Genomic DNA, 72,089 nt, shown 5'->3' on the forward strand with positions numbered 1-72,089 from the left:
GACGGTGTGCAATTTCCTATCTACTATGTTAGCATGACTCTAGGCGAGGCCGAAACAAGGTACCCTCACCTGGAGAAATTAGCGCTCGCATTGCTAAGCGCCTCCAGGAAGTTAAAGTCATATTTTCAATGCCATCCCATATGTGTCGTAACTACTTACCCATTGAGGAAGATAATGCACAAACCCGAGCTCTCAGGACGATTGAAAAAATAGGTCATGAAAATTAGCGTGTATGATATTGAATATCGGCCCCGAACCACCATCAAATCTCAAATTTTGGCAGACTCCGTGGCCGATTTCATGCCAGCCTTAATAACCGAAGTCGGAAAGGAATTGTTGTTAATCTGTTTACGGACTCGAATGCAAAGGGGTCCGGACTCGGCATTATGTTGAAGCCGCCTACGGGTAACGTAGTTAGACAATCTATTAGAACTGTGAAATTGAGTAACAATGAAGCCGAGTATAAGGCCATGATTGCAGGTCTAGAATTGGCTAAAAGCCTGGGGGCGAAGTGATCGAAGCTAAATGTGACTCCCTCCTGGTGGTAAATCAAGTCAATGGGGCATTCGAAGTGAAAGAGGAACGAATGCGAAGACACTTGGATAAACTACAGGTAACGCTGCATCGATTCAAGGAATAGACACTACAACACGTTCCTCGGTAATAAAATAGCGAAGCCGATGCCCTGGCTAACTTGGGGTCGTCGGTTGATGATGATGAATTCAGCTCGGGAATGGTCGTGCAACTCATGAAATCGGTAGCGGAAGAAGGCCATGCCAAGATAAACTCAACGAGTTTAACTTGGGACAGGAGAGACAAGTATATAGACTACTTGAAGACTGGAAAGTTGCCCTCGGATCCTAAAGAATTGAGAGCTTTGCGCGCGAAGGCAGCCAGGTTTAGCCTGTCCGAAGGTACTCTGTTCAGAATAACGTTCGACGGCCCACTCTTCATATGCTTGGGGCCAGGGGACACAGAATATGTTTTAAGGGAAGTTCACGAAAGCACATGCGGAAACCATTCGGGGCAGAATCTTTGGTTCGTAAGATAATCAGAACCGGCTATTACTGGATCGACATGGAGAAAGATGCGAAGGACTTTGTACGGATATGTGATGGCTGTCAGAGGCATGCACCAATTATCCATCAACCTGGGAAGCTACTAAATTCGGTCATGTCGTCTTGGACGTTCATGAAATGGGGAATGGATATCGTCGGTCCCCTACAATCGGCACCCGGTAAGGCTCAATTTATACTATTTATGACTGACTATTTCTCTAAATGGATCGAAGCTCAAGCGTTCAAGAAGCAGTTCGGTATACCCACCGAGATAGTATGTGATAACGGGAAGCAGTTCATTGGCAGCAATGTAACAAAATATTTCGAGTACCATAAGATCAAAAAGATCTTGTCAATACCCTATCATCCTAGTGGGAACAGACAGGCGGAGTCAACAAACAAAATCATTCTTCAAAACCTTAAGTAAAGGTTGATCGATGCCAAAGGAAAATGGAAGAAAATTCTACCCGAAGTCTTATGCACATACCGTACGACCTCAAAATGCAGTACCAGGGCCACTCCATTTTCGTTGGTCTACGGTGCCGAAGCATTAATACCGGTTTAGGTGGGTGAACCGAGCCTCAGCTTCCGATATGCAACTGAAGAATCGAATGGTGAGGCTATGAGCACGAGCCTGGATTTACTAGATGAAAGGCGCGAGGCCGCCCTAGTCCAGTTGGCCGCCCAGAAGCAACGGATAGAAAAATATCATAATCGGAGAGCCAACCTCCGACACTTCAATATCGGGGACCTGGTGTTAAGAAGAATAACACTGAACACCCGGAACCCGAATGAAGGGAAGCTGGGACCAAATTGGGAAGGATCATATCGAGTCACCAGTATTACCGGTAAAGGTTTGCATAAACTTGAAGCAGGAAATGGCGCACAACTACCGAACAACTGGAATATGATCCACTTAAAACGATACTACTGCTAAGGTACGACTTCATTCTCTTTTCTTTTAATATTACGAATTGGACTAACACTTACAGGCAACAATCGAAGGGGAATGTAGTTGTTAGGTATTAAAGCACGCGTTGCACTCTTTTTCCCTTGAACTGGTTTTGTCCCAAATGGGTTTTCCGGCAAGGTTTTTAATGAGGCAACAATAAACCTTGCTAACTTAGAGTCGAAGACCGGTTTTAAATCGGAGTCAATGCTTTAAGAGTATCCAATCCCACTCGAAGATCGACCTCGAATATTGGGGGCCATCACCATCGGGTCATAATTTTTAGCAAGGAAGGAAACTCTATGCTCGAACAGTCTAGGATCAGTGGTTAGGATTTATTGTAAGGGCCAAACGGTCAAATAAACCGTGCCCGTGTAGGTCACCTCGGCCATAATCCGAGCTTTTACACGTTTACAATCTTGTACGTTACATACAGAAATGAAAGAAAGTTTCTACCTTGCTAACAAACAATTTTTGCTTCTTAAAAGTATCGAGCATAAGGGCTATTACTACCCGGGAACTATCGAGCCCAAGGGCCACCCTTATCCGATCCCAAAGGGATACCCTCACTCGGGGACTGCCGTTCGAGATACACTCAGGCGACTCGGGTAATCGAACCCAGAGGCACAAAACCTATTAGGCAGTACCCAAACCTAAAATGCTACGGCCACCCTAAAAATGGTTCGGAGACGTCCGAAGCCCGTAATCAAAACATAAGGCCTTCAACAAAATTCTAAACATGTTCAAATGTTATCCTCGGCAAAGATACAGTCTAACAACATTTAAAGAAATATCTTAGGTAAATTATCATTCACTCCGAACTTACACAAGTTAGAGCAAAAATTGCATCGAGGACAGGTCTTGTTCGGACCTCCGAAAATTGACTTATTACTATGTTTGATTATGTGTTAAGGTATTAGAAATATTTGCAATCTTAAAAAGATGCTAAGATAATAGACTTGCACATTGCCAAAAGGGAAATATTTTATATTCCGGAATATCTTTACAAAGGCCCACCAAAAACAGCCTCAACAAAATATATGTACATGATACAAAAAACAACACAAAATAATCCTAAGGCGTCTATGCCTCATCTTCACCAGAACCCGACTCGTCACTAGAGCCGTCGGAGCCTTCGGGTTCTTCGGAGCCTTCTTATCTTCGGGTTCAGCTAGCTTCTTGGCCTCGACCTCAAGTATTTTCGCCTCCTCGATCTCGACCAACAGGTCGAAGCCTCGTGCATGGATCTTTTCGAGGGTCTCCCTCCGGGATAGCCGCGTCATGTACTTAGCAGTAGTCTTCAGGCGAGCCTCGTCTGCTTCAAAATTGGCCCTACATTGGGCCACCATTTCTTCAGCATCGGCAGAGGTTGTGCGTAGCTGAGACTTTATAGTTTCACATTCGTTACTGAGGGCATCCCGCTCTGCCAGAGCCGAGCTCAATTATGATCTGAGTTCATCATTCAACTGAGACCGTTTGTCAGCTTTTTCTTTCGCTACCCGTAGTTGAACCTCTACCGATGTCAGCTAGGTCTTTGTGTAGTTTCCTTCTCTGAATCCAGCCGATCCATTTTTCTCTTCCAACCATCGGCCATGGCTTGGACCTCATTCATTTCAGCTCGAAGTTGGTCGATCCGGTCAATCTTCTGTTGAACCTGCAAGGTTTGGTCGTTAGTCGCCATGGCTAAGTCTTCATATCTAACTTCAAAAACCTTTACCTTTTCGACCAGATCGGCATCTCCCCACCTCAAGATCGAAGCCTCCTTCTGAGCCTCATCCAGCTTGGCCTGTAGGTCCTTGATGGCACCTTCGTGTTGCTTGCTGAGAAGCTTGTACATATCTCTTTTCAATGCAAGATCCTTGACCTCAAGCTCTAGCTGGTTAACCTTAGTCTGGTACCGAAAAAAGCTTTCTTGATGAAGTACCGAGGCCTGCAAAAGGGTAAAACAAACATGAGAAATATCAAAAACTAAGTCGAAGTTTTAAAGAGCATAATGATGCCTTACCCGATTCAGCGCATGTTCCACTTCATTGAACAGGCACGACACGTCCACCTCATTCAATTTTACCTGGTCTTCTTCGGTCACCAGGAATCGAAGATAGCTCGCTACTCCCACCGAAGCAGAAAAAACCCGGGCATCCCCTGGACAGTGATGATTATCTACCTCTTACAGCCGGGATCCACACTCGAGGCGGGGAACTGGTTGATTATCTTTGGGCTCAAGTTCAGCCCGCCAACTTCTGAAGACAGATCCTTTCTCGGCATTTCCAGGTCACCCAGCTCGGAAAAGTCTTCCAAAATGGACGATTCCACACGTCGAAAAAGGAACGAAGGGGATCATCCACGCCATGAGCCCCTTTATTAGACCTCTCCTTCCCTGCTCGGTCCTACTCGAGCATGGACTCGGTATAGGAAGGCGACCCTGAAATCTCTATTACACCGGGTGCCTCCTTCGAAACGTAGCCGGAATCCCAGGAAGTCTCAGCCCCGGTCTCCTCATCAACCTCCTAGGCCTGAGAGAGATCGACCTTATGGATCTCCTCCTCAACAGCTTCCTGCACCTAGGGAGAAGTCAGCCCATGGGCCATAAACAAATTGTCTTCCTCGGGCTCATCCCTGAGCCAAAGAAGCGAGTCTGAGTCAGGTGCTCGGGAGCTAGAAATTTCCTTAGGCTTACGGGCCAACCTTCTCTTTGGCTTCTTCTTCTCTAAGCTCGGGGAGCCCGAAACATTCCTTTTCTTCTTTTCCCCTGCTGCAGCCCCAAGCTACCCCAAAGAGGAGAGGTCAATGGACAAGGACAAATCCTCATCCCCTCCTGAAGGCCTGAGTTCAATGGTCTTAGGAAAAACTGCAAAACAAAAAGTGAATAAAAGAGAGTAAGTACGATGTGAATGGGAGAGCCCGGTGTTACCTATTCGGGGAAAGGTTTTACCGTGAGAACGGGCCTCCCATCGGCCCCTCGAGAGTTTGCTCCACGTGCGCTCGGAATAAGGCATCTGTGAACAAATGTCCTCAATCCACTCCTTGAGCCGAGGGATAGCGTTTGGGACTCGAGCGACGGCTGCACCACCACAAGTACCTGTGAGAAAAAATGAGATGAACGTAAAATTGGCGTTCAAAGGGAAATTGTACTTACGAGATGCATTCCACTTCTCGGGGAATGGCATGAACTGGGGGGAATCAAGTCTTCGGTATTCACCCGAACGAAGCGTCTCTACCATCCCTGGTCCCAGTCCTCATCGATACTCGAGAATGGAGCTTTGTTGGCCCGGTGTGTGAGCTTTATTGGTCCCCCTCGAAGGATTCGGGGATTGTATAGGCGGAGTAGGTGATCGATAGTGAACCGACGGGGTTCGGTCTTATTCATGAAGTAACGAAGGAGGATCACGATCCTCCACAATGATGGGTGGATCTGACCGAGGCATACTTCGTACCTCTTGTAGAAGTCCAAGATAACCGGGTCCACCGGGCCCAATATGAAGGGATAAGTGTAAATACTTAGATACCACTCCACGTGGGTAGTGATGGCGTCCTCATGCCTGGGGACTACTACGTCCTTACCCTCCCAGTTACAGTCCCCCCAGACCTCGGGAAGAACATCTTCGGTAATGGAGCATATATACCTTGATACTCCTTCACCCCGGCCCTGCACCGATGAGGGATTTTCGACCTTAAAGTCATCTGCGATTGAGCAGCCCCCGAGGATGAACATTTTCAAGGGAGGCTCGGGAGCCGGTTCATCGGTAGCCACGCCGGGAACAGACGTCTCGAGGACGACTATATCAGGAGTGACTGCCTCGATTTCAGCAGTCGGTTGGGAAGAAGAAGAAGCGACTTGTTGAGGAACATATTTGGATGTTTTTGCCATTGTTATCTGAAAAGGCTTGAAAGCTCTAAGAAAAGGTTTTGAAAAATGAAGAGTCAAGTGTGCTAATTTGGGTAAAGACTAGGTAAAAACCTAGAAATTACTGAGAAATTTTGAAGAACAGAGGTAAAGATATGGAAGTATGAAGAAGGTGAGTAACAACTTTAAGAATCAAGGTACAAGCTTGGTCAAACGGTAAAAAATGAACGAAGAATAGACGTTTTTATAGAGGTTTCTTGACGCTTCGCATTCAGAGGTGATCTGCTGATAGCTGACACATGTTCGAAGTTAGAACGACGCGACTGACAGCACATTTCGGCTTCTTTGTCATTTCTGTTGCGGCGTATTAAAAAAGGAGGTGAAAAGCATCTGTCGTTTCTTATCGTTTCGGTAAACCTCCTCTCTAAAAAATGAGGGGACTATCTGTATACGGGTAAAATCGGGCTCGTTGAACATCTCGGTTTTCCGGTAAGACAAACGAAACTGGAACGTGATCATAAGGAATTGAAGTCTGGGAGAAAAACCTCTCGCATCGGGGATCGAGCAAAACATCCGGCCTCGAAAGCATCGGGGCCACATCTCCCGGGTCCGGTTTGAATCCCTCAACTTCAGAGAACATTACCAAACGGCCAAACATGACTAATAAAGAGCCGTGACATCCGTGCCCAACCGGATATCACGGTGTAAATCTCGATCCGTGTCAGCAATGAATCAGTGATTAGCATAAAGAAAGATTTTTATCCTTTATTAGAATTGTACTTAGGGTAAAACTCTCCTACTATATAAAGGGAAAACTAATTGTTCATTAGGGACATTGTAACACGCATATCAAAGCAATTTATTCTAATTTTCTTTGTTGTTCAAAGTTCTTATTTCTTGTTCTTAAGTTCTTCATAAGTATAAGCTTGGAATCGAGGACAGGTTCTTCCTCGAGCCATCAATCGAGCTCGGAATCACTCTTATCATTGGTTTGGTCATCTATTACGTTTTTTATTTGTTTAATCTAACGCTATTAATCATTCGTATTGAATTAATCCACATATCCTTAAAATCACATATAAATTCAATTGTTATCCGTTTTGTTAGGGTAAACAGCTTTGTTGTTAGTAGTTTTAGATTCACAACGTATAGCATTAAATATCCTGTTTTGCAATAAATGTGATCTTTTCTCGGTTGTCGGGTGTATCAATATACTTGAAAATAGGTCTTTAGGGCAAGCTTTATTTAAATCAGTAAAATTTATGCATACTCGTCATTTCCAATTCTGTTTATGAACCACAATTACGATAACCAGTCAGGATAGCGTACCTCTTAGATGGATTCGTAGTCGATGAGTTTTTAAACTCTTCATTTACGATTTGACTTCGAGCGGGGGCCGGCCATCTTTCTCCGTTTTTGTTGGACCGGAAGTTAGGCTCACTTGACGTTCATTTAAGCAAGAATTTTTTGCAGGGAAAGATTATCAAATTTAGTTGGACTAAATTTTTATTAGTTAACAGTTCACCCCCTCTTGTGTTTTCATGTATAACATCCACTAATCACTACATAAGTCTCCCATCCACGAACAACAAAACTTTCTTTAATCCCCTTCCTTAACAGTGAAGAAAACTGAAATAAAAGCATTTATACTTGATTCTATGATCTTTCTCAACAGAGCACTCTTTCATCATATTGCATTTATCAGTCAAATTCCCGTTACATCCCATTGGATCGACTCGAGACAATCTACAACACAAATAGATAAACTGATCCATCTGGTATATCATTTTTTTTTATAAAGATGATAGGATAGATTCCAAACCTGATTTAGTTAGTTATTTTCACCGCTTCATCCTATGCCATTTCTAGTATTATTAGTTATATATAGCTTTAAAAGAAATATTCTAAAATAACTGGAAGATCTTGATCTTTAGCTTGTAAAGCTCATGAATCAAGCAATTTAGGCAAGTAGTTAAAGATACGGCGAAATATTTTAGTAAGGGGCTTAACATTGTGTTCTGCCCATAGACAAGCAGGGACAAAAATTTAAGATTATAACATTAGGCCTATTTGTGTACTTCACCCAATGTAACAACGATCAAATTTATGTAATTATGGCTCCAATTAGAAAATAATAGACAAAATGACACATATTTTAATTTTCAAGAAAAAATTTATAGAAATATGATACCTTTTGGGTGATTTTAACTTTTGACCCCTGCTTGCCCATAGGCAGAATTTCAAGGTCAAAAGTTAAGAGTGTTGTCCGCAAGCGACACTTATTAAATTTGATGTTTTGCCCACGGTACAAGTGGGGACAAAAATTCAAGATATTCACTTTGAGAGTTATTCGTATACTTCACCCATTTTTCATTTTATAACATATGTATATTTTTATGAACTTTTTTTTTAAAATTCGCAATGTTACAGGATTTAAAATTATTAGAATTACAGCTTAGACGCCTTAATTAAGAAAACAACGCATTCAACTTTCCAAATATCCACTAAATCAAGAAAATAAGAACAGGAAAAAGGAGAAGAAATGAAGAAACATTATGAGATCATTACTATGGATGGTGACAATCTTCCGTCCACGTTTTTGCGTTACCCCAAGCTTTGCCAAAAATGCATTGGTATCCAGTTTAGATGAGCATTTTACAAGTGGTCAAGGTTGTACTATGTATGCAACCTAAAATTAATGAGTACAACCATGTATGAATGGAGTACAACTGTTAAAGCGTCATTGCACATAAAGGGAAAATAATTAATGTAAGGATCATCTTATCACTTTGCCAACATGAAAATCTGGAAATACATTGAATCTTGACTTGAAAATTCTGAAATAAAGACATACAACTAACTCAGACTATTACTCTTTGTATACGGTCGAAACCGGGCTCGTCTATTGTATGACCAGTCAAGACTGAAATGTGACAGGTCGAAGCTCGACCCCGGGTTATATCGAGTCAAAGGCGCAAAGTTAAATCATTGAGCTCGTGACTCCGGGGCCGAACAAGATCGAGAAAACTTTGTCGAGTCAAATAACGGAAGGCCAAAATATCCGCGATCAGTTGGAGATCACGGCGGAAATCTCGGCACGTATCAAGAAGAGGCCGATTAATTAGCAAATTATGAGATTTTTTTACCTTTTAGAGAATTGTATCAAGAGTAGGGCTCCCCTACTATATAAAGTGATGTCTGATCATTTGTAATTGACATTGAAAAACGCATCCCAAAGCAATACATTGTTATTTCTAGTTCTCGTTATCTTGTCATTTTATTCCAACATCAATTGAGGTATTCCTTGACTCGTGGGCGATCAACCTTCAAGGCTAAGGCTGTCCAATTTTGAGTGGTTTGCATTTATTTTCTTGTCATTAACTTCAAAATTAATCTGTTCTTTCAATTTGTATCAAGTTATATCATGTATCCTTAAAACCGCGTATAAATTCAATTGTTATCCGATTTTAGGATAAACACTCTTATAAGATTAAAAAATATTAATAGAAATAATGATGAATGTCTTTAAATTAACCTAAATAATCAAAATTTTAAAGGATCTTATAGCTTAAATGAAAAACTCATATTTAATTTCATCTTCACTTTTGGAACAAAAATGATAGTGTAAGAAGAAATGCAAGCACCCATGGGTGTGACCTATTGGTTAATGAAGTGGATGAGAACTATAAGCTCTAAAATTCGATGGAGACAAAAATACTAGGTGATTTCTTCTCATCTATCAAAACTATATCTTGTTGGATAGAGTCACCTCGTACTTAGATCTTTGCTTGTTTCGTGGTATGGACCAAAGTAAAGGTTCCGTTACTATCGACACCTACTCAATTAACCAAAAGTATAATTGATCGAGACCGAAGTACCATGATTATTAAAAAAGCTAATTGGCGTGCTCTATTTGTCCTACTTTACACCATTTTCATTTTCAGATGCCTAAATTATTATCACTATTTTTCATAGTGACATAAGTTTACACGACTTTCACAAATATAAGGAATTTTAAAAATTAGCTAAACACATTTAAGTATGGAAGTCTAGTGTTGAAATGTTCAAATTTCAATAGATACAAGAAAAAAATATATAAGTGATATAGTAAGATGTTTAAATTGTTGTGGACAAAATTACTAAAACCATTATTGATTAGAGATAGCATACTAATAGCATATTTGACCAAGCTTTTTTTTGGGCCAAAAGTATTTCTTTTTTCAAAAGTACTTTTGGCCAAAAATTGAGGTGTTTGGCCAAGCTTTTAAAAGGAAAAAAAGTGTTTTTGAGGAGAAGTAGAAGCAGTTTTTGAGAAGCAGAAAAATACACTTAGAAGCAGTTTTCAAAATTTTGGCCAAACACTAATTACTGTTCAAAAGTATTTTTCAAATTAATTAGTCAAACACAAACCGATTCTCATCAAAAGTACTTTTTTAAAAAACACTTCTCAAAATAAGCAGATTTTAGAAGTTATAACTAAGGTGAATAGGGTGAATGTGCGTTGGTATAAGCAGAGTCATGATAAAGAATAAAGTAAAATTAGATAATACTATTTTGCATTAAAATGATTCTAGTTCTGCATGTCATAATAGTTCCTTGTGTTTAAAGGTCGCTTGTTCGATTCTCTCACGAGCATTACTTCTTTTTCTAATTTAGTAACAATTAAGTGGCTCGCAATGACTAGCTGGGCTAGTCTAGCCCCAAAATGACAAATTACCTGTTTATTAAGAGTGTGTTTGGTACGAAGAAAAAAAAAATTTAATTATTTTTTCTATCAAAAGAAAAAGAAAATATTTTTTCAAAATTCTTTTTTGACCTCTCTTGCCATATTTCTCAAACAACCCCCACTCCAACCCCCACCCTCAACCACCGCACCTACCCCCTAACCTCTGATCCCGTCCACCCAACCCCACCCATCCAAACACAACACCCCCAACCGCTCTCCACACCCACAACCTCAACCCAAACTCCCCACTCCCACCCCCTACCAAAACCACCCCCACACCCCCAACCCAACTCTCCACACCCAACCATCCCCAATTCCCTTATTCTATAGTGTTTGACTAAATTATATATTTTTAAAAAAAATATTTTTTACTCATTAATAAATACTATAAAATATTTTTGGAAAAAACGTTTTTCATTCACCAATCAACCATAAGAAAATAAATGATAAAATCACTCATTTTCCATAACACACTCTAATTAGCGCGAACTTTCGGTAAAATCTCAACAAAGAAAAGTAAAACACAAAACATATCCCATCATGGCCAGTTGCTAATAATTGTGGAACTTAATTATTAAGGATAAAAAAATCTCAAAAATGGAAAAACCACTTTTAAATTTCTTAACTTTAATATAGTAATATTTTTAAGAAAATTTGAACGATTTGCTTAGTTGTTCTTTCACTTATTTTAACTTTAATTCAAACTAAGCGCTCCACCCTAGTCACTTTATTACGCTAGTCACATACAATTAGGGCGGTTCAAAATTGAACCGTAATCATTAACCGCACCAAAAAAAGACTTATTGGCTTATTGGCGTCGGGTTATCAGGGTCACATTGTTTACCCCGTAAAATGGTATAGTTAAATTTATACGTAATTTATAGACAAGTAAATCGATTTGATCCCAAAATGATAAATAAATTAAACAAGAATATAAGACTTAGCGTTGAAATCGAGATAAGACAGCAACAATCTTGATTCCGGGAACATAGCTTCCGAAGGCAGTAGTAATAGTGTTAATAAGCAAGAAGATAAAATATTATTGAGCTCTTGAGCAAAGTATAGTATCAGCTTGTCAGAAAATTCCTCCCCTTACAATGGTTGTTGAGTTCTCTATTTATAATGGTGCCTAGGGAACACGGTCCTATGATCAAGCTCTTCTTAAATAATAATTATGAGAGCCATTAAAGAATGTGTAACGGTATGTAGTAAATGTCATATTCTGTGTAACGGACTATGTACTTAATGCTATAATATGTTCTCCATTAAATGCTACCGAGTGGCAAGCATTTATTTCGCCTTGATGAACACCACTCTCTTCGGGAACAAACAAGATCATTGCCTTCGGACCTGGTCGACTTCTATCTTCGGCTCCATGCGTCGCTTTATCATGCGACCATTTAATATGAATATATTCTACCCTCTACAGATAATTCCCATTCGGTGACATAACCTTGTGTCACCAGGAAGTTGGTAAAGATACCTTACTTGGCGAAAATTTCTTTGACCCCCTCTGAAAAGTTTCTGAAGGTTGATTAGACGCACGCCTCTCCGCATTTAATGCCCCGAACACGCGTCATCCCATGATTCCACAACACTTGTCGGTTATCGAGGTAATTATAACCACAATTTTAGCCGCCTATTCCTTTAATTATACACATCAACCTTCTCCTTTTACACTTCATAATTTTTTAAACTCTCTCAAACTCTGTTTACTTAACTCATACTCGTTTTCCACTTCCTCTAACCTTCTTCTTCAGAGAAAAAACCCTTATTCTCTTCTGATAACAATGGCCTCTTCTTCTAGAAATTTCAGTGCTTCAAAAATCAAAGAAAATGCTGATGATGCTGCTCCTCCCACGATGAGCACCAACATTCCCAGAAAGCTTATTATAACTAAGGACTTCGAAGAGAAGTACCATTCTGCTAATTCCAGAACATGGGTTGTTGGCGTGTATCCTTCTTCCATCCGTCCTTCTAGCATCCCTACCGTGAAGGAGGATTATGGTTGTCAGGGTTTGAACATCATTGCTCCTGACCTGGCGAAGTGAGTAACCTTCTACAAGAGGGATTTTACGTATGTTTATACGCATACCTTTACTTTGGGCCCGTTCTCATTGAGCGGGGGGCTTGACTCCATTGTCTTGGAGTTTTGTTTTCGTTAGACCTTCAGCGTCGAGCGGCTTCTCTCATTATTGAAAAAACATATTCTTTGTATAACATGAGGAGAAAAACCTTGGAAGAGGCCAAAGCGGGCGTCATTGACTTTGATGCCGAAATTGCTAAGGCCTGTGAGCTGGAGTCAACTGACCGAAGGGGTATTCCGGTCCAGCCTGATGTTACCGACTCTTCTGATTCCGGTTCCGAGTTCTCGGGAACTGAAGAAGAACTAGAAGGTGATGATACTGAAGGCCAAGATTGTGAAGGTCAATATATTGAGCCGGCGACGGATCCACCTACTTCTCCCGGGGGTACAGATGCTTCTCTTCCTCCGGATTCCGAGGGTGCAGTAGTTTATCTTTTTCCTTTCTTTTCTTTCTATTTGTGCTACTTAGCACATTTGCTATGAATAGAAGAACCTTTTCGTTTAAGTATTGTGTAATTTTCTCTCTTTGCGTACTTTTCGTTTAAGTATTTGCGCTAGTTGTTTCTCTTTGCGTCGAATTTTGCAAGGCTTCGGGTGTATTTTACCTCGAGAGAATTTGGATTTCGGGCATAAGTTCTTCTGAATCAACCCTTTACCGTGAGGGTTTCATCAGAGAGGGTCCTCTTATGTTTACGGTGCTCTTGAAAAGGACATCTCATGTTCATTTTGGCACTAGCATTTGAAGTACTTGTTTAACTTTCAAATTATAAAATTAATTCATTGTTCAGATAAGAAACAAGATAAAAATAAAAAACTTTACTTTATTCCTTCTATTTTTAAAAGTATATAGGCATTTGTTGTGCTAAAAAGAAATTGATATTACTTGTTGCTAACTTGTACAACTTGTTTCTATGGGGCTAGCTGCGCAATCCTCGGTCCCGATGATACAACTTTGTTTCCGAGTTCCCGATCGATGTGGCAGTTATTGTTGTCGTATTCTCATATCATTCCCCCCGAGTGTTACAATACTAAGAATGCAAATTTGAACACTGGAAGTTTTGCACCTTTAAAGATTTCATTAGTGAATGGTTAGATAATCTCCAGTTCGATAGCAAACTTCACTTCCCCTTAGGAACTTTTGCTATCGAGCCAAAGATTATCTAACAATCCCCTAGTGGTTTGCACTTGTGAACGGTCAGGTAATCTTTGCCCGATAGCAAACTTTACTTCCTTATAGGAATTTTGCTACCGAGCAAAAGACTATCTAATCACTCTGTAGCGGCTCGTTGCTTGCATTCCTTGTCATTTAAAGGTCTTATTTTTGATGACGGAGCTTTCTTCGTAGTATGCTTTCCGTTACTACCTCGTTCAAAACATTGCCAGAAAAACCTAATTGGGACAAAAACTGGGAGAAGGGAAAAAGAGCGCAGCACATACTTTCAGTATAGGCGAGGCTCATCAACAATAGTATCTTTTGAAGTAAGCCACATTCAAGTTGCTCGGAAACTTTACTCTGTCTTAATTTTCCAATTCATATGACCCTTTCCCGATGACAGCTGAAACCCGGTAGAGGCCTTCCCATGTTGGACCTAGCTTTCCTATGTTGAGCTCCCGGGTATTCTGAGTTACTTTCCTTAAAACCAAGTCTCCTACTTTGAAATAACGGAGGTTGTCTCTTCGATTATAATATCTTTCCATTCTCTACTTTTGGGCTGCCATACTTATATGCGCCAATTCCTTGCGTTCATTGAGCAGCTCCAATTTGACCAACATTGCTTCTTTGTTCATTTCTTCGTCCGCCCGAAAATATCTCAAGGTAGGTTCCCCTACTTCCACCGGGATCAAGGCTTTTGCTCCGTACACAAGAGAGAAAGGAGTTTCCCCCGTTCTTGATTTGATCGTCATTCAGTATGCCCATAGAACTCCTGGTAGCCCTTTGGGCCATTTGCCTTTGGCTGCTTCCAATCTCTTTTTGAGATTTTGGATAATCACCTTGTTTGTTGATTTTGCTTGACCGTTTGCGCTAGTGTGATAGGGTGATGATGTGATCCTTTTGATTTTCAAGTCTTCAAGGAATTTTGTGACCTTTGCGCCTATAAATAATGACCCATTGTCGCAGGCTATCTCTTTTGGTATCCTGATATGCAAATTATATTCTCCCACAATAAATCTACCACATTGCATTCCCTGATCTTCTTATACGGGCCTACTTCAACCCATTTAGAAAAATAGTCAGTTAAAATTAAAAGAAACCTTATCTTACCGGGGGCTGGTGACAACAGACCGACTATATCCATCTCCCACTTCATAAACGGCCATGGCGACAAAACTGAGTGTAGTAGCTCTACTATTTTTTAACATAAGCCTTGGCGTCTTGCTCCATCCGAGGCCAGTAGTATCCTGCCCTAATTATTTTTAGAACTAAGGAATCCGCGCCTGAGTGATTTCCGCAGATTCCTTCATGGATTTCCCACATGACATAGTTAGCTTCGGAAGCTCAGAAATATCGGGCCAACGGGCATTGGAAAGATCTTCTATATAATTGACTTCCCTTGAAGTTGTATCGAGCTGCTTTAGTGCACAGCGCCGGAGATGCCTTGGAATCTTTAGGCAATTTTCTGTGTTTGAGATAGTCAATGATCTCATTTCTCTGGTCCCAGACCAAATTGGTCGTGTTTACCTCAGAATAACTAGCTACGTCCAGTACCGAGTGCATAAGTTGTATGACCGTACCGGAATCCGATCCTTTCATTTCTGTGGACAAACCCAAATTGGCTAGTGCGTCTGCTTCCGCATTCTCTTCCCTCGGGATGTGCATAATTGACCATTCCCTGAATCGAGCGAGCAAAGCCTGGACTCTCACTACATACTGTTGCATGTGTACCTCTTTGTCTTCGAAGATCCCGTAAACCTGATTTACTACCAATTGGAAGTCATATTTGATTTCTATGACCTCTAAGTCTAGTCCTCGGGCCAGCTCGAGTCCTACAGTCAAAGCTTTATACTCTGCTTCATTGTTAATCAGAGGAACGGTTCTTATGGCCTGCCTTAGGGTTTCTCCCGAGGGCGTGGTTAGCACTATGCCGAGCCCGGATCCCTTCACATTGGAAGTTCCATTTGTGAATAAGGTCCAAACTCCTGATGTCGATTTTCACACCATCACTGCTTCTTTGGTAGCCAAAGGCAACAGTCCCGGACTGAAATCGGCCACAAAGGCAGCCAAAACTTGTGACTTAATTGCAGTCATAGGTTTATATTCTATGTCAAATTCACTCATTTCGATGACCCACTTGGCCAGCCTACCTGAAAGTACAGGTTTGTGAAGAATATTTTGCAGGCAAAAAGTGGTCACCACGACTATCAGATGACATTGGAAATAAGGCTTAGGCTTTCGAGCGGCGACTACGAGAGTTAAGGCCAATTTTTCCAGATGTGGGTAGCGAGTTTCTGCTCCCGTTAAAATTTTACTAACATAATAAATAGGATATTGCGTACATTCATCCTCATGGACTAAAATGGCACTTACCGCTACCTCCAAGACCGCTAAGTAGATCAGCAGTTCTTCGCCTTCCTCAGGTTTTGACAGTAATGGAGGACTTGACAAATACCTTTTCACATCCTTCAAAGCATGTTGACATTCCGGATTCCATTAGTAGTTGTTCTTCTTTTTTAGTAGCGAAAATAAATGATGGCATTTTTACGAAGACCGGGAAATGAATCTTCTCAAAGCAACCAGTCTCCATGTCAACCTTTGAACATCTTTTACGCTTGATAGCTAGTCCGGGATGTCTTCGAGGGTTTTAATTTTATCGGGGTTAACCGCGATCCCTCTTTGCGATACCAGGAACCAGGAACTTACCGGAGCTGACCCCGAACGCACACTTCTTGGGGTTAAGCTTCATGTTAGGTTTTCTTAAGATGTCAAAGGTTTCTTGATTTGGTTGTACCCGGAGTAAGCATCTAGGAAACTCATTAACTCGTGCCCGACCGTCGCATTAATCATTTGATCGATATTTGGCAGTGGGAATGAGTCTTTTGGGCACGCGTTATTTAAATCCTTATAGTCTACGCACATGCGAAATTTATTATTCTTCTTTGGAACTATTACTATGTTATCTAACCAGTCAGGATATTTTACCTCTCGGATTGAACCGATATCAAGCAAACGAGTTGCCTCTTATTTGACGAATTTGTTTCTCACCTCGACAATAGGATAATATTTTTGTCTTATCGGAGGGATGTTGGGATCCAGGCTTAGTTTATGCACGACCACTTCTGGTGGGATACCTGTCATATATGCATGCGACCGCGCAAAACAATCAACATTAAATTTAAGGATTTTGATAAATCCAGACCTGAGCTCGGGGTTTAGTCCTGTCCCCAAGTGGAACTTCCTCTCCAAGAACTTTTCGAACAATGCTACTTGTTCAAGTTCTTCCACCGTGAATTTTGTTGCATCCATTTCTTATGGTACCTGGAAGTATCTTGGTACCTGATAGGATTCCGATGACTCCTCCCCCTGGTTGACTTCACTCGGCTCGGGAGCAGGCGTCGGTGTCAAGACCCTAACCGATGGGCCGCGATGGGCACCCGGTACCTTACTTAACCGAGTACTAACGTAACATATCTTTTGTATCATACTATCATACGTAAATGAGACGAAGAGGCTGTCGTGATATAAGTAGAATAAACATGAGAGAATACTTGACATAGAATGACTCAACCTGATATAGAAACTTACATATGTGACATACGGGCCTATAAGGCCAACATGATCATTTGTAAACTCAAAACATATGTCGTCAAGGCCATACAAGTATCCATATACATGACATCTGTCTACAAGCCTCTAAGAGTACATAAGTATCATAAAGGTCAGGACTGGTCCCCGCCATACCAATCAATACATGTCCTAATTATACTGACCCAATAAGCAACTCCGGAGTAAATGGAGCACACCAACACCTTCCACTGAGCTGATAGCCTACTTAGAGGACTCTCAACCTGTCTATCGGGACCTGTGGGCATGAAACGCAGTGTCCTCAGGCAAAAGGGACGCCAGTACAAATAATGTACCAAGTATGTAAGGAATGAAAGTCAGTAAACAATAGACATGAGAGAAACATGGAGTAAAAGAACCAACATGTAAGTCTGAATAACTTTATGAATCATTAATATTTATAATGCCATGCAGATGCGTATAAATATCATACCATGTATAGATATATGTGTACATAACATCATCAAGCCTCTGAGGGCATCCCATCATATCATCTCGGCCACTGTGGGCAAAATCATCAATGTATACTAGTTGATCAAGTGGTGGTGCATATATAACGTCGTAACCTTTTCCCATATCCCATATACATATAATATACGTGTATATAATGCCATTTGGTCATGGGTCAATGTACATGTATAAATGAATGAAATGCAAAATAAATACATTAATAAGATTCTCGAAATGTTATAAGATCAATATGCCTTCGGATAAATTTTATCAACTACGTATTTTTTCTGAGACCCATGAATAGATGATAGAATAATGGGACACATGGGGAATCAAGAACATAGGCATCTCTAGCATTTCTATGAATAGAGTTATTTATGAAAGTTGCGTATTTTGCTCGTTTCATTTGTATCATTTGGATCATGCCAAAAGGAAAGAAGGGATAGCCTTAGCATACCTTTGTCACCAATTTTCTACTTGTAGCCATTTTGTTGGGAAGGAATATGAGTTATCTCCTTAAAAATAGAGGAGGTACGATGTTGTAATTACTGCACTAGCCAATCATCATCTAGTTTACCAAATATAAATTGAAATATTGAAAGAGAAAGCTGCAATAGAGTCAGTGTTACAAGTGAAATCAGTTTTGACCCTAACTCCACCTCCATTTCCATGTCTCAACTTCCCACAAGTACATGGAGAAAACGAGAAAAAGAGCTTCATTTAAAACATCGTTCATGCTTCAAAATAATCCCAATTCAAAGCTTAATCAAAGAATTGTTTTGTGGAGTTCTACCATGAAGAAAAAGTTTTAAAAAATAATAATATACCAACTCCTTGTAATGGTAACTCTTTAAGACAATGTACAAGTATATTATCTGTTAAGTTCTCTATTTTCACTAACTAGAATTTCTTATGTTCACAAAATCAACAAAACAGAACCACGTAAGAAACAATCAAGTATAGGTGGCACAAGCTCAATACATAGTAAACAACTAAATCAGTGAGATGCATGACTACTTACACGTGGATTGATGCCTACACAATAATTATCTACTAAATTAATCTATTAATCTTCCACTAAAATTCAATGTTTAACCAATTATTCACATAACTAAGAATTATCTCAAATTTACTTAAAATACTACTCACTTTTAACACACTTTATATATCCTACTATCATGGTCATGTGGTACCTTGTATGGCACTAGTCCATAAATACAGGGTATTATAGATTGGACTGTATTTTATCTCAAAATATCAAACTTCGACGAAATTCGTTTCTTTTGATTCGTTTACCCTCTCACCTTCACGAATTTACTTATCACTTGTTTGAAATAGCGTAATACTTATAATCCCAAAATAATCTCATTCCCGAACTTACATCGATTAACTTACGATGAAACTTTATTGTACGAAAATGCGGGATGTAACATCTCATTTTTGAGCTTTTATCAATTTACTTATGGCGTACTTCTACGTACGAAAATGTAGGGTGTAGCATCATTCCCCCCCCTTTAAGAACATTCGTCCTCGAATGTTGACTGATGCACTTATCATTTTCATAACCTATGTCTTCCGAATACTTTAGTACTCTCCTTGCCATCTAGGAAACGGTTATGTGAATAAATACAAAGGCCAAGGCATTCCCCCCTTTAGGCCCCTTTCTCACACCACGCCTTGTGGTCGGAATCCTTCCAATCTCGTAACTGTTGCTACCTTCTATCATGTAGCATATACGACTCTGACCTTGTGAGTGCGCCTATGCGATTCTTCTCTCCTTTTTCCTCCAGTTTTTAGCCAATCTCTAGGCCTTACTTTGTAATTTTTTTTTTGAACATTCTATTATTCTTATCTAGCTAGCTATACTATTCTAGAGTGCATTAGTTGGGTGTCTCACAAGGAGATTTATTAGCACAATTTGCAATATCATTTGAAAATGTCAATTAACGCAAACAATCCATCCACCATTTTGGGTTACTCCAACCCCAGTCGGATCCTGATATCCCGTCCTTCTCTTAAACTATATCTGTTAGCTCCCATAGAGCATAACTGAGATGGGTGTGGCCAATTGTACATACATATGTTACTGTTGAAGGTAACCCAAAATGCTTATATTTCTCTGCCTGAATTATAAATATTGATGATCTTCATTAACCGGGCGCCTCGTACCCTTTTTCACCTTGCTTCTTTTACTTGTTGAAACTTGTATCTACCTTCTGAATCTCTCATTGCTTTTCACCATATGGGTAGATACTCTTGCCTTAAGGCTCCTTATCAAGAAGCTTACACGTCTTAGTACACACATGTTCTGCTGAAAACCTCACATTTATCCATTATAAGAATGACGAAATCGAGTTCCTCTGACTCAATTCTTCCACAGCTACATTCAACTTCTTACCAACTGTCTTTCTGGATGTAGGCATCGTCGTATTATGAATAATATAGAGTTTAGGAAATTGAGTTCTTACAACTGAGCTCTACCACACGATCTAGAGTAAGAAGAAAGAGTGACAGTCCTAAATGCCATGTAGCCTCCTGCTTATAAGTATGGTACACAACACACCCATAAACAACACTCTACTAGACACGACTTGTAGACTCCCTAGGATAGAACTGCTCTGATATCACTTTTGTCAAGACCCAAACCGATGGGCCGCGACGGGTACCCGGTACCTTACTCAACTGAGTACCAACATAACATATCTTTCGTATCATACTATCATAGATAAATGAGCTGGAGAGGTTGTCGTGATATAAGTAGAATAAACATGAGAGAATAATCGACATAGAATGACCCAACCTGATATAGAAATTTACATACGTGACATACGGGCCTATAAGGCCAACATGATCATTTGTAAACTCAAAACATAGGCCGTCAGGTCCATACAAGTATTTGTATACATGACATCTGTCTACAAGCCTCTAAGAGTACATAAGTATCATAAAGGTCACGACTGGGCTCCGCCATACCAATCAATACATGTCCTAATTATACTGACCCAATAAATAACTCCGAAGCAAATGGAGCGCACCAACACCTTCCGCTGAGCTGATAGCCTACTTTGAGGACTCTCAACTTGTCTATCGGGACTTGCGGGCATGCAACGCAGCATCTCCAGGCAAAAGGGACGTCATTACAAATAATGTACCGAGTATGTAAGGAATGAAAGTCAGTAAACAATATACATGAGAGAAACATGGAGTAAAAAACTCAACATGTAAGTCTGAATAACTTTATGAATCATTAATATTTATAATGCCATTCATATGCGTATAAATATCATACCATGCATAGGTATATGTGTACATAACATCATCAAGCCTCTGAGGGCATCCCATCATATCATCTCAGCTACTGTGGGCAAAATCATCAGCGTATACTAGTTGATCAGGTGGTGGTGCGTATATAACGCCGTAATCTTTTCCAATATCCCATATACATATAATATACGCATATATAGTTCCATCTTATCATGGGTCAATGTACATGTATAAATGAATGAAATGCATAAGAAATACGTTAATAAGATTTCTCGGAATGTTATAAGATCAATATGCCTTCGGATAAATTTTATCAACTACGTATTTTTTCTGAGACCCATGAATAGATAATAGAATAATAGGACACATGGGGAATCAAGAACATAGGCATCTCTAGCATTTCTATGAATAGAGTTATTTATGAAAGTTGCGTATTTTGCTCGTTTCGTTTGTATCATTTAGATCATGCCAAAAGGAAAGAAGGGATAGCCTTAACATACCTTTGATGCCATCTTTCTACTTGTATCCATTTTGTTGGGAAGGAATATGAGTTATCTCCTTAAAAATAGAGGAGGGACGATGTTGTAATTACTGCACAAGCCAATCATCATCTAGTTTATCAAATATAAATTGAAATATTGAAAGAGAAAGTTGCAATAGAGTTAGTGTTACAAGTGAAATCAGTTTTGACCCTAACTCCACCTCCATTTCCATGTCTCAACTTCCCACAAGTACATGGAGAAAACGAGAAAAAGAGCTTCATTTAAAACATCGTTCGTGCTTCAAAATAATCCCAATTCAAAGAATTGTTTTGTGGAGTTCAACCATGAAGAAAAAGTTTTAAAAAATAATAATATACTAACTCCTTGTAATGGTAACTCTTTAAGACAATGTACAAGTATATTATCTGTTAAGTTCTCTATTTTCACTAACTAGAATTTCTTATGTTCATAAAATCAACAAAACAGAACCACGTAAGAAACAATCAAGTATAGGTCGCACAAGCTCAATACATAGTAAACAACTAAATCAGTGAGTTGCATGACTACTTACACGTGGATTGATGCCCACACAATAATTATCTACTAATTAATCTATTAATCTTTCACTAAAATCCAATGTTTAACCAATTATCCACATAACTGAGAATTATCTCAAATTTACTTAAAATACTACTCACTTTTAACACACTTTATATATCCTACTATCATGGTCATATGGTACCTTGTATGGCACTAGTCCATAAATACTGGGTATTATAGCTTGAACTATATTTTATCTCATAATGTCAAACTTCAACGAAACTCGTTTCCTTCAATTCGCTTACCCTTTCACCTTTACGAATTTACTTATCACTTGTTTGAAATAGCGTAATACTTATAATCCCAAAATAATCTCATTCCCGAACTTACGTCGATTAACTCATGACGAAACTTTATTGTACGAAAATACGAGAATGTAACATCTCATTACCGAGCTTTCATCAATTTACTCATGGCGTACTTCCACGTACAAAAATATGGGGTGTAACAGCCGGTTCCTGTAATTGCTATGCTGCATGCTCCTTCCCTTTGCTACTGGAAACTGAGATTGCATTCATCTCCCTTATCGCCGGTTGGTCTCCTCTTATTTGTTTAATTCCCTCAGGAGTTGGGAACTTCAGCAATTGATGATATGTTAATGGTACGACCTTCATCTCGTGCAACCATGGTCTCTCCAGGATAATATGTAACATATATCGCCGTCCACTACCTCAAAAATGGTCGTCTTTATTACCCCATCATCATTTGTGGGCAGCAAGATCTCTCATCGGGTTGTCACGCTTGCCAGATTGAACCCGACGAAGCGTTTTGTGGACAGAATGATACTTCCTATCAGCTTGGCTTGTTCCAGCACTCTCCACTGGATAATATTGGCCGAACTTCCTAGGTCTACCAAAAAAATTTTAATTTTAAAATCTAAGATATTTAGAGAGATTAATAACGCATCGTTGTGTGGCAGTAGCAGTCAATCTGTGTCTTCCTCCGTGAAAGTAATGCCATCCTCAGCGACTTCCCGTAATCTCTTACTATGGGTTACCGATACCTTCGTCTATTTTGCCACCGAAAATGTCACGCTATTAATCTTGTTTCCCCCGAAAATCATGTTGATCATCAAACACGGAGGATCTTCTCCTGCTTTCGAAGGTTCTGTGTTATTGCGATTGCGTTCATAATTGCTTTTAGCCCAATCACTTAAACATTCTCTGAGATGGTCATTTTTTAGCAACGTCGCCATCGCCTCGAGCAAATGCCGGCAGTCCCTAGTCCGGTGACCGTTGGTCCCATGGTATTCACACCACAAATTAGGATCCCTCTGACTGGGATCGGATCTCATCGGCTTCGGGAACTGTACTTCCCTAATGTTCCTCATATCCAACACTAGCTCCACTACACTGACATTAAAGTTGTATTCGAAAAGCCTGGGGTATGAGAAGTCTCGGGAACCCGATATCTCATTGTCCTGCAGTGTTTTGTTATTCCGATCGCGATTAACTCTCTTTTCGGTTGCTAATCTATCCGCCGATCAAAAACCTCTATCACGCTCTTTGGCCCTTTCATATGGCAAAAATCGATCACTTAACTCCCGAAGCAACTAGGATTCTCCTTGTGCAATTCTAAATATGTCGGTTTTTCGAGCTTGTACCTTTTTGGCCCCGGCATGGGCCTTGATGAAAAAATCTGCGAGCATCTCGAATGAATCTATTGAGTACTCGGGCAACGACGAATACCATGTCAGGGCCCCCTTCGTGAGGGTCTCCATTAATTTCTTCAACAAGACTGACTCAATCTCGTGCGGAGCTAAATCGTTTCCCTTTACCACCATTGTATAGGTGGTGATGTGCTCCCAAGGATTTGAAGTCCCATCATATTTTGGCACGTCTAGCATTTTGAGCCGCTTCGGGATCAATTCTGATGTCACGCTTGGTTTGAACGCAACTGGGTATATTTCTTTGAATCTGGTCCTTTTAACACTGGTGGTGTATCCGGAATCTGATCCATTCGGGCGTTTATTTCCCTCATAAACCGCATGAGTTCATTTTTTATAGGGATCATTCTCGTTGTTGTTACCGGATCTGCTATCATTCCCCCCGGCCCCGTCGAAGCCAACTTCACCCCTCGGGGTGTTGTTGTCGACCCTCTACGTTTTTTGATTTGCGGGAGCACCGGGAGGAACTTGACCTCGTCTATTAGCATTGTTGGAAGCACCAGACATCGCCTGCTTTAACTCTGTCATGACCTGATCCTGTAGTGAAAGGTGGCCCATGATGGCTTTTTGTTGCTCTCTCTCAGGATCCTTACTGTTTCAATGACGTGCTCGTCTTCAGCATCAATAGGAGTTGACTCTCGAACATGTCGCGGATATTGCCCGCCGTGGATCGGCATGGCCTCATCCCCCTCGTTGCGGATATCGTTGACTAAATCTTTGTGCTGAGGATGGTTTCCTTGGGCCTCAACGTTGTGTGCGATGTTGATATCGTTATCTGCCATTTTCTATGATTTTTGATAAGAACACAAATAGAAAGAAAGTCAAATTTATCTAAATACTAGACATAAGGAAGCAGAGGATAAATGCGGGGAACAAAAGATTCTAGGAGGGATTATTTGTCTTCCTAGTATTCGACACAAGAAGGGGGTGTAGAAAAATCCTTTTTTCTTGTGTCGAAACGAAAGAGTAATGATTCTTGATCCTGTTTGTTAAAAATTCCTAGTCTTGGTTTCGATTTTTCCAGACATATCATAAATCCTTTACATATAATATACTAAGTAGTGGACAAACAAAACAAAAAAGAGAGGAAATTTTATTAATTAAATAAGACTTCTTCAATTAACTTATCTTATACAAAATTTGATGATGAAATATGAAAACAATAAAAAAGAAATAGAGTAATGTAATAGAGAGAGTAAGGTTCTACATTAGATTAGTATAGAAAGGATTTGCACGATATCTAATATATTATAGCAGCCAAGAAATTGAGTGATTCCTTCTTTCTTCCAACTTTGAAAGTACCGATAAATACTATCATAGAAAAAGAAGAGGTGGTCCGAATAGTGAATTTTTCAAAAACATGATCAGAAAAATGAGAAAAATGGAGTTTTTGAAAAGAAAAAGAAATCCATTTTATCATTTAGACGAAAAAAATATTATGATTCTTAAGAACTCAACGGGCCCTTCCCCTTCGAATCAAACAAACAAAGAAGGGAATCCCGTTGAGTTCTTACGCTTTCATGTTGACGACTCAATTCAATAAACAAATGAGTTAGTAATAGATGTAAGGATCAACTCAATTACACAACTCTCTAGGCCCCACGGTAGGCGCCAAACTATTTAACCGTAAAATAGTACAGTTGAATTTATACGTAATTTATAGACAAGTGAATCGATTTGATCCCAAAATAATAAATAAATTAAACAAGAATATAAGACTTAGCATTGAAATCGAGATAAGACAGTAGCAATCTTAATTCCAGGAGCAGAGCTTCCGGAGGCAGTAGTAATAGTGTTAATAACCAAGAAGATAAAATATTATTGAGCTCTTGAGCAAAGTATATTATCAGCTTGTCAGAAAATTCCTCCCCTTAAAATGGTTGTTGAGTTCTCTATTTATAGTGGTGCCTAGGGAACAAGGTCCTAGAATCAAGCCCTTCTTAAATGACAATTATGAGGGCCATTGAAGAATGTGTAATGGTAGGCAGTGAATGCCATATTCTTTGTAACAGACTGTGTACTTAATGCTATAATATATTCTCCATTAAATGCTACCGGGTGGCAAGCATTTATTTCGCCTTCATGAACACCACTCTATTCGGGAACAAACAAGATCATTGCTTTCTAACCCTGTTAACTTCTGTTTTCGGCTCCACGTGTCGCTTTATCATGCAAGTATTTAATATGAACATATTTTACCATATACAAACAGCTAATTAACGAATTAAAATTTTATAATTAACGGCTTAACAGTTTGGGGGCGGATTACTCAATTTCCTTATCAGATAAACCGTTAACCCGTTAAGAATTTTTATTTTTATACTTTTACCCCTTTATATATAAAGTAATTTTTGAAACCCTAAGGCCTAAAATCTAAATCCCTAATTTATCACATCTCAATAGAAATTGTGTTGTATTTTTTGCCTAGAAGATGGAGTGGATTCTGCATTCACTTCAAATTCAACTCAAACCCTTCTGGAACTGTGCATTAGGCAAGATCATCTAGGAGGTTAAACTTATTAATCAAGAAGGCAGGAAGATAATTCTAGATGAGGGCCATGAGCTTCCCAAATCAATCAAGTAGAATCATGTTAACGAGTTGATTATATGAGTTTGGCTTTGCAAGCTAAATCTGACATCCCCTCAGAGCTGGTTTAAGTGGAAAGAGAGATAGCAGAAACATATCAAGTATTTCCTCCCTTATTTGTTTTTTGATAGCTGGACTTGCTAGCTAAAAGGGAGAATACACAATAATGATATATGATATCTGTAGATAACTTGAGTTTAAATGTTGGTACCGATTCAAACTAATTTTCTGACATATTAGACTTTAATTACTAGCACTTACCAGGTTAGTTGAAATAATGCTTAGTTTCTTACGGTTGAGCTCGTTGCAATTTCCAACAAGAAATCAAAGGGTGGGGTAAAAAGAAATTGTCGTCTGTTTTTATAATCTAGCACATGATTTCTGTGGGAAAATGATATATTTTATAGTTCTCTGCTTCTCTTTGATTGTCTATTTGGTTTAGCCGATAAACAGCTCGATAACCGTTTGCTAATCCGATGCCAACCTCCCCGATGTCTTATTGGATGGCTAGCGGATTACTACATTTACAAACCGATAACTGATAAGCCGAACCGTTAAGTATAAATAATTGCCTGCTCCGCACGATAAGCACCCCTACATACAACTTTTCTACCGTAATTCTCTAACGAGTTAATAAAGATTAACCTTTTATAATAATTTTGACTATCGTTAATGTATTTAAAAAAACAAAAAATTATCTACTATACAATTGTAGTAATAGATTTGAATGTTCTATATTAAGATGTTCTTATTGTTGCGATTTGTTATTTATTTACTTTTTTTAATTTCCACAAAATGTTGCATACGCCACTGCTAGTTGGAACACACTATTTTTAAAAACTACAACAACAACAACATACCCAGTATTATCCCACGCCATGGGGTCTGGGGAGGGTAGTGTGTACGCAGATTTTACCCCTACCTTTGTGAAGGTAGAGAGATTGTTTCCAATAGACCATCGGCTAAGGAAAACATAAGCACCACATTAATTAAGAGATAGACAAGGAGGGACAATACCCAAAAACCATGTAAAAACATCATAAAAACAACATGATAATAAGATGATCAAAATGAAAGAAAACGACGGGTAGTCAAAGAAACCTACTACCAATAGAATACGAGAGTATGTACTAATACTGCCGGTATGAACAATCTAGACAACCTACCCTAATCTTCGACCTCCACACCTTCCTATCAAGGGTCATGTCCTCGGTCAGCTGAAGTTGCGCCATGTTTTGCCTAATCACCTCTCCCTACTTCTTTTTCGGCCTACCTCTACCTATCCGTAGGCCCTCCAATGTCAACCTCTCACACCTCCTCACTGGGGAATCTATGCTTCTCCTCCTCACATGTCTAAACCACCTAAGCCTCGCTTCCCACATTTTGTCCTCAACAGGGGCCACACCCACCTTGTCGCGAATAACCTCATTCCTAATCCTATATAACCTGGTGTGCCTGCACATCCATCTCAATATCCTCATCTCTGTTACCTTCATCTTTTGGACATGGGCGATCTTCACAGACCAACACTCAGCCCCATACAACATAGTCGGCCTGATCACCATTCTGTAGAACTTACCTTTAAGTTTGGATGGCACCTTCTTGTCATATAAAACACTAGAAGCGAGTCTCCATTTCATCCATTCTGCCCCAATATGAAGTGTGATATCTTCATCAATCTCCCCATCCCCCTGAATGATAGACCCAAGGTGGTTAAAACTCCCTCTCCTAGGAATGACTTGCGAGTCCAGCTTCACCTCCCCTTCCCCTCCCTGAGTCTCACCACTAAACTTACACTCTAAGTATTCTGTCTTGGTCCTGCTCAGCTTGAAACCTTTAGACTCCAGGGTCTTCCTCCACACCTCTAACCTGGTATTCACACTGCCTCGCGTCTCGTCAATCAATACAATATCATCTGCAAATAACATACACCACGGCACCTCCCCTTGGATGTGGCGCGTCAGAACGTCCATCGCCAGGGCAAACAAAAAAGGGTTGAGTGCCGACCCCTGGTGCAACCCAATCATGACCGAAAAATGGTCTGAGTCCCCTCCCACCATCCTCACTGGGGTCTTTTCTCCATCATACATGTCCCAAATCATCCTAATGTAGGCAACAAGTACACCTCTAGCCTCCAAACATCTCCACAAAACCTTCCTCGAGATATTATCGTACGCCTTTTCTAAGTCGATGAACACCATATGTTAGTCCCTCTTCCTATCCCTATACTGCTCCATCAAACTCCTAACAATGTGAATGGCCTCTGTAGTCAAGCACCTCGGCATAAACCCGAAGTGGTTCTCGGAAATAGACACACTCCTCCTCACCCTTAGCTTCACCACCCTTTCCAAGACTTTCATAGTATGGCTAAGCAGCTTGATACCCCGATAGTTATTGCAATTTCGGATATCACCCTTTTCTTGTATAAAGGAACCATTGTGCTCCACATCCACTTCTCGGGCATCTTATTCGTTCTAAAGATGGCATTAAATAACCTAGTGAGCCACTCTAAGCCCACCTTGCCCACACTTTTCCAAAACTCCACCGGGATTTCATCCAGCCCGATCGCTTTGCCCCTGCTTATCTTACGCATTTCCCCCTCAACCTCCTCAACTCTACTCTGCCTACAATACCCAAAGTCGCAACGGCTCCCGAAAAATTCCAAATCACCCAATACAATGTTCCTGTGCCCATCCTCGTTCAAGAGACTATAGAAGTAGGTCTGCCATCTCTGATGGATAAGCCCCCCATCCAACAAAACTCTACCTTCTTCGTCCTTGATGCACTTCACTTGATCCAAGTCACGAGCGTTCCTTTCTATCATCTTGGCTAACCTGAACAACCTCTTATCCCCACCTCGGCCCTCGAGTTCTTCATACAAACGATCAAAAGTTGTAGTCTTGGCCGCCGTAACTGCTAATTTCGCCTCCTTCTTAGCTAACTTATATTGCTCCTTATTCACCATTCTCTCCTCCTCGTCTACACTTTCTACTAGCTTTAGATATGTCGCTTTCTTGGTCTTCACTTTTCCTTGCACCTCTCTATTACACCACCAGTCTCCTCTGTGTCCACCAGAGTAACCTTTCGAGATCCCTAATACCTCTCTAGTGACTTCCCTAATGCACCGCGCAGTCGAGGTACACATAGCACTTGCATCCCCGCTACTCCTCCAAGCCCCCTAGTCATCAACTTAACTACCAACTCATGCGCTTTAGCTTCTGTCAAGGCTCCCCACTTGATCCTTGGTTGGCTATACACCGCCCTCTTCCTTCTCTTCCTCGTGATCTCAAGGTCCATGACCAGGAGCCTATGAAGGGTCGTGAGGTTCTCACTCGGGATGACTTTGCAATCCATTCAAAGACCTCTATCGGACTTCTTGCAAAGACGATAATAAATTTGAGTCATGGCCACCGAGCTCCGGAAGGTTACCAAGTATTCCACCTTCTTCGGGAAACTCGAGTTTGCTATCACCAAATCAAACGCTTTAGCAAAGTCTAACAGAGAAGTTCCTCCTCTGTTCCTATCTCCAAAACCGAAACCACCATGCACATCATCATACCCCCAAGACGTCGCTCCAATATGGCCGTTGAAATCTCCTCTTATGAAAAGATCCTCAGTATGCGGGATACCACACACTATCTCATCCAAATCCTCCCATAAACGCCTTTTGAATTCCTCGTCCAAGACTGCTTAAGGTGCGTACGCACTGATTATGTTTGAAATAAATCCTCCAACAACTATCTTAATAGTCATCAGCCTGTCGTTCACCCTCCTAACCTCCACCACTAGATCACAGAGGTCCTCATCAACTAAGATACCTACCCAGTTCTTGCCCCTCGCCCTCCCAGAATACCATAGTTTGAACTTACCCACATCCCGCGCCTTGTCTCCTACCCATCTAGTCTCTTGTATACAAACTATATTAATTTTCCTTTTTTCGAGAATTCTCGCTAACTCTATAGACTTTCCAGTCAAAGTTCCTATGTTCCAAGACCTCATTCTCAATCTGGAAGCTCCCTTAGCCCTCTTACCTCCTTACCCCCTCCCCTGCCAGGACACCCCCGAGGACAAGACCTTACCCTACCATCGTTCACCAAAACCATTATAATCTAAGAGACATTACGCAAACACTACCCCGAAAACAAGCGACAAAAATAAAATGAATAATCTAAATATAATCTCCAACTAATATTGACAAAAAACAACTAGATGTCACAGATAAAATGGGCAAAGCTACTATGGGATATACTAAATAAAGATTCAAAAGACAACTATAAACAGGTAGAGAGCAATATAAAACACGTAGGCAAAGCTATCACTAGTGCAACTAATTTGACACTGCTAGGGCCAACACTTAAGTAAAGATTCAAGAACAAAAATGGAAGAGACAATTAATCTATAATATCAAAGTATCAAAATAACAGGACAAGATGATACAATTTAGCTAGAATATCAAAATCAAAATACCAGGACAAGAGAGGAGCGATAGGATGACAGCCCCTGAAGTTGACGAAATTTGACCGGCGAGGATGGGTCGCGATGAACTGGCTGGAAGGGACAATCCAAGACACCTGGAGCGGTCGTTCTTGAGCTTCGATCACTGAGAGGAGACGCACACGCCGTAAAACCACCTGGCAAGAATCTCATGTGTCGGCGCGTGACGGGATCTACGCCTGGTCTTGACGGACTCAGCCGGTGTTTCCCCACACAAACGCAGGAGGCGAGGGGGGAGAGAAATAGAAAGGGGAGAAGCACCGAGATTCAAGGTTTCCGGGGCTGAACTCCGGCCAGTTGCGGTGGAGAAAGAAAAGAGAGAAAGACGGGAAGGAGGGGAAAAGAGAGAGAGAGAAAGAGGAAGAAAAGAGGAAGACGGGAGGAGAGATTAAGGATGGGTACCTTACCTTGGGTTGCCGGCGGTGGTGCGGGGCGGCTGTGTTAATGGCAGAGAGAGGGGGTGGGTAATGAAATTTAATTTTTAATTATTCAATTATTACATTTTACTTTATAAATATTTTATGTGTATATATATATAGGCACAAATTAAATTTTAAAGTAATAATGGGAGGTAGAATAGGACGAAGGGCGTATTCGGTAAGCTAAGATAACACAAAAATCCCAAAAACCATGGAATACCCAAAGATCTTTTGTTTTTCCACCCCTACACACACCCACACAACCACACCAGCCGATATCATCCAAAAGCGGTGAATACACGCCTTGCACATGCTTCCTTCTCAATAAACCCTCTCTGTGTGGATCGCTCTGTTTTCCTAATTTCTTTCCCTTTAAAAATTTCACACAATTTCGCCAACCACTCATTTTATTTCCTTGCCCATAGCTCAAGCAAAAACCCTAAAACGTAATCGAACCGTAATTCTCCTTTCAAAATTGGTGTTTTTTCTAAAAAGCAGCATTTGCATTCGAATTCGAGTTCAAATTCAAAATCCGACCATGGGGTAAAGAAGAAAAAGAAGATATATAGGCGCGATGGAGTGGGACAGTAACTCGGATTTGAGCGGAGAAGATGATGATGTGATTGAGGAAGAGGTCGAGGACGATTTAGATGAGGATGGGGAGAAGCTAGGGTTTATGTTGAGTGGTGGCGGTGCGGCCTTGCCTTTCCCTATTGACTCGCTTCTGCAACCGGCGCCCTGTGGTTTTGTTGTGACCGATGCTTTAGAGCCCGACCATCCGATTATATATGTCAATTCTGTCTTTGAGATGGTCACTGGTTACCGTGCTGAAGAAGTCCTTGGCCGCAACTGGTAATTTTTTTGTTTTTCTACTTTGTGTACTTTTAAGTATAATTATCTATAGCTTCATAGTTTGTTGTATATTTGTTTTTTTCTCTTTGATTTTCAGAATTTTGTTTGTTAAAACTTCATTTTAATCAAGCTTATAGGGAATTATAGCTACTAAAACCTACTGATACCAGATTAAGTTAGGATATACATTTTTTTTATTGACGGTGGTGACCATGCCTACCTCCCCACCAGCACAGCCCACCAAGGCCTAGGCAAATGGTTATTTGACTGCTTGGGATCTGAACTTGAGACTTCATGGTTCTTATCCCACTTCATTGACCCTTGGGAGCTAGTTACAATATGCATATTGTAGCGTGCATCAGTGACTTTTATGGTTTGGTGCCCATTGTAGTTAGTTTTTGTTAATGCATAATATAAATTTAGCGTCTTAGACTAAATGTTTAGCTGCAAATTTTCAACTTAATCTATTATATGTGCAGTTAAATTTCAAGCGATTGAATTAAAGCATGACAAATGTATCAAGTTATGGGAATGATAATTTAGGTTGTGTTTGTTTCGGCAAGGATTGATAAACCAGTTGAGTCAGATGTAGTTAATTTCTACTGCTTGATTCTAAAGCGGAGAAAGATTAGGTCATTAGGAGAACGCTATGCAAATTATTATGCTTTTTTTTTCTTCAGTAGATAAGTAAAGTCTACTTGTATGCTTAAAAGAGAGAACTATAGGTTCCATGGCGTTTACCAGCTATTACTGTGCGGACTGACTTAACTTTTAGTTAACCTTTTTTTTTTGGTTTATACCTTTGTTACAACGAATCGACCGGTTTGGGGGGGGGGGGAGGTTGTGATGTAGGTAGGAACCCAGATTTGTTATTATGTCGTCCTTTTTTTATATTGGAATTTGGAAAGTAAAATCTAGTACAAAGGTGTACTAGGTGTTTTTTGATGAACTAAGTATTTTCATAGAAAGGTGTACTAGGTGTTCTATCTTGAAGCAATAGCCGCTTACATCTTTTGACTTATAGTCCGTTTGGCCAAACTGCAAAAATAAGCTTATTTTGAGAAGTGCTTTTTCTCAAAAGTACTTTTGCTGAGAAGCAGTTTGTATTTGGCTAATTAATTTGAAAAGCATTTCTGAGCAGCAATTAGTGTTTGACCAAGCTTTTAAAAACTGCTTCGAAGTGTATTTATTTCAAAAGTACTTTTCAAAAAAAGTGCTTTTGGAGAGAAGTTACTTTTTTTCTGCTTCTCCTAAAAAGCACTTTTTTTTCTTCCAAAGCTTGGTCAAACACTTCAACTTTGAAAAAAAAAATACTTAAAAAAAAAGTGCTTCTAGAATTGGAGAAGCTTGGCCAAACAGGCATTAGAGAAATGATGGGACTAGTGAAGACCTGGTATTGTCACATTTGGGAATTCAAGGGAAAATGCAACAGAAGAAAATGGAACACCAATGCTGATCAATGGCAAAGGGAAATTGAAAAATACCTTTACCTTTGTGGGAGTGTTTCAATGCCTGATTCCATTGTGGAGTGTTTCAATGTCTGATTCCATTCTTTGTATTTCCATATCCTGAAGAATCATAGGCTTGTGATGGTCCTTAAAAAGGTCTCTACAAGGCAAGTGAACCTTGAGGCACAATTCATAGTTGGATCATATCCTTAGACATTTATTTCAGGTGCTGGGCAGCTCTAAAAGTTCAGGACTTTAACAATTGTAAGTCAGAGTAATCAAAAGCGAAAAGCATAAAGAAGTGCCAATGGTGCTGAAGCTTTAAGCGCAAAGTGCAACTAAAACTTGGGCTTTAGCGAAGAAAAACATCAATGAAGAAAAATAAAAAAATAGAAATTTAAGGCAAGAAAATGCAGCTATAGACACAAATAATAATTATTTGGATAAAAGAATGAAGAAACTATAATTAAGTTGTTCCTCTAAGTCGTTAAGCACTTATGTTGTCATTTAACAGAAGTAACATCAAATTGAAATTTATACTTTAATATGGGAGACTGTCTTTTGAAATAATGATTAAATTTAGGCCCAACGGCAACTTCCAAATCTCCAACATTGAGCTTATGGTAGAAGTACATTTTGGCCTAAATCTTGATAAATTTTAGTTGTTCTAATGGCAATTACACACTTGAAGATGTGCTTATTCATCAAAAGCATAACTCCTCTAGATGGTCTGTATATATCTTGTGGCAATTAGCAAAAATATTGATCACCACATAAAATGCAAAAAATGGAGCTATCCTCTCATTTTTGGATTTTATTACATGTTTGCAGCCTAAGTATTTGTCTTCATGTTGTGACTGCAGAAAAGGGAAACCTATAATATTCTTGATTTACAACATTCTAAAATCAGTTCATATACGAATCCTAGAAGGAAATGTCATTTTGGGGGATTAAATGACTTAGAAGTTGGTTTATCCTTGAAAACATTAACCAAGCAAATTTCCCACCACCATGCCTCGGCCCCACCCCCAAAGAAACAGAGAAAAATAATGATTCCCCTTGTTAATGCTATTTTTTCCGTATCTAGGATAGGGCAATCATTTTTTTCTAAATTGTAGTTCTGGCTGCTAAAGTTGCTGGTTTGTAACTTATCTTTGGTTAAAGTTCATCCTAGGCAGAGTGGAGATTGGATGAAGTGCTTGTGTATTTTCTAGGTGCTGCTTAGACCTCAAAATTTCTTTAATATTGCGGATAAAGTTTTTGAGTCCTGTCTAGATCTAGTGGATGGTTGAGAACCCAAATGGAAAAATTGAGGGGCAATGCATAACTTCTGATGTTTTTTTGAGCACAAGGGAAGTTCTTCTATGTTTTCAACTCATAGCAAAATTTAGTGCCAACCGTGTTTGTTTTGATTTTGCATTAACCCTTTTCTTTTGGAAACAAAAAAAAGGGCAGCCTGGTGCACAAGGCATCCTGCATTCACGCAGGGTCGCAACCCAAGGGTGTGATGTAGACATCCTACCCTAATGCAATTTAACAAGTACTATGACATGTTTAAGACCACAAGTTTCAAAAGAATTTGAGCCACACAAATGTTACAGTTTGTTTATTATCTCAACCTCCAACGGTCTTTATTTCTTTGTTAAACTATATGCCAAGTCAAATAGATTCACATAAACGGAGGGAATATCTCAATAGGGTGTATGATTGGATCGTGGGAATTAGTGTTGGAGTGTAACCTGGCGATGGATTGAACTAAATTCAGTGGCAGTAATCTGCGCAGGTTTAGTGGCAACATTACATTTGATTTGGAAGTTCTTAAAGTTCATCTCCTTCACCAAGGTTGCACTTATTAAATTGTCACAATCAGTTCCATCAGCTACCAAAGCGCACACTCTTCACCAAATCCTACACCTAGTGTAGAAATATTGTGTCTTTGTGTCAATTCTTCTTCTTCACCCTAAGACTCTTCTAATCATCAACCCTTCATTTACGTCCTTATCTTTCTCAATTCCTTTTTCAACCAAGCAGCCATATGCAACATTAACATCGCCTTAGATTACCTACACTTGGTTCCTTAATTTTTTTTTGATAAGGTAAATAATGAGAAAACCCCGTATACAAGTCGTATACCAAAAAGTAAAGAACCTACACCAAAATATGGCTTTCTACAAAAGAAAATCACCTTTGATTATTTACTCTTGGTCCTTAATTTCTCTTGGTTCCTTAATACCTCCTTTACAAAAGAATCATCTTTTTCCAATGGAGTTACATCAACACATAAGTCAATCTCATCCTCAAGTAAATACAACTTCACAAGTGGAATCACATGTAAATATTCCCAATGAGTCAATACCACATTTATCATGATTAGAATCCACACCTTTAAATGAACTACTCACACATAAGGAAGCTTCATTCTCCAATTAATTACAGGGCACACTTTGAAAAGCATTGTCACAAGAAAAAATATTTAGTGTAGCCAAGTTACCTTGATCTTTCCCTATGAGCTTTATATTTACCTTCGTCACATTAGAAGCTTGGGATGGGGTACTTTTGTTGTAGCATAAGTTTCTTTGTAGTTGCCAAGGATGCCTCTAGAATCATTTGAAGAACCTTTCACATCAATCTTCAATGACTTGTCTTCAACTCGTGATTTGGGAGACTTACCACGGCTAAGCATTTGTTTCAAGAAATTTTCCCTTTGATTCTTTTATCACATGTTTCTTGGGCCATTCCATCTTCTCATTTGTGCTCTTACTATATTCAAGCTATTCCTTAAATGTACGTTCTTTACCCTCCTCAATGTTTACTCATTGATGTTACTTCTTCCTTGCTCCTCAAGTGTAACTCATGAGAATAACATTCTTAATTAGAGTCATCTCATGATCTATTTGAATCCTCACTATTATATCCCCACCTTTCAACTCCATGGCCATCCACACAAATAGGTATCGTCCTTTATAATCATTGTGGAGTATACTTTCTTGCTTATTGCTTTACTCCTCCCAACTCCATAAAAACACGTACCTCCTAACTTCCTTGAATCTGTAAAAGACGTGCGTTAAAACAAATAAAATTGGTTAGCATCAAGAAGGACTTCACAAGTTAGTCACTTACATGTATTACCCAAGTATTTGCACTCAAGATCATATTATTTACTCTCTTAAACTCACCGCTCTTGCTTGATACCAATTGACGATGGAAAATAATCTCACGGTGTTTCAAGCAAATTGATGGAGAACCTAACAACCCTCAAGAATGCCTTTGAAAATGAAGAACATAAAGATAAATGATAGGTAGGATAAGACCAATTAGATTAGAAATGACACTATCAAGTAATTGGAGACTTGATTCCTTGTAATCACAATCTAATGACCTAATCCAAATTTGGGGAAGAAAGAATGGAGGAACCAAGCTAATGAAGCAATTAGCTAACCACATGCAAAGTAACTTGAAACCCACTAATTAGCATTCAGATACAAGGTTTAATCCGAAGGAGGAAGAAAAGTAAACTCATACATTGAAAACTTGCTAGAAGAATCTGAGTTGAGGTTCAATTGAAGATATAAAGGTGAATTCCACAAAAGGGTTCTCTCATAAGAGAATTCGTCATCAAAACATCATAAATTAAACCCTAACCTGAAAGACTTACTCTTTCTATGGCAAGGTAATGGGCCAAGCCCAAATATAAAGTAGATCCTAAATAATTTCGTAGACTGTGTGACCCAAGAAGGGTGGCCATGTGACACAAGTGATTTGGTCATTATAATAATAATTTCAGAAGTTCAAGAGCTAGTGAACTTATTCAATGTCTTGGTCAAATGTGTCAAACCCTTTCCAACCTTCAGTCAAACTTGGTCAACTCGTCGTTGAGTCCTCTGGTGTTCTTAAATGGTGTAAACCATGACCATGTTGTTGTCAGGGAGAGAGAGCAAGGTTGATGGACACTTTTGAAAGATATAACAGGTTAGTTGATATCTTTGCCTTGAGCTTGGTTCAAATGGCGTTGGGGCCTTCTGTTAATGTTGAGCTAAGTTGAGCCTGAGACAAGTTGGGCTAGGGTAGCTAACTATTCACTAAGACTAAGCCCTTGTTGAAACTGCAGCTGTGTCAGTAGTGATCTTGATCAATCGTTCAAAGGATAGTTTTTACATCCTCACATTCCTAAAATTTTCTTATGCGATTTCTCTTGGGGTGCCGGAGTGAACTGAAATAAGTTCAAATTTCTCCTGTTTGATTGTTTCCAAAAGCAAATAAATGGTTCTTAACAGTTGATGAACTTTTTCCTTCTGAATTATAACCTCCTAACTGGTTTGACATATATTGGAAATATTCCTATGGGTGTCAAATGAAACAAGGACTGGTCTTCACCTGATATTAAAAGATAATATGGGTCTAGTTGACTTAGCCATCGATTTGTTACATGAGAATAGTGATCCATAAAACCAATCAAAAAGGTACTGATCTATAAAGCTTATCTAGAAAAGAACACTAACCCATAACTTGCGTGTTTTGCTAAAGTTTTAGTTGTTGCAGAAAATAGATGTATAAGACTGGTGGTGTTTACGTTACTAATCTTTAGGTTTCAGTGTTACATTATGACATGTTTTCTATTTTCCCATTTTCTTGGTCACTTCGATTTTCCTCTTTTAAGGGTGGGTAGACACGGTAGTATTTAGGATGAGAGGAATGAGGACATATTCACACTAATCTTACAAAAATAGGATTAAGTACGTTAATGTTGGGAACTATGAAATGGTATGTGGATGAGTGCTGAGGCAGGGTCAGTGAGGATCTAGAAAGTGTGAAGAAGTTTTTTGTTTGGAACTGCCTTTATATTTAAAATCTTCTTCTATTCCCAGTTTGCCACAGATTATCCTGTTGAAAACCAACTCTGTTGCATCTTGCTTCATCTATTTTCTTAAGAACCTGAATCAGGTAAAGCTTAATTATCTTTATGGTTATCATTCCCCAAACTGATTTTCTGCTACGAAGACGTGGGCTTTCTTGTGTGCAACAACAACTTCACTTTCTTGTGTATTTGGATGATAATTGTCTTTTCTTTTTCTGCAATAATACAATTAACTGCAGCCCTCCAAATGCCAGCAGCACATAAAATAAAAGAAAAAGAAAATAAAGGAAGTTGTCATAAAGAAAACAGGGAAAAGGAACATCTTTTAGTAAATGAAAGAAGAGAAAAGTGTTGGGGAAGAGGTATGTGTTGGAAATCAAAAGGGTTGTAGGATTCTGAGTCACTTGCTTAGTGCTATCAGTGTACATTATAAGCAGCTGTTAACGTCATGATTCAGATGTCCACGTGGAATGCCGAATGCAGCTATACAGTGAATCGTCTTAAATTCTGACTGATTATTTCTACTTTTCTCAGTAAATGTGGTGTCTCTTCATAGTTGTGAAAGGACTGAGGGTACGTTTGGTTACAAGTATTAGGCAAATAATCCATGTATATAAATCTGTATTGGATTTATACTACGTTTGGTTACCACTTCAATTTTGGTATAGCTAATACCTATATATTTTTTGTTGATGAACTATCTGTGATTTAACTGTACGATAATTTAGTGAGAAATGCAAGAAGTACAAGAATATGCAGTTGGGATTTTATCTATTCACCATAAAGATACAAATAGAACAATTTAGAACACGGAGACCACCTGTTGTTGCATAACTAAATACAGCTACTTTCTGGATCGCTTCCATTTCATCCTAATGGAGAGGAGGGGGCATGGCAACGGGTAGTGGAGAAAGAAGTGAAATAGGGTTTCCATTGTCTACTATTCTGTCGCAATTTTAAAAACTTGAATCTGGATTTTCAATCTAATTTGGGGCAGTAGATGAATTCTCAAAGGTGAGAAGCTTAGAAGAAACATAGGGGTAGAAATGGAAGGCAAAAGAATTTGGCGAAGAAGAAAGCCATGATTCTCGAACCTTAACTCTTCTTTTCGTTTTTTCCCAAAATGGGCTGGCGGAGAATTCTCTGGTCGTGACCAAGGACATTGTTAATATAAATATAGCGGGGTGTTGATTATTCTTTAATCCAATTAAATGAAATAGAAAAGCCCTACACAAGTTCAAGGGTATAATTGTAAACAAAAGTTTATACATTTTTAGACCAAATACAAGTCCAAGTTATACATTGTATTTCTGAGTTTTAATACAACGAACCAAACGCTCGATGAAAAATAATCTCTGCATTACAATACCAACATAACTAATCCATATATTTCAATCCCTTTATAACTTCTTACTAAAGCAAATGACCCGAGTGTTTATTTTGTGCCTGCTTTATCTTTTATAACCCCTGTTCACATAACACTCATTCTTACGCTATTTTTTTCTTCTGGGCAGTCGCTTCTTGCAATGTAGAGGCCCGTACGCCAAACGAAGGCATCCTCTTGTGGACTCAACTGTAGTAGCAGAAATTAGAAGATGCATTGACCAAGGGATTGAATTTCAAGGTGAATTGTTAAACTTTAGAAAAGATGGATCTCCTTTGATGAATAGACTGCGTATGACCCCTATATATGGGGATGATGAAGCGATAACTCACATTATTGGTATTCAGTTCTTCAAGGAAGTAAATATTGACTTGGGTCCACTTCCAGGATCCTTGGTAAAGGAGCCTACAAAACTACTGGATAAGTACCGTTCTAGCCTTTCTTCTAGTGGACCAGTCTCAGAAGGAAACCGCACTATCAGTCGTGGGTTTTGTGGTATATTGCAGTTGAGTGATGAAGTCCTAGCCCTCAAGATTCTTTCACGGTTAACCCCGAGAGATATTGCGTCTGTTGGTTCTGTTTCTAGAAGACTTTATGAGCTCACAAAAAATGAAGATCTTTGGCGAATGGTCTGTCAAAATGCATGGGGTAGTGAAACAACTCGTGTGTTAGAGACGGTGCCGGGAGCTAAAAGATTGGGTTGGGGTAGATTGGCTAGAGAATTAACTACTCTAGAAGCGGCAGCATGGAGGAAGCTAACTGTTGGAGGTGCTGTTGAACCTTCACGTTGCAACTTCAGTGCATGTGCAGTAGGGAACCGTGTTGTACTCTTTGGTGGAGAGGGGGTCAACATGCAACCAATGAATGATACTTTTGTATTGGACTTGAATTCCAGCAATCCAGAGTGGAAATATGTCAAAGTCAGCTCTCCTCCTCCTGGACGTTGGGGGCACACACTCTCTTGTGTGAATGGATCTCATCTTGTTGTGTTTGGAGGCTGTGGAAGGCAGGGCCTCCTGAATGATGTCTTTGTGCTGGATTTGGATGCCAAACAACCAACTTGGCGTGAAATCTCTAGTTTGGCGCCTCCGCTTCCAAGATCTTGGCACAGCTCCTGTACCTTGGATGGTACCAAGTTGATAGTCTCTGGTGGTTGTGCAGATTCTGGTGTGCTTCTAAGTGATACTTTCCTGCTTGATCTGTCTATAGAGAAGCCTGTGTGGCGTGAGATACCGGTGACGTGGACTCCACCTTCTCGTTTGGGCCACACGCTGTCTGTTTATGGAGGCAGGAAAATACTTATGTTTGGGGGTCTTGCCAAGAGCGGTCCTCTGCGTTTTCGATCAAGTGATGTATTTACCATGGATCTCAGCGAGGAAGAACCATGCTGGAGATGTGTTACAGGAAGTGGAATGCCTGGTGCCGGAAATCCTGGAGGCGTTGCTCCTCCACCAAGGCTTGATCACGTGGCAGTAAGTCTCCCTGGTGGCAGAATTCTGGTCTTTGGTGGGTCCGTTGCTGGTCTTCACTCAGCATCTCAGCTCTACATTTTGGATCCAACAGAAGAGAAGCCTACATGGAGGATATTGAATGTACCTGGTCGGCCTCCAAGATTTGCTTGGGGACATAGCACATGTATTGTTGGAGGAACTAGAGCAATAGTCCTCGGAGGTCAAACTGGTGAAGAATGGATGCTCAGTGAGCTTCATGAACTATCCTTAGCGAGCTCTGCCATATGAATAAAAAGGAAAGGTAATAATCAAGAGAAGGTGTTGTGCTGAATTCACAATGAAAATTTTGCCTAAAGAATAAAGGGAGTCCCGAGCAAACTATTGCAGTGCAGTTTACACATTGCACCAAATGCACAAATGATTAGCAAGTACCCTTGAATTAGTGGCTGTCTTGTTTATTCTTGTGTGGCTCATAGGCCATGTTGATCAGATGGTTCTGTTGAGCTGATGGTCTTAATTGAGCTTAATTTTGCAGGTTTGCGTGCAATGATTTCGCTTGATGCACTTGAATTATTCACCCTTTGAAAGCTAGCTGTAGCTTGATAGATCAGTAGGTTATTCTGTATTCTTAGGTTAGTTTGTATTGTGTATTGGATGTGTGTGTTGTTCAACTTCTGTAATTTGAATCCCTTTGGGCAAACATGGAAAAAAAGAAAAAGTAAAGGGAAAAAAGGTAAAGATTTGTAGAACCAGATGCATGGGGGTTTGTATTAGATTTATAATTACCCTTTGCTATGTTTAATAACAGTTCATGCAATGACATGTTTGTTGACTGTTTTAAGCATTTCCAGACTCGAACAGCTTAATTAACCAGCAAGCAAATTGTTTTGAAAAGTCTCTTCCTTGAGAGGATTTTTCAGTTCTTGCCCTCTCTCAGTTGTGCGAATGCATATAGGTGGTGTCAGTTGAATGTATTCTTATTATGTAATGTACCAAATTTCTGTGAAAATCTAGAATTTTTCTTAATTTCTTTGAATGAGGTGCAACTGTTTTGCAGTCGTATGTTATGTAAGGTTTTACTTGTAATAGTTTTACTCAGGTATAATTCTTCTGCTGTGTCTCAGCCTTGTTTATGTTTACAGTTTTCATTATTGTAGCTCGTGTAGTATCATAATGGGTTTTTACTTGTAATAGCTTTATATGGTGATTGAGAATAGAATTATATACACGAACTTCTTCTGCGTTTTGTTGGGGAACAAATGGGGGAATACATGTTTATTTTTGTCGGGTTTTCCTGAAGCAGATAGAAAAGTTTCTCTGGGTTGCTTGCATCGTTGTCATTGCCAATTGATTACTTTGATAAACTCAGATTATTTACCCGAGTCATCCATGCTATCGTATAGTAACGCACCAAATGAGAATTCTTAATTTTGTTTTCAAACAGAATGAAGCGTCTTTCACTAAGCTAATAGTAATTCCATGCCAAAATTTTTATAACAACCCGCTACAAACCAAACCATGGCCTCTTACTCGCTATCAAATTTAGTACTACGGATAATCCCATAAGACGTTAAAAATGTACAATGGTATTTTTTGGCAATACAAGTGTGTGCGCGTATATATATACACACACACAAGTGTTGCGGTGTGGGAAGGGGATCTTATATATCTAGAAAGGAGTTTTGATATTTTTTAATGAACTTTTAACTATTACTATTTCTATTGTGGGGATGTGTATAAGAAATAACATAGAATATGTACGGACTAGTCATATCAAAAAGACAAAAGAAAATTTAGCTTAAATGAAATAATGTACATTCAAAGAAATATATTAAAAAGCAAGGTCGAAATATATTAAAAGGCAATGTCGAAATATATTAAAAAGCAAGGTCTATCGCAAGAGGACAGATAACGAGATTCACGATTGGGATTCATTCTTTTCAAACATATACTTTGTTGCTTCTGTGAGTAACCGGCTTGTGGATTAAACACGCTCCTTATGAATAACATCACACCAGTAAATTCGTCTCATATAAGGGACAAGAATGGATGGTCAGCAACAAAGTTTATTTCCTCCTCAATCCTGTAGGAGAGAATAAGCAGTCCAGCAGTAATCAATGCAGGTTCAGTTCCTTTTTCATTTACCTCAAGATGAGCCTTATCGTCTTGTCCACTTTTTCATCACGAGGAATAACCTCTTTCATGAGACCATTTGTCTTCTTTTTAGTCCACTCATTGAATTGATTGCCAGTATCATCAGCCTTGTTTTGAATATCTACAGAACATGATGCAACATTGTAAAAAGAGAGATGGCAGCGTTACGGAATTGACAATATGAGAATAAAGGGAATTGAGGACATAAATGGACTTGGACTTGAGGAAACCTAGCATTACTTTGGTGATTTCAGACATGGAGAGTAATGTTCTATTGATATCACTAGCCTTTTAGGCTAAATAATCAGACATCTTCATTTCACCAATTCATCATAAACTGTAGACAAAGCCAGATAGATTATCTAATGGTAGATGTCCATAACTCCTCAAGAGTGTTCCATTACACTTCTCAATTATGTCCAAAACTTCCACTACTCATTCCTATTATGGTTATGACTCTGTATACCTCAAAATTTGGGTAATAATTAAATTTGTACGTGGTTTAAAGGATATGTGGTTCAATTCAACACAAATAATTAAGAGTAACAGATAAATGAATTAAAGATGAAATAAACGATCAAACCAATCGCAATGTTAAGATCGGGACTGATCTTAGATTGAATAATGAGCTCGCCCTCGATTGGATCCTCGGTTCAAGTCCAGTCACGAATAAAGGACAGAACAAGTGAATAATGTCTTTAACAGTAGCTAGAAGACAAAAGTAAACCTTTATTGCTTTGAATTGCATGTTACAATGTGTCAGACTAAAGAAAATTTTTTCCTTTATATAGTAGGAGAGTTTCAATCCTAATATAAGTCTAAAAAAGGTAAAAATCTTCTTTTCCCGGTAATTGTTGATCCATAATCGATATCGAGCGAGTTTCGCGCCGTGATACTCGGTTGAGGGCGAGCATTACAACCCTCTATCCGTCATGCATAACCGTTCATCGTGTCTCCCGAGGTCTAGAACTTATACTTGGCCCGGGGCGCATCACTTTACCATGTTCGGTGTCGGATATATCGTTCACTCTTCCTGGGTCTCGATACGAAGGGTCTCTGACCTCGATTCATTCCGGCGGATCCGTGCTTCCCCTTCGTTCTCTCATCGGGGAATCAGGGTAGACATTGCCCCCGAGTTTGCCCGTATACAGATAGTCCCCTTATTTTTCAGAGAGTAGATTTATCGAAACGACAGGAAGCGATAAATGAACCCCGGTTCCTTCATTCGTATGTTACAACCGAGATGATGGGTCAATGAAACGTCCCATCAATTGCGTAGTTCTGACTTCGGACACGTGTCAGCCACCGACTGACTATCCTTGAATGTGAAACATAGAAGTGGCAAACGGGGGGTCGGGTCAGATATGGTTCGGGTCGAAAACATGTAATAAAAAACGAATAAATTATCTGACCCGACCCATATTTAATACGGATAAAAAACGGGTTAACCAGTGGATAATATGGGTAACCATATTATCTATGACTTCTTGAATATGATTACTTTTGGGAGAATTCCTAGTCTTCCAAACTTGAGAAACCCCCAATTTGAGGCTTTACAAATGTAAAAGTTAAACTCATTAGTTATCCATTGATTACCCATTGGTTATCCATTTTTTAAATGGATAATATAGTTCTTATCCATATTTGACCCGTTTTTATAAAGTTCATTATCCAATCCATTTTAGTGGATAATACGGGTGGTTAACTATTTTCTTTTAACTATTTTTTTACCACTATTGAAACGTCACACATTGATTGTCCTTCCGCTATAAAAGCTCCGACCCCTTTTTCACTTCTCTACTTTCCGATTTCAGAGCTTTTCGATTTACACTCGACTCCTCTACTTACCTTTAGCTTCTTCAAATCTTCATACATTGCTCCTTAGATCTTCAAATCTTCATACATTTTCTTTGAATCTTCAACCCAGACCTTCATATCTTTATCCCATCTTCAAATCTTCATATATTTTCTTCAAACCTTCATATTCCTATAATCCGATGGCGAAAACTTCCAAATTCGTGCCTCAGCAAACCGCCCATTCATCTTCCAACCTGGCCACAGACGCCGAGGTGGCCATTCCTGAGGTGGCCCATGAGCCTCCTTTGAAGAGCTTTATCCCTAGGGGCTGCTCCATCGAGAATGACTTTAACATCGAGAAGGCCTCCAGTCAACAGGACCGAGGCAAGGAGGACACTACCCACAATTTGGGTAGACTGTAACTGGGAGGGCAAGGAGGTGGTCATCCCCGGGCCCAACGAAGACATCACTACTCATGTGAGGAGGTACCTAAGTGTTTATACTTACCCCTTCATGCACTCCCCAGTGGACCCCATAGTCCTCGATTTCTGCAAAAGGTATGAGGTCTGCCTTGGGCAGATTCACCCATCCTTTTCGAGGAACGTAATCTTCTATCGACACTTCGTAAACAACACCGAAGCTCATCAGTTCACCTTTGTCCATCTGCTTCATCTATACAGTCCCCGAATCTTCCAAGGAGAGTTGATCAAGCTCGTTCACCGAGCAAGTAAGGCTCTATTCTCAAGCATTGATGAGGACCGAGATCGAGGTTGGCAGGGAAGGTTCGTTCGAGTGAAGACTGAATACCTCACCCCTTTGAATTTCTACTGTTCCCGGAAAAGTGAAACGCCTCCCGTAAGTCTTTTCCTTCTCGAGTATTTGGAATTCCCTTTTATTCTTTTTCTAATTGCCTATGTTTGTCGTTATGTAGCTGCTGCCCAGGTTCCTAATGCAGTCTCTTACTTCAAGGAGTGGATTGAGGGGATCTGCAAACAAATGTCTTACTTCGAGCGCATGGCGCAAGCTCTCTAAGAGCAAGTGGGAGGCCCGTTCCCATGGTGAGGCTCTCTCCCGAATGATCACATTCATACACTTGACTTATAAATCGCTAAGTTTTCTTCCTTTTTACAATTTTGCCCAAGACCACCGAGCTCAGGCCGTTGGATAAGGACGGGGATCTATCCTCACTCGCCGAACCCTTCTCTTCGGGAAAGCCCGGGGCTGCTGCAAAGGAGGAAAAGAAAAAGAAGAAGAAGAAGAGGAAGTCCTCAGGCTCCCCGGACGCCAAGGTGAAGAAGAAGAAGGTGACCGCCCGGGTCCGGAAAAGCAAAAAGAGCACTAAATCCATGGTACTAGACTATTATTCCCTCTACCGGCTCAAGGATTATCCCGAGGATGACGACCTTGAGTTCATTGCTCATGAGTTGACCCTCAATGAGGGGGAGTAGGCGGCGACCGATAAAGGTGATCACAAGGTCGATCCCCCTCTAGTTTGGGAACCAGAGGGATAGACAGAGGTCGCGACCTCCCGAGAAGTAGCTCCTGTACCGAAGGAGGTAGCTGGTGTCAATGACATCGTGGAGATGCCTTCCTATACTAAGTCCATTCTCGAAGAGGTTCAAGCGGACAAAGAGAAATCAATAGAGACGGCATGGACATGGCCGCGTTTGAGGACTTTTCTGTGCTTGGTCACTTGGAGGTCCCAAAAAAGGACATGCCATCGGGATCGGGCGAGCGGAGATAGAGCCCGAAACTAGTGAAGCAGTTCCCTACCCCTAGCGGTCGTTCTTACTATCCAAGCGGATGCTCGGGCCCTGTCCGCTCTGGTGGGCCTAGCCAAATACCTTCGTTACCTGGTCATCGAGGAGGACCAGACAAAGATGAATGAATTAAGCATATCGAGCCTCTTCAACGAGGCACAACATGCGCTGAACCGGGTACTCTTCGTACCCCTTGCGAATCTTGCTTAGTTTTGAATATGTTGTAATGACTTTGTTATTTTTCAGGCTTCAGTGCTTCATCATGAAAGCTTCCTTCGGTCCCGCTTGGAGATCAGCCATATCGAGTTCGAGCTCAAAGAGCAAGTATGGAAGAAGGACATGTACATGGCTCTCAGTGAACAACAAGATGAGGCTCTCATGGACCTCCAAATTCTCCGAGCCGAGCTGGAAAAGGCTCAGAAGGAGGCCTTGTCTGTAAAGCTGGAGCACGCCAACCTGGTCGAGAAGGTGAGGATCTTTGAGGCTAAAAATGAGAAGCTACTTGTGGTGACTAACAATGCAAATTCGCAGGTCCAAGAGAAGGTAGACCTGATTGACCAGCTTCGGGCCGAGATTGATGAGGTCAAGGCCACACCGAGGCACAGCATGGAAGGATGGACCTGTTGGCCTCGGAAAAAAAGGCTGCAAAAGTGGAGCTGGCACCAGTCAAGGATAACCTCCGGGTGGCAAAAGACAAGTTCGATAAGTGGTCTCGGCTAAATGATGAACTCCGGGCACAACTGAACTTAGCCATCATGGAACGGGATGCCCTCGGCCAAGAATATAACGCGCTGAGGTCCAAGTTGGAGGCATTTTCTATTGATTCCTCTGACGTCGAGGAAATGCTGACCCAATATAAGGCTAATGTGGAGATAGTCGAGGCTTGCTGAGGTCCAAGTTGAAGACTGAGTATGCAAAAACGGCTATCCCGAAGAGAGACCCTCGAGGAGATCCATGCCCAAGGTTTTGACATGTCCGCCGAGATTGAGGAAGCCAAGAGACTTGAGGCCGAGGCAAAGGAACTCTATGAGACTAGAAGTATCGAAGGCTCTGAGGGTTCCGACTATTCTGGTGATGAGTCGAACCTCGGTGAAGACCAGGCGTAAATGCCTTAGTTCGGTTTTAGTTTTTCCATGTATATTTTATTTTTTGTTTGTTTTGAGTTCGTTTTATCATGCCTTTATAAATATTTTTTTAATATATAAAATTTTCCCCTTTTGGCAATACCATATCTTTACTTTCCAGCATCTATTTGCAATTTTTTTATTTGCGCATTGTTTTAAATGCCTTAGCATAAAATCAAATGTAATCTATAGTATCCGTTCTTCGGAGGTCCGAATGAGGCCCGACTTCGATGGAAACTCCAGGTTACTCGTGGCTTCGAGATTTCAATAGAATCGAAGGCTTTTAAGATGCTTAAATGTCTTAGATGATGTTTTTCCTGAGGGTAACCTTTTAATAGGTTTCGATTTTATGTAAGGGACTTACTTTCTGAGTTCGGAATTTGTACATCTCCGAGCTGTTTTTAGGGCAGCTGTAGCCTTTAATATTCATGAACTACCTAATAGGCTTGGTGCCTCTGGGAATCGGTAGCCCGGGTCGTCCGAATTTTTATCGGTCGATAGTCCCCGAGTACGGGTAGCCCGTGGGCTTTAGGATCCAGGATCAGAGAAGTGAACTGCACAGTAATAAAGTATAGGGGAAGCAAAGATTTCTTTTATTGTTTAATACGTAAGGTACATGATCGAAGGCGCATAAGCCTTGTGCCGTGGCTAGAGTGGACTATATGGGCACAGTTCGCATGACCGTTTGACCCTTACAATGAATCCTAACCACCAAGCTTTGGATTTTGACATATAAAATTTTGTTTTCTCTTGCTAAAGATCTTATCTAGGGGTAATGGCCCCCAGTATTCGAGGCTGAACTTGTGAGGGCTCGGATACTGTTGGTTTGGTGCAAACGATCTTCAATTTCGGTTTAAGGCCGATCTTCAAATCTAAGGAAGCATATTTTACTATTGCCTCGTTAAAAACCTTGCCGAAAAATCTGCCTTGGGACAAAATCGGTTCAAGAGAAAAAGAGTGCAACACGTGCTTTCAGACTTAATAATCCGCCCCTGGCCGAGTACCTGCATATGTTAGTTCGTAATGTAAAAATGTAAAAGGAATTAAATTTGTACCTTAGAAGTAGTACCGCTTTAAGTGTGCCACGTTCCAATTGTTCGGTAGTTGAACACCGTTTCCCAATTCGAGTTTATACTTTGCCGGTTATTCCGACGACTCGATACAGTCCTTCCCAATTCAGGCCCATTTCCCCTTCTTTCGGGTTCCTGGTGTGTAGTGTTACCTTTCTCAATACCAAGTCCCCGACTTGATTATGTCGGAGGTTAGCTCTTCGGTTGTAGTACCTCCTACTCGTTGCTTCTTTGCAGCCAACCAGACAAGGGCAGCTTCCCGCCTTTCATCCATTAATTCGAAGATCGTGGCCATGGCCTCACTGTTTGACTCTTCGATAGTATACTGGAGCCTGAGGCTTGGTTACCCTACCTCAACCAGTATTAAGGCTTTTGCTTCATAGACCAGAGAGAATGGGGTCGCTCCGGTACTCGACTTAGAAGTCGTACGATATGACCACATGACTTTGGGCAAGATTTCTTTCCACTTTCCTTTCGAATCGGTCAGCCTCTTTTTCAGGTTTTGGAGTATGGTTGTTTTCATTGATTCTTCTTGCTCATTCTCACTAGGTTGGTAAGGTGTTGATAGTATCTTCTTGATCTTGTGGTCTTCAAAAAACTTACTTACCTTGCTGCTGATGAATTGCTTTCCGTTGTCGCACATGATCTTGGTCGGTATCCCAAATTGACAGATTATGTAATCCCAGATAAAGTCGATGACTTCTTTTTCCCAGAACTTCTCGAATGCCTGGGCCTCGACCCATTTGGAAAAATAATCGATCATGAATAGCATGTATTGGACTTTACCGGGCACCCATGGCAGGGGGGCGACGATGTCCATTCCCCACTTCATAAATGGCCATGGTGACAAGACCGGGTGCAACATCTCTCCCGGTTGATGAATCATCGAGGCGTGTCTTTGGCACTCGTTGCATTTTCACACGAAGTCTTTCGCATCCTTCTCCATTTCATTTCAGTAGTAGTCGGCTCTGATTAGCTTCCAAACTAAGGATTCTGCCCCCGAATGGTTCCCGCAAGTTCCCTCGTGAACTTCTCTCATGGCGTATTCAGTCTCTCCCAGCTCTAAGCATCTGGCCAGTGTGCCAAAGAAGGATCTCCTGAACAATTCCCCTTCGACTAAGCTAAATCTGGCAGCTGTGGTGTGCAAGGCTCTCGATTCCTTGGGATCCGAAGGCAATTTTCCTGTCTTTATGTAGTCTATGTATTTGTTTCTCCAATTCCAAGTCAAACTTGTTGAATTTAATTCAGTGTGACCTTCTCTGGCCACCGAGTTCATTAGTTGTACCACTTCCCCTGAGCGGAATTCATTGGAGTCGACAAACGATCCCAAGTTGGCTAGTGCATCGGCCTCACTGTTTTGATATCGGGGTATATGCTGCAGAGTACATTCCTTGAATTGGTGCAGGGTCACCTGCAATTTGTCCCAGTACCTCCGCATCCGTTCTTCTTTTCCATCGAACGTTCCATTGACTTGATTTACGACAAGGAGGGAGTCGGATTTGGATTCGATCACTTCGGCCCCGAGGCTCTTAGCCAGTTCAAGACCTGTAATCATGGCCTCATACTCAGCTACAATGTTAATCAATTTTATAGTTCTAATAGATTGCCTAATTACGCTTCCTATATGTGGCTTTAACACGATACCGAGCTCGTACTCCTTCGCTTTGAAGGCACCGTCCATGAATAGGGTCCAGATTCCTGAGTTATACCCCAAGGTGAGTAATAATTACTTTTTTACTTCGGGTATTAAGGCCGACATAAAGTCGGCCACGAAGTTTGCCAAAATCTGAGATTTTATGGTAGTTCGGGGTCAATACTCGATATCGTGCCTTCTAATCTCCATGATCCATTTGGCCAACTTGCCCGAGATCTCGGGCTTATGCATGACATTCCTCAGCAGGTAAGAGGTTACGACACATATGGGGTGTCATTGAAAGTACAATTTTAGCTTTCTGGAAGCGCTTACCAAGGCGAGCGCTAACTTTTCTAGGTGAGGATACCTCGATTCGGAAGTGCCTAGAGTTATACTGACATAATAAATAGGAAATTGTGTGCTTCTTCCTCCTGGACCAAGACGCCACTTACCGCCACCTCGGAAACCGCCAAGTAGAGGTACAACTGTTCGTCTGTCTTCGGAGTGTGCAGCGGGGGGGGGGGGAGGGGGGGATCGACAGGTACCGTTTGAGATTTTCCAAATCTTGCTGGCATTCTAGAGTCCAGGAAAAAAATATTCTTCTTCTTCAATAATGAGAAGAATCGATGGCTCTTGTCCATGGACCTCGAGATGAACTGGCCCAATGCGGCTATATACCCGGTCAGTCTTTGAACCGCCTTGACATTTTCCACTACAATGATATACTCTATGGCCTTTATTTTGTCGGGGTTGATCTCTATCCCCTGATTGGATATCATGAATCAGAAGAATTTACCCGAATCGACCCCAAATGCGCACTTCTCCGGGTTTAGCTTTATGTTGTATTTCCTTAGTATGTCGAAGGTTTCCTGCAAATATTTCAAATGGTCCTCTGATCGCAGGGACTTGACTAATATATCGCCAATATAAACTTTCATTAATTTCCCTATCTGTTCTTCGAACATCCGATTTACTAGGCATTGCTAGGTGGCACCGGCATTCTTTAATCCAAATGACATTACGTTATAGCAGTAGGTGTCGAATTTGGTTATGAAAGAAGTTTTTTCTTGATCGTCCGGGTCTATCCAAATTTGGTTGTACCCGGAGTAGGCGTCGAGAAAACTGAGTATCTCGTGTCCGGTCATGACGTCGATCATTCGATCGATGTTAGGCAAAGGGAAAGAATCCTTTGGGCATGCTTTGTTTAGGTATTTATAATCCACACACATCCTTAGTTTATTTCCTTTTTAAGGTACTACCACTACGTTAGCTAACCAATCCGGGTATTTAACTTCCCCGATGGATCCTATTTTTAGAAGATTGGATACCTCATCCTTGATGAGCGCGTGTTTGATCTCGGACTGCGATCTCCTCTTCTGCTTAACCGAATAGAAATTTGAGTCCAAACTCAGCTTGTGAGTGGTTACCTCCGGTGGGATCCTTGTCATGTCAAGATGGGACTAAGCGAAACAATCGGCGTTACCTTTAAGAAAATTAATAAGTTTTTTCCTGAGCTTGGGGTTAACCTCGTGCACCCAGATATACCTTTCGATCCGGTAGATGCTCGATTAATATGACATGCTCCAACTATTCAACTATTGATTTGGTGGCATCAATGTCATTAGGAGTTATGAATGATCACAGGATGCCGTAATCGTCCTCATCGTCTGCTCCTCATTCTTCCTGTCGGTTGAGGCCGGTATCAGTGATTGCTATTTAATCTCTTCCTTTTTTGTCGGTTCAATGTTCCTTGATGTTGAAACCGCGGGAACCGGGATTACCTTATCGATAATAAATATCTCCCTTGCGGTCGACTATTTTACGTAGACCGTTTTGACTCCCCCCCGTGTGGGAAATTTCAATGCCTGGTGGAAGGTCGAGGGTATCGCCCTCATGTTGTGGACCCATAGCCTTCCGAATAGAGCGTTGTACCTCATGTCCCCTTCGATCACGTAGAATTTCATTTCTTGCATTGTCCTGACGGTGTTTACTAGCAAGGTTATCTCTCCTTTCCTGGTCTCACACGCCATGTTAAATCCGTTCAATACCCGGACTTCTGGTACGATTTGGTCTTGTAACCCCCAATTGCTCTACGACCCTTGATCTGATGATGTTGGCTAAGCTACCTAGATCAATCACCACACGTTTAACTTGAGATTTATTGATAAGTACGGATACTATCAGTCCATCGTTGTGAGGTTGTACGATGCTCTTAGCATCTTCCTCGCTGAACGAAATGGCTCCCTCCGGAACATAATCCCGAGTGCGTTTTTGCCTTGTGATAGAAACTTTAGTGCATTTTATCTATGGGTGTTAACCAGACGGGCTGGTCCGGACTGGATATAAAAAAAAATAGCCTGCCCGGTTATTGTTTCGGGCTGGTACTAGGCTGGGAAATTTCGATCTAATTAGGGCCCGTCCGGGTTCAGGCTTAACGGGTCTGGACTAGGCCGAGTTACTTATTATTATTATTTTTAGTATATTGTATTTTTTTTTATTCAATGTTATTGATACATAAGTGTTTGCAAACTTTTAAGGCTTATAATTAAGGCTTAGAATTAAACTTTAAACTTTAAACTTTAAAGTTTTAAATTTAAAATTTGAATTTTAAAATTTTAAAATTGAAAATTGAAAGTAAGTGGCTACAAAAAAATATTTAATAAGACCAATAGGAAATATGTAAGGATCAAACTCCAAAGGCTTTCGTTTTATATTTTCATTGAATAATAAATAATACTTCAAATTAATTTGCAAGTTCTATTTGATTTTTTATTTATTTTTGAACTTGCAAATTAAAAGTTTACAACAGTTATAAAAAATAAGAAAGAGTACATCATATGCTTTGCATCATTTTTGTAAGTTCATCCATGTCAACATGAGGTTCTTGATTTCCGGCATTTCTTGAATCAGAATCATAAACCATTATATCTCCAATTTCTTGCTCCTCCACTTCATCTACTTCTTCACGCCCTTGATTTCGCCGTTCTGATCTTATACAATCTCTGAAGCACACTAGAATTTTCAAAGCGTTGCTGCCCAATGAATGACGAGTATCTCCTAGTTGCTGTCTTGCTTGGCTAAATGCACTCTCTGATGTGACTGTTGAAATCGGCACATTTAGCATGTCTCGAGCCATGACCGAAAGAACAGGAAATTGATTTGAGTTACTCCTCCACCAATCCAGCAGTAGAAATTCCTTTGTGCAGGGCTCTGGGGACTTTTGCAAGTAGAATTAGAGTTCATCAATGTTCCTGCTACTGGTTTGTTGATGCTCTCCTAGTGTAGACCAAATAAAATAATCTTCAACACCATTATTATTCTTCAAAGCACCGGATGCATATGTTGAAACTGAACTTGAAGGAATATTTTCATCTGCAGCAGCAGAAGCATCAACAATGTAAGCATAATAATTATATAAAGTTTGTAATTATTTGTGTAGATCAGAAGTACAAGTTTCAACATTAGGGGTTTCAGTTGGTCCAATATCCATATAAACATATAAAGTAGTGATTAATTGGTGACAAATGGCCATTTTTATTGAAGGGTCTAAAATAGCACCAATTAGATAAATAAGGTAGAAATATTTTTTAAATTTATCTAGCATAGATTTAACAATAGAAGAATATCCTTCTTTCTTCTTCAAATTATGGAGTAAAAGAGAAATTTCAACAATATGAACTAAACCATTTGCAATAGTAGGACAATAAGCTCCAGAAAACTCGAGTGTAGCCACATAAAATTTTTGTAAATTTTTTACAACATCTTCAATGACATCCCAAGTTCTAGAAGTTAACAAACGGTTAGGATCAGTACAATGAGAATTAGCAATCTCAGTTATAAGCATTTTGTATTTATGACAACATCTTAAGAATAAATAAGTATAATTCCACCTAGGAACTATTTCTTCAGGCATGAGTCTTGGTTTTAGTCCATACTGTACATATTTTTTCTTAAATGCATTTAATCTAACACTTCTATTATTTCCTTGAATTACACCAACAAAATTTCTAACTAAAGTGATCTCATCTTTAAATAATTCAAGGCCACTCTTCACAATTAAATTATAAATATGACATGCACACCTAACATGAAATATTTCAGGAAGTGGCAGGTGTAGATGTAATTTTAATATTGTAATAGCAGAATTATTGTTAGAAGCATTATCAAATGAAATACACAAAACGTTTTCTGAAAGATTGTAAAAATAGCAACTTCATGGATAGTATTACTTATAAATGCACCAGTATGACTTTGATCTTCATCATATTTAAAAGAAATAATACATTTTTGCATACAAAAATTATCATCTATCCAATGGCATATAACAGTCAAATAATCATTTCCATTAACAGCACGACCAATATCAGAAGTAAGAGAAACTCTACAAGAAAGACTGGCGAATAAATAATGGATATATGTCTGATATTATCCAAAAAGTCGAAAGATTTCAGCTCTACAAGTACTTCTAGGAATACCTTTAAACAAAGGGTTATAAATTCATTGAATATAAGTAACAAGATATGGTGAAGCAACAGAACTAAAAGGTAAACAACCTAAAATAATTATTTTAGCTAATTCTTCCAAATATTTTGCTATATCGTATTTACCCATTAAACCGCCAGTACCCGGGTTAAGTTTTTGTTGCCTACCTTCCTCATAAGCACCCCATGAAATAGGGTGGTTATCTACCATGTGCCTACGAAGTTGACCCGTTCCCCCTGCCTTACCTCTGGTCTCATGTTTATAAACTTCCTTACAAATTTGACATCTTACATAATTTTTATCTTCTTCTAGTCTTTTAAAAAAATTCCAACACTTACTTCTTAATATTTGATTCCTCTTAATAGGGAGGGGAGGCCTACCTGTATTACCACGGCCTCCACCCCTAGTATTTTGAGTTTGACTAGCATTACCAGGTGTAGCTAGTGGTATTTCAAGATTATCAGGTGATTGAATATTATCTAAATTATCATCTATACCATAATTTTCTTGAAGTTGCTCATAATCTACATTTAAAATTTTAGGTGAACTTTCAGAAATATGTATAAAGCTACTAGAAGAACCAACACCGTCTCTTGATGTTTTAGAAGTTTTACTCTTATTACTACCACTCCTACTAGTACACATTTTTTTGGCTGCTCTAAATATATATATTATGTAAATTAAATTAAAAAATTAAATTAATAATTCTAAATGATAAAATAAAAGTATACACCAAAGAAGAGAAAGAGATGGAACGAGTGTATAGGGATTCTGGATGCTGCACTAAATTTGATATCAAACTTCAGTTGATAGAGTGATACTTGATATTTGATGATATTGAATATTGATACCACACTTCACTTGAATACTTGATATTTGATAATTATAATTTTATAGTGACTAAAGTAAATATTTGATGAAACTTGAAATAATAGTAATTGAAAATTTAAGAGCAATAAGCAATATTATTTAGAGAGAATTGAAAGAGAATTAGAGTAGTAAGAGAGAAAATTGTGAGAAAAAAATAAAGAAGAAGGGGGCTATTTATAATTTTTAAAAAGTTAAAAATTTAAATTATCAATTATTAGGGGTGGGGGCCTATTTTCTTAAGGGGGTAGGCCGAAATGGCCATTTTTGCAAAATAATGGTCGTTGCCCAACGGTTTTTTTTCAATTTGACCGTTGGCAATGGTCAAAACATTAAAAACAAAATTAACAACGGTAACCGGGCTGGACCGGACTGTAGCCCGGTAAAAACCCGGTAAGGGGTAACCGGGCTAACTGGGTTCCGGGGCACCGGTTACCAAAAAATATTCGTTCAAGCCCGTCTCCCCCCCAACCCTCACCCAACCCGTCCCACACCCTAGCTTACCGGGTTGAACCAGACTATTATTGGGCTGGCCCGACCCGATTAATAGATATAGTTTTATCATTGGCCCTTGGGGAATATCGACTCCTCTGATGATCATGTTGATCACGTGTTGAGGCTCCTCTTGTTCAACCTGTTGTTGGCGTCCTTGTTCCTGAAGTAGTTTTTGGATCACCCACTCAGGAATTCTCAGAGGTGCCCATTGTTGAATAATCGAGCAACTTCTTCTTTTAAATGTCGGCAATCTTCGGTCTTGTTACCGTGAGTGCTGTGATACTTACACATCAAATTAGTATCTCTCTAGGTAGGGTCAGACCGTAATGGTCGGGGCCACTTGTTCTCTTTGATGCGCCTTATGGCTGGCACAATGCTGGTAGCGTCCACGTTGAATTTGTGCTCTGATAAGGTGCTTCCCTACTCCTTAGCGACCTGTCGAACCCATTCTTGCTCATCAGACCTCGGCCACTAGGCTCTCGATCGCTTCTCTTCTCGTTTCTTGCGGGGTGATGCCCAGATCCATTTCCCATTCGGTCCATGCTGTAATGTTGATACCAAACTCGGACCGGTCTTGTCTCTTGATCAATGGCTCTCTTAAATCTATCATCGTCCCTGATGGGTAAAAAGATCTAGAAGGGGCCCTGAGTTGGTCGTCCTCGACCCTAATCTTCGACTGATACATGTTGTGGACATCGACCTAGGTTACCGTCGGGTACTCCACCAAATTTTATTTTAGTTATTGATATGCCAAGGAACTTCAGGGGTTGAGCCCTAGAATGAATGCCTGAACGGCCCAATCATCTGCAACTGGTTGTAGCTCTATCTGTTCCATCTGGAATCTTGACACGAACTCCCTGAGCATCTCGTTATTCCTTTGTTTGACCTTGAAAAGATCTGACTTCCTGATCTCGAACTTGATAGCATCGACATGGGCCTTTATGAAAGCATCTGCAAGTATAACAAATGAGTCAATGGATTTTGGGGGCAAGTTGCGATACCATATCATTTCTCCCTTGGACAAAGTCTCCCCAAACGTTTTCAGTAATACCGACTCGATCTCATCATCTTTCAAAATGTTCCCCTTGATTGTGCATGTATAGGAGGTCACATGCTCATTTGGATATGTGGTCCCATTATATTTGGGGAGGTCGGGCATACGAAACCTCTTCGGGATCGGCTTTGGTGCCTCTCTCGGAGGAAAGGGCTTCTGGATAAATATTTTGGAGTCCGGTCCCTTCAATATCGGAGGTGCTCCCAGGATTTGATCGACCCTGGAGTTGTATGTTTCCACCTTCTTGTCATTAGCCTTAATCTTTTTCTCACCTGACTCTACCTGTTTTGTCAACGCTTCGAGAATTTTCATTACCTCGAGATTTACCCCGGGCTCGGCTTCAGTCGGTCTCTCGATAATTTGTTCGTCTTTTCGAGTGCTTTCCCGGGATTGCTCGGGCTCGACCCTGTTGGGGGCATGGCTTTGATTCTGCAACTGTGTTGTTGCCGCTTGTTGAGCCTGCAACATTTTGAAAATCAGTCGTAGGCTCACCCCATCACCTTCGCCTTCGGGCGCTTCTCGAGCCTGCGAGTTAGCATCGATCGGGTCAGCAGCTGGGACACCGTTGGGATCGACAGGAAGCACATCGTTGTTGGGCACCAAATTATTATTTTCGCCGTGATGGCTAGATTCAGTGTCAATGTTCAAGTGAGCAGACTGGGAGTTTGACATTTTTAGGCTGACCTGAAATTAAGATTTCAAAGAACAAGCGTAAAATAGTGTGAGTTATGGAGATTCGTATCAAATCACCACTATTATCCTTAGTCCCACGGTGGACGCCAAGCTGTTTACCTCAAAATTAGGTAACAATTAAATTTGTACGCGGTTTAAAGGATACGTGGTTCAATTCAACAGGAATAGTAAAGAGTAATTGATAAATGAATTAAAGATGAAATAAATGATCAAACCAATCATAATGCTATGACCAGGACTGATTTTGGATTGAATAATGAGCTCGTCCTTGATTGGACCCTCGGCTAAAACCCGGTCGCGAATAAAGAATAGAACAAGTGAATAATCCCTTTAATAGTAGCTAGAAGACAAAAGCAAACCTTTATTGCTTTAAATTGCGTGTTACAATATGTTAGACTAAAAAAAAACTTTCCTCTTATATAGTAGGAGAGTTTCAGTCCTAGTATAAGTCTAAAAAGGGTAAAAATCTTCTTTTCCCCGATAATTGTTGATCCATAATCAACATTGAGCGAGATTCGCGCCGTGATATCCGATTATAGGCGAGTATTACGACCCTCTATTCGTCGTACATAACTATTCACCGTGTCTCCCGAGATCTAGAACCTATACTCGGCCCGGGGCCCGTCACTTTACCATGTCAGATGTCAGATATTTCGTTCATTGTTCCTGGTTCTCGATATGAAGGGTCTCTGACCTCTATTACAATCCCGCGGATCCGTGCTCCTCCTTCGTTCTCTCATCGGGGAATCGAAGTAGATATTGCCCCCGAATTTACCCGTATACAAACTCCAGCCTCCTCCATGATCTTAAATGTTTAATGCCATATTTATGGAATTCTTTTTGTATACCTCTATGTAGTATTATAAATAGAGGACGAGAAATCATTTTGTATACACTTAGAAAATACTTGAAAGTAATAAGAAATATTTCATCTCTTATCTCTCTACATCTCTTTTATTTTATGTTGTTTACTTTAAACTTAATTTCTTAATATGTTATTAGCACGAATTTTTCATTTCATGATTCTCTATCAAAACTACGTGATAGCTTCTCTTTAACTTCCACAGCTTCAGCCGTATCATTTTTGCGGCCAGTAATTATACGAGATCTCTTGGTAGCACTTCTTCTATCATTATAAGGAAATGACACCGAAATACAAAAATGAATATAGTGGTGATACTTATCCTAGTCAACTGAATAAACTTTTAGTGTTGTTGTAAATAAAAATAATAATTGCTACCGTTTTCAAAGATATGGTCATGTAAAATAATTCCTAATGGATATTGACCTAAATACTTTATTTGTTTTATGTTTTTAGATACCATAGTTAGTGCACTAAAACTTGAGAAAGTTATTTTTTGGTCAACAAGGCTTTTCTTTCACAATAAGATACTTTCACGAGGTAACTGGTTCTTGCCACTAAATTGTGTATTTCTTTTAAACATCAGCTTTGCATCAAGAAATATATGACTATAAAAATGATTATATTTAATAAGTCTTTTTATGATTTAATGGCTATGAGCACAATAAGTGGTAATATTTTTAAAGGCTCGAGGGTGAGTCTCATTGCAATTTGGTCTACTATACCACTGGTTGAGGGTAAGATGGTGGATTCGAGTCTCATTATACCATGAGGGTAAGACATCGAATTCAAGTCCTGGTGCATGATAGATATAAGATGTTGGGTTTGAGTCCTAACGTATTCTGGGCTAACGCGCCTTTGTATTGTTTAGACATTGAATTCAAGTTCCAATGCACTATATTGATGATATAATGATGATTGAGGCAAAATAATATGCTTTTGATAAAAATTCAGGAAGTCTGTCCCGCCTGATATTCTCCATTCCGTGAAGTGAATGTTGTAGGGGTACATAATAAGTCCGAATGAAGACAAATGTTTGAACAAATGAATGTGTGTGTAACAAAGGACAAAATAATATTAGTCATTATTATGTTAAATATAAAAAGGAGAACAATAAGAATTCTCAAAGTAATCCTTAAAAAAGTGAAGACAATATTTACCATCAATATGGTATGTGGTGTAAAAAAAATAATAAAGAACGTGCAAATGATTATGGTCCATTCCTTGAAGAGAATGTGACTTGTGATAGTATTGAGAATACAAACCCATAGGTGACCTCACATCACCTCAATCCATATAAGGCTATTAGCATAACCCCGATTGAAGATTCTTCCTTTAACCTTAACTTACAATCCTTAGAACCAATTCCCAACATCTGAAATTCCCTCTAAGATCCGATTCTTATATATCTACATTTTATCAATTTCAACAAGTTTCATCAATCCATAAATATACTCCCAAGATATAACCACATGGTGTATCGCATAACCCATATAGTCATACGATATCTTCTGACCACAATACCTGCTCATACCATACTAGGTACCGACAATACACTTCATATCAAATACAACCTTGTTTAAAACCTTTGTAACACTGCAAATGATGAAAGAAATGTGTAGAAACTCATAACCACCCATCTGATCAACAAGCCGTGGAGTCCTCTAGCCCGACAAGAACCATTGTCAAATTCTAATTTGACTAACGACATTCTTCTCCCAAACATACATTATCCAAACACGTTGCAATAATTCCAGGTCCAATAACCTCATCTCGCTAGTACAAGCTGCTCGACCGGCAAGCCACTCTAAATTCCACCTAAAACCACATGTGATGCAATCTGTGCACCAAACAAATAACATCTCGAATGTGATCAATTATTGAAGGAGAATCAAATAAGAAAACTGACTAACAAGTCTGATCGATACAACCACAAAAGCACAATACTATGAATCCATTCCACAAGAGAGAAACAAAACATACAGAATAAGCACACAAAATTGTAACCTAACATAACTTCATTGCAGCGTATAACCCGATCCAACATGTCAATCCACACAGAGATGCTCATCTAGCCTAAATACTAATACTCAACAAACACGTGTTTAATAACAAGCAGGCAAAGTACATGACCATAACCATGGGAAAGACACCTAGCATGATATACCTCAGATAGGCAAAATGTGACTAAGGTGCAATAAGCAATTCAACATCCCAAGAGCCATCTAGCCCCAATATCGCCACAAGGCCTAAATCGAACCACATTATGTGTGTGAGTCTTCAAATAGTCTTACAACCCATCATAGAATAAAAGAGTAATACATGAAACAAACTAGGAAATGAAAAACATCTATTTCGCCCGATGACACGCCCACAGTAAATACCTCTCAAGAGTAAGTAAACCCGATTTGATGTAAAATACACATTCTCATTAGGTGTACCAATGGACCCTAAAATCAATTTTTATCATCGCAAAATAGGTAAATAACCTTCCAAAAGTCGACAATGACCTATCCATAACATATAAAATCAGTTGTCTAACAATTAACACACCCTCACAGTCCACAACCAAGGAATGGTCTGCCTCTGAGAACATCCAGTCTCTAAACCTCAAGAAACTCCATATCTGATCTCCAACTCTCCCGCTTCAATGAATGATATGTCACTCATACACAAGCACCTCATTAGAAGTACTCCCATAAATCTTCCGCATCGAGTAGCAAAACCTGAACATTAACGGTTGCCAACCATGTGATCTCAGTAGTACTAGCTAGTCAAGCATCCGCAAGTTAAAACACAATGCGTTTTCTACAATATACACCCTTCTCAGGCGATACCAGATAGTGCCAGCATTCTCTTAAGCATCTGAGATCTCCCATGCTTTCTAGAACTCATGTCCTTCTTTTCAAAACTGAACATCAGTCTTGTCCATGCAATCTCAATCCGGTGCACTATATCTATTATGCTAACATATGAAAATGCGAGAATCTCATAATCAACTCTGAATCACAAGTAGGATAGGCACTCCATCAACAAGAAATCTTCCACTTAACTCAATCTAGGATAACATCGCAACACACAATAAACCTTCCATACGTGTAGAAGACATTAGTCTCAAGTCGTGGTCAAAACCATCGTGAACTCTTCAAAACCCCTTTGCACATAACTAAGCCATCAGAACTGAACCCCTCTAAATAAACCAAGTCTCACGGGCTGCCAAACCCAAAAGTACTACCACAAATCACATGTAAAACCCTATCATACCAATGGAACTGATCATTTCTACTACTATGCTGATCCAAACCACTGTTAAGATGACCCAACTTCTTTAGGTTCCTCTTGACTTGCCTTCAAGGTAACATTTCTCTTTCCCATTACTCTATGGAACTCAATCAAAACTCATCCCAAGTGGCCCCAATATGGAACCATGTCATCCTAAGACTCATAAACTACTTTATTCCCTCTCATGAACCTAATTGTACCTCAAACCAAATTGCCCACTCCGAAGAGACCTTCTGTGAACCCGGAGTTATTTCTTTAATCTCTCTAATACTGCAATGTAGAATCAATAATGATATAAAAATACCGCAAGTCTCATCATATTCCAATGTAAATCTCAAATCTTAGACATTTACAAATTTGGGAAACATTAAATACCAAATATCAATCTGGGACTCATTAGAACCTTCTCAAGAGTCATCCACTCTGCTCCAATCTCTAACGCATAGCCAATACACACCGAACGACTTGTGCTACATCAGCACATGAATACTCAAAAATAAGCAACCAAGCGATTCTTTTTTCCTTGCATACAACACCATAACAAATATCAAACCTGAATCATTCAAACATCTCCTTACTCATAAACCCATAAAGTGTAGTACATCATGCACCTAACAATTTCCTTACTCGAGTCATCCTGGAAGTCTTCCTCTTCAAGTCATAACTAATCCACAAGCGTCCCTTAGTCCAAGAACTAATATAACACATGATCATGCAATGCGATCATCAATAGTGTACTGTCCCACATGGCTCGAAGTACACATCATCCAAAAACCCACAATACTCTTCCTTCTTAACTTCCACAGTCTCGCACTGTTACTCAGCTGAATTTCTCGTAAGTGTAGTACTGGTCATCACACCTTCCAAATCATCCGCTAAGTGCATACTCATCCTTATGATAGTCGTGTGAACTTTCTCAAGCGATCAAAACTATAACAGTAACACATACATCCCACTTGATAGAAGGTAAACGCTTCATAGAAACCTCATAAGTATCACACAACCTCAAATCTTCTCACATGATATAACCCACATGATAGCCTCAAATCGACATCTTCCTATGACCCGACCATGATCACAACCACTAAGAAATCAATTAATCTTGCGATTTTACACTCGTTAGTAACATATAAGAATCCACTTCATTCCCCAAATGAACAACTGAAAGATCCACCATCCATATCTTAAGACTATACAACACATCGAGACAAAAATCAAGTATCCCTAGCCTTTTGCATCCAAAGCAAATCCTTCATGTGACATCCACACTATCTAAGTGTAGTCCTCCGACACATAATACCCATCATACATATATCTCGCAACTCACTGAGCCATCAATCCCACTCCTACTGACATTATCGTACATAAGAGTCCAAAGGAACATACTCACATAACTGAATCTGCCGAGCCCAAGCTACGGTCAATACCTGGCCTCAAGTCCTCCAAATTGGCCTACCTTCACAACATATAAATAAACCTCGCACTCATCCTTAATATAATAAGTCGTTGGTGCTCAGCTGATACCAAGTGCTCAATATCACATACGAGTGAATGGGAATAAATCGAAGATATATGCTTCAAGTTGAAAAAGGCCGCACGATAAGGAAGGAAAGAAGGTGAAGTTTCTTAGATGCCATGTAGCCTCTCAAAGATAAATATGGACATCATCATACTGATCCGCAAGACTCTACCAGACATTTGCTCATGACACATAGAACTTATGAACCTAGAGCTCTGATACCAACTTGTCACGATCCAAAATCCCACTATGTCATAATGACACCTAACCTAAACCGTAGGTAAGCCAAACAACACTGAACACAATTCTGATGAAAGATCATAAATAATCAATAATAAGATGGCTGAACTCCATAAAATATCCCAAGGATTGGTAGTACAAGTCATGACATTTGAAGATTTAGATTTACAAAACTGGTATGAATAATAAATACAACATTTGTTTAAAGTTTATATAAATAGAAATAAATTCCTAAACTACCATGAGCAAATGTAGCTTGAGTCTGGATCGTAGCTACAACTTCAATGCTAGCATTTGTCATTCACAACAGCTAATCTCCAAGATCTTCACGCAAGGTGAAAATATGTAGTATGATTTTAACCACCGCCATGTACTCTGTAAGTATCCTGACTAACCTCGGTGAAGTAGTAACGAGGTCTTAAGTTCAAAGATAATCACTATATTGAAAATATACATGTACATAATAGCCATATCCAAATCTAAGCCCGAATTACAAATAAGGCCCTCTATGCACAAGCATCGTAAACCAACTAACAGTTCAGTATATAAAGCAATTCATCAATAATTTCTGGTAGAGAAGATATGCACGATTCTTATACCAATTTAACACTCAACATACAAGGAAGATATGCGTGAAAGACAAGTCAAGTTACATAGGTTAGAAGATTTGTACTGTGAATCATTTCATCAAGTAAAGAAACATATAGAGAAGATATGCATAACATGCATGTGTACATTCCAGAGCTAGCATATAGAGAAGATACGTAGTAAAAATCATCTATACATCCAAGGTATTTGCATATAGAGAAGATACACAAAATCCAATCACTGATAAGTTTTTCATAATCCGCGTGTACGTCATCAAGGACAAATGTTAGAGGACGACCCTAAGGGTATGGATCCTAATCCAATCTCTGCACGGACAACTCACGTACCATAATCAAATCCACCACACGGACAACTCATGTGCCATGATCCTAACAACCGCACAAACAACTCACATGCCATCAATCCAGTCCATCACACAAAAATCATATACAATAATATATGTATACGGTTAACGGATATCAAATCACATACTCATGGACTGAGAAAAGTAGCATGCTAAGGTGTATATATGTGCGAAGTGTACAACTACAACTCAGATTAGGCGGGTACGCCATACATAATCTAATATCACAACCAAACAGGAAATCAAGACCTACACATGATCTCTAGCATGTTTCGAGAAGTTCACGCAGTCATTCAAATATATAAAGCATAATAGCAGGAAGCAAAATATCCAAACAAGGCATGATATAACCTAAAGACTTCTCCGGTCATGAATCATACATAGCACCCGCATATACACTCGTCACCTTGCATATACATCATTTCTCACACATTCCAATTAGACAAATAAGGTGATTTCCTAAGGGTTATTCCCTTAACAAGATTAGGCAGGATACTTACCTTAGCGGGGCTAGTCTTCAATATCAAATAGCATAAAAACATCGCTCTAGCTCTCCAATCACATAAATCCAAGCCAATCATTAACCAAGGAACTTAAAAATTGTTATAGGAAGCGATCCCAATTCATAAAGCTTCGATCTTTTAAGAATTTCCAAAAGCCAACAAAAGTTAACCCGAACCCGCGTGCTCGAAATACAAAACCAACACTGAATCTCGATGACCCATAACCTTTTGAGTCAAATATTTGATTAGATTCCAAAATCGAATCTAAATCGGTGCTCAAATCCCCAAAATACTCTCTCTTAAAGTATAGAAAAAATCCCCAAATTTTCCTTCAAAATTCCATGTTTAAAGTGTGTAAATCCATAGGAAATCAAGATGTGTAATCAAATCCAAGTGAAAATTACTTACCCACAAAGTAGTAGTGAAAATATCTTCCAAAATTGCCTCTTTCCGTGCTAAAATATTCAAAATAATGAAATATGAGCAAACCCTCAAAATATAATAAGCTGCCAGGGATTCCGTTTCTGCTGACAACACTGTCGCTTTTGCGATGCCGCTTCTGTGGTCCAAGTCTCGAATAAGCGAGCTTCACCCCACCAGCTGACCCTTCGCATATGCACATAGCCCTGGTTTCTACGAAGGCACAGGTGCGTCCAAACCATTACTTCTAGGATAGCACAGATGCGACCACATCTACGCATCTGCGGGTCTCCAGCCCTAAGTCCTCTCTCATAGGTGAGACCACATCTTCGCATCTGCAGGTCTCCAACCCCAAGTCCTCCATCGCACGTGCGATATACTTCTTCGCTTCTGTAAACTTGCACCTGTTAAAATGATTCGTATGTGCAACACATCAGTACCAGAACTGCCAATCAACAACAAAATAGCGCGTAACCAATCTGAAACCCATCCGAGCCCCTTGGAACCCCGTCCAATCACACCAACAAGTCTAAATACATTTTCCAAACTTATGCAAGGCTCGTAGATCAAATCATTTTCATAACTTTCAAACATTTCAACTTCGTCAAATGCATCCAAACCACACTCAGACATTCTGGTTTCCAACCAAACTTTTCACACAAGTTCCAATCAACCAGGTGAACCTACTCAATGTCTCAAAACCACAATAGGATAATACCAAAGTCAACTCCCGATCAAACCTATGAATTCTCCAATTATTCAAATAGTTGACTTTTGACAAATAGAGCTAAAACCTTCTAGGAACATCCAAATCCAAATCCTAACATACACCTAAGTCCAGAATCATCATACAAACCAGTTGGAATCATCAAATCACAAATCTGAGGTCGTTTATTCAAAAGTCAAATATTGGCAAACTCTTTCAATTTAAGCCTTCCAAATTGAGAATCACTCAATTAAATCAATCCCAAACCACTCAACAACCAATACTAACCAGGCGCACAAGTTATAGTACACCATATGAAGCTAATCGAAGTCTCAAGTCCCAGAACGAAATGCTAGAACTCAGAATGACCAGTCGGGTCGTTACAAGTTATTTTTGAGGTCAACAAGGCTTTTCTATCATTAAAAAAATTATTTCAAGAGGTAAACGGTTCTTGCCACTAAATTGTGTGCTACTTTTAATCTTCAGCTATGCATCAAGAAATAAATAACCATAAAATAGTTATATTTTATAAGTCTTATTATGACTTAATGGATATGACCACAATAAGTGGTAATATTTTTAAAGGCTCGAAAATGAGTCTCATTGAAATTTGGTCTACTATACTACTGGTTGAGGGTAAGATGGTGGGTTCAAGTCTTATTGCACTATGAGGGTAAGACATTGGGTTCGAGTCATGGTATACCATGATGACAAAGATATTGTGTTTGAATCCCAACGTATTATGCCCTAATACGCCTTTATATGGATAATGCATTGGGTTCAAGTCCTAATGCACTATAATATGCGTTTGATAAAAAAAATTTGAAGCCCGCCGCACTTGATATTTCTCCATTTTGTGAAGCGAATGTTGTTGTAACGGTGCATAATAAGTCTGAATGAAGACAAATATTTGAACGAATAAATGTGGGCTTGGAAAAGTACAACATAATATTAGTTATCATTATTATGATGAATATAAAAAAGAGAACAATAAGGGTTCTCAAAGAAAATCATTCAAAAAGTAAAGAGTATGTTTACCATCAATATGGAATGTGGTATGAAAAAATAGTAAAGCAAGTCCAGATAATTATGATCCATTCCTTTAGAAGAATGTGACTTTTGATAAACATTGTGAATACAAACTCATTCTTAGAAGTGAATGTGATATTATGTGCCACAGCCCAAAATTCCATCAAAGGTTGTGGTGGTATCTAACCTGCTTGCTAGGCAAGCCAATACCCAATAATAATAACAGAAGCCAAATTATTAAGTCATTGAATAGGATATGTATAAATACAAAACCAATATAAAAATACAAATATCTGAGACATGATCTAAACATGACCACAACTGTATAGAAATGCCCAAAATCTAGTGTCACAACATCACGAGCATCTAATAAGATCAAATTGTATGTACAAACTAACAATATATGTCTGGGAGAAACAAATTAGCATAAATAGATAATCAAGGGAGGGGGACTCCATGTGCTGCAGATCGAACAACTAGGCAACTCACCACGAAGTCTCTGATGAAAGCCTCTATGTAGCTGGATGGGTACGACTGGTACCAACATTAGAATCTGCATAAGAATGCGCAGAAGTTTAGTATGTGTACAAAACATGATACTCAGTAATTATCAAGTCTAGCCTCGAAGAAGTGGTGACGAAGGATTGACACTAACATTTACTAGCAGTTTAATAAGTAAGTAAAAGCATAAAATAGAATAATAGCTAAGATATGATATCATAAAATGGGTACAAGGCAAAGGCACGGTAAGATCCTGTATTTAGACATGCTTTTTCAGGCAAAGAAAATACGTTACAAAGTCAAACATCTCAATACTTCCAAAGTCATGATATAAACCAATCAATATGTATACATGAGAGCTACCATATGAAACTAGAATGCATATGCATTCTCATGATCCAGTCTCAACACCTCACAATACAAATCCATATGCACGATGCTAACCAAGTGTCAAAACTAGCACAACTTTGGTGCTTGCTCTTAGAGGGACCAAAGTAACATGGGAAGTCACATGATTCCGGAGGGACATATCGAATCCAAGTGCTATTGCAACGTGCAACCTGATCCACTAATAATACTGAAATCTATAATCAATATTTTCTTTGTCCTTAGTGCCATAATCCTCAATTTTCCTTAATAGCCAACTCTCCAACTCATATATGCATGTGAGATAAGGTAATAAAGATGCACCAAGACATAATAATAAAATATGGATGAATGTTAACATGAATAAGATATGACTATGACCAATCATATAATTCAACTTTCCATAACAGTTCAATATATTCATTTGATATTCGTAAGTCCTATCATGATATCAAGCATGAGCAATAAGAGACAATAATCACCAATCATAAGTCAAATAAGGCAATTGCATGAATATGGTCAAAGTAGAAAGCCCAACTTTGTGAAAGAAGTATGCCCTGTTAAAATCAATATGTCATGGTTCTAGAATGGTCTCTAATCATGATTAAGATTCATCACGTAGTCATAGAATCAATGAAATATGAATAACAATTTATAAAGCCTCAACAAGGCATAACTTAAGCCTAACTTTAACCGACTATGGTCATAACCTAGTTACGCATATACACTTGTAACCTCGCATATAAGAAGCACCAAAATCAAGTAGCAAGTATCAAATAAATCACTTATGGGGAAAGTTTCCTCTTACAAGGATAGATAAGAGACTTACCTCCACCCGTAACAACTTCAAACTTTAAAAAAGCTTTTCCTCCTAAATCAACCTCCAAATGAATCGAATCTAGTCAAATACAACTCAATAATGTCAAAAAAAGCTATAGAAATCAATTTCAAACAGTAAAGCTTCAATCTTTAATCGAATCCCCAAGAGTCAACTTGGGCCCCCATGATCAAAACTCGAGTCAAGGGGTAGATCCTAGAATCCATAACTCTATGAACCCATATATGTGATTATATTCCAAACTTACCCCTTAGTCTTGTATGATAATCTCTTTGAGAAATCGCCCATCTCCAAGTCTAGGGTTCAAAATATGAGATAATTGGCTAAAATCCAAATTCCAACTTAAAATAGTCTGCCCAGCAATTCACATCGCGATTGCAACAACCACTTCATGATCGTGATGGTCAAACTAGCCTCCAACTCCTGCACCTCTTCGAAAGTGAAACCAACCTTGCGAACGTGACTCTCAGCTCCATCGAGCCTACGCGAACGCGAGCCTAGCTCCACAAACACCAAGGCTAAACCTTCGCCTAACTCCACACCATGCAAATGTGATCGCATACACTAAAATGCGATGCTCCTTCCCACAATCCTCCATGAACGCGATCCTATGCATGCAAACGCAAAGAACAAAAGTCCAGCCAATCAATCCTTCTTCACGATCGCGAGACTTGCTCTGCGATCACGAAGTACTGTTGTACTTCAGCACATTTGCTGCTCCAAAACTCATAGAAATGGTCTGAAACCACCACGAATCACACTTGAGCCCCCCCGGGACCCCGTCCAAGGCTCGAAACATAAAAACAACAACAAAACAAGATTCGAAGATCAAAACTCTTATCTCAACTTTCAAACATCCCAACTTCGTCGAACGCATACGAATCACAGTTAGACATTCTGGATTATAACCAAAAATTGCACACAAGCTTCAATTAACTAAATGATCCTATCTAAATCACGAAACACTAATCGAATTTCGATAATATCAAATTCAACTTCCGATCAAACCTTTGAACTCTCCAATCCTTCAAATTGCCAACTTTCGGCATATAGAGACAAAACCTTCGAGGAATTTCTAAATCTAAATTCGAACATATGCCCATGTCCAAAATTACCATACGAACCTATTGGAATCATAAAATTACCAATCCTAAGTTGTTTACTCAAAAGTCAAACTTAGGTAAACTCCATCAATTTAAGCTTTCAAAATGAGACTAAATGTTCCAAATCACTCTCAAACCTTCTCGAAACCAAACCAACTATCCCGCAGGTCACAAAACAATAACAAAAATTCAAAAAGCATCAAATAGGGAAAAGGGGTTCAAATACACAAAATGACCGGCCAAATTGTTACATTCTCCCCTCTTAAACAAACGTTCATCCTTGAACATGTCTAGAATCATACTTGGAATGCCAAATAGATGAGGATATCTGATCCGCATATCAGGCTCGGTCAGCCAAGTTGCTTTCTTAACCGGTTGACCTCTCCACTGAACCTTTGATGATGCAATCTCTTTCGATTTCAACTTTTGAACTTGCCTATCCAAAATGGCCATTGCCTTTTTTTCATAAGCCAAATTCTCATCTAAATGCACTAAATTGAAATCTAACACATGGGACTTGTTTTCAAAATACTTCCGAAGCATGAAAATATGAAATATCGAATGAACCCCTGATATGCTGGGTGGAAAAGAATGTCTGTAAGCCACCTCACCAACTCTCTCCAAAACCTCAAATAGACCAATATACCGAGGTATCAACTTGCCCTTCTTTCCAAATCTCATCACGCCCATCATAGGAGAAATTCTAAGAGAACCTTCTCACCCTCCATAAAATCTATATCACGAACCTTTTTATCAGCATAAATCTTCTACCTAGACTATGCTATACAAAACCGCTCCTGAATCAACTTCACTCTTTCCAAATTATCACAAAATAAATCTATACCCAACAACCTAGCCTCACCAGGCTCAAACCAATTAACCAAAAAATGACACTACCTCCCATATAAGGCATCATATAGATCCATCTAAATACTAAACTAGTAGTGTTGTTGTAGGCAAACTCCGTGAATGGTAAAAATTAATCCCACTGGTCTCCAACATCAATAACATAGGCTCTCAAAATATACTCAAGGATCTGAATGGTCTGCTCGGACTGTCCATTCGTCTAAGGGTGAAATACATTGCTAAGCTCCACATGCATTTCCCAACTCTCGCGGAATAGCTCTCCAAAAGTGCAATGTGAACTAAGTGCTCTGATCCGATATGATAGAAACAGGCATGCCATGAAAATGGATAATCTATCTGATGTAGATTTGATCTAATTTCTCTTAAGTATAAGAAGT

At 39.6% G+C, this 72,089-nt stretch overlaps 4 protein-coding genes across 5 annotated transcripts; 1 reads left to right on the plus strand and 3 right to left on the minus strand.

The window, feature by feature from the left end:
- Window positions 1-28,848: 28,848 nt before the first annotated feature.
- LOC138901257 (uncharacterized) lies at window positions 28,849-29,637 on the minus strand. Its single transcript, XM_070189007.1, has one exon. It carries the CDS (start codon window positions 29,635-29,637, stop codon window positions 28,849-28,851), a length of 789 nt encoding a protein of 262 aa, XP_070045108.1.
- Window positions 29,638-31,762: 2,125 nt separating this feature from the next.
- On the plus strand, window positions 31,763-42,239 carry LOC104112017 (adagio protein 1). 2 transcript variants are annotated; one of them, XM_009621841.4, is made up of 3 exons: window positions 31,763-32,257; window positions 40,075-41,696; window positions 41,931-42,239. In XM_009621841.4, the coding sequence occupies exons 1-2, from the start codon at window positions 31,980-31,982 to the stop codon at window positions 41,681-41,683; spliced, it is 1,887 nt and encodes a 628-aa protein (XP_009620136.1). In that variant the 5' UTR covers window positions 31,763-31,979; the 3' UTR covers window positions 41,684-41,696; window positions 41,931-42,239. The 2 variants fall into 2 exon arrangements, with proteins under 2 accessions (XP_009620136.1, XP_009620135.1); XM_009621840.4 differs by having other exon boundaries at window positions 40,075-42,239.
- An 8,013-nt stretch (window positions 42,240-50,252) lies between these two features.
- LOC138901258 (uncharacterized) lies at window positions 50,253-50,981 on the minus strand. Its single transcript, XM_070189008.1, has one exon. It carries the CDS (start codon window positions 50,979-50,981, stop codon window positions 50,253-50,255), a length of 729 nt encoding a protein of 242 aa, XP_070045109.1.
- Window positions 50,982-57,537: 6,556 nt separating this feature from the next.
- On the minus strand, window positions 57,538-58,503 carry LOC138901259 (uncharacterized). Its single transcript, XM_070189009.1, has one exon. It carries the CDS (start codon window positions 58,501-58,503, stop codon window positions 57,538-57,540), a length of 966 nt encoding a protein of 321 aa, XP_070045110.1.
- Window positions 58,504-72,089: the final 13,586 nt, after the last annotated feature.

The sequence above is a fragment of the Nicotiana tomentosiformis genome, chromosome 11 (assembly GCF_000390325.3).
Source record: "Nicotiana tomentosiformis chromosome 11, ASM39032v3, whole genome shotgun sequence".
In the NCBI taxonomy this organism is placed as follows: Eukaryota; Viridiplantae; Streptophyta; class Magnoliopsida; order Solanales; family Solanaceae; genus Nicotiana; species Nicotiana tomentosiformis.

Bases quoted from the DNA above. Each gene is read 5' to 3' on its own strand.
- LOC138901257 (XM_070189007.1), bottom strand. From the start codon at position 29,637: ATGTGTACCTCGACTGCGCGGTGCATTAGGGAAGTCACTAGAGAGGTA.
- LOC104112017 (XM_009621840.4), top strand. From the start codon at position 31,980: ATGGAGTGGGACAGTAACTCGGATTTGAGCGGAGAAGATGATGATGTG. The intron at 32,258-40,074 runs GTAATTTTTTTG...TCTTCTGGGCAG, and splicing joins GAAGTCCTTGGCCGCAACTG to TCGCTTCTTGCAATGTAGAG.
- LOC138901258 (XM_070189008.1), bottom strand. From the start codon at position 50,981: ATGGACGGTGCCTTCAAAGCGAAGGAGTACGAGCTCGGTATCGTGTTA.
- LOC138901259 (XM_070189009.1), bottom strand. From the start codon at position 58,503: ATGTCAAACTCCCAGTCTGCTCACTTGAACATTGACACTGAATCTAGC.